At 45.5% G+C, this 72,089-nt stretch overlaps 3 protein-coding genes, 1 non-coding gene and 1 pseudogene across 7 annotated transcripts; 1 reads left to right on the forward strand and 4 right to left on the reverse strand.

The window, feature by feature from the left end:
- Positions 1-1,635: 1,635 nt before the first annotated feature.
- On the reverse strand, positions 1,636-3,797 carry LOC127765530 (uncharacterized). Its single transcript, XM_052290444.1, has 3 exons — positions 2,974-3,797; positions 2,722-2,884; positions 1,636-2,024 (listed from the first exon to the last, which is right to left on the reverse strand). Exons 2-3 carry the CDS (start codon positions 2,832-2,834, stop codon positions 1,802-1,804), a joined length of 336 nt encoding a protein of 111 aa, XP_052146404.1. The 5' UTR covers positions 2,835-2,884; positions 2,974-3,797; the 3' UTR covers positions 1,636-1,801.
- A 23,139-nt stretch (positions 3,798-26,936) lies between these two features.
- On the reverse strand, positions 26,937-41,290 carry LOC127766282 (uncharacterized; annotated as a pseudogene).
- Positions 41,291-53,443: 12,153 nt separating this feature from the next.
- Positions 53,444-53,515, forward strand: TRNAD-GUC (transfer RNA aspartic acid (anticodon GUC)). Its single transcript has one exon. It is a non-coding gene; the product is annotated as a tRNA-Asp (tRNA).
- A 1,677-nt stretch (positions 53,516-55,192) lies between these two features.
- Positions 55,193-58,304, reverse strand: LOC127765384 (PI-PLC X domain-containing protein At5g67130). Of its 4 annotated transcripts, XM_052290272.1 has the most exons (10): positions 58,169-58,302; positions 57,959-58,072; positions 57,714-57,836; positions 56,897-57,034; positions 56,694-56,792; positions 56,303-56,606; positions 55,992-56,215; positions 55,778-55,864; positions 55,435-55,517; positions 55,193-55,346 (listed from the first exon to the last, which is right to left on the reverse strand). In XM_052290272.1, exons 2-9 carry the CDS (start codon positions 58,034-58,036, stop codon positions 55,488-55,490), a joined length of 1,083 nt encoding a protein of 360 aa, XP_052146232.1. In that variant the 5' UTR covers positions 58,037-58,072; positions 58,169-58,302; the 3' UTR covers positions 55,193-55,346; positions 55,435-55,487. The 4 variants fall into 4 exon arrangements, with proteins under 4 accessions (XP_052146232.1, XP_052146230.1, XP_052146231.1 ...); XM_052290270.1 differs by having other exon boundaries at positions 55,992-56,606; positions 58,169-58,304; XM_052290271.1 differs by having other exon boundaries at positions 55,435-55,864.
- Positions 58,305-62,587: 4,283 nt separating this feature from the next.
- LOC127766067 (F-box/kelch-repeat protein At5g26960) lies at positions 62,588-65,410 on the reverse strand. Its single transcript, XM_052291092.1, has one exon. The coding sequence runs from the start codon at positions 65,190-65,192 to the stop codon at positions 64,236-64,238; it is 957 nt and encodes a 318-aa protein (XP_052147052.1). The 5' UTR covers positions 65,193-65,410; the 3' UTR covers positions 62,588-64,235.
- Positions 65,411-72,089: the final 6,679 nt, after the last annotated feature.

Consider the following 72,089-nt stretch of genomic DNA (forward strand, 5'->3'; position numbering starts at 1 on the left):
GCAGTCGCCGTCGCCGAGCCCCCCGCGGTCGCCTAGCCGAGCCCCCCCGTGGTTGCCATCGCCGAGCACCCGTGGCCGTGGTCGTCGTCGTCGAGCCCCCCGCGGTCGCCGTCGTCGAGCCTCCCGCGGCCGCCGTCGCCGAGCCCCTGTGGCCGTCGAGCCGAGCCCCCCATGGTTGCCGCCGTCGTCGAGCCCACCACGGCCGCCATCGCCGAGCCCGCCGCGGCCGCAGTCGCCATCAATGTCGCCGAGCTCGCCCACGGTCGCCGTCGACGTCGCCGAGCCCGCCGGTGTCTACTGCTGCTCCTGAGGGCGAGTATGGTGAGCGCGCAAGCCGGCCCCGAGCTCGAGCAGGGCGAGCGCACAAGCAAGGCGTCGTCACGCCGTTCGCTCGTCCCAACTGGGACGAGTTCGTCCGCCAGAATTTCCCGGATCGATTGGTCCCGGATCTGAGAGGAATATTCCTCTCCAGGGACCAACCCATCCCACTCACCCCTAAGGTGCGTTTGGTTACAAGGATGGGGTGGGATGGGATGGGACGGCGTTTGGTTGCAAGGATGGGGTGGGATAGGATGGGACGAACCCACTTTTGGGGTTGTTTGGTTGAGGGGTGAGTGGGATGGGTTGGTCCCTGGAGAGGAATATTCCTTTCAGATCCGGGACCAACCGATCCGGGAAATTCTGGCGGACGAACTCGTCCCAGTTGGGACGAGCGAACGGCGTGACGACGCTTTGCTTGTGCGCTCGCCCTGCTCGAGCTCGGGGCCGGCCTGCACGCTCACCATACTTGCCCTCATGAGCAGCGATAGACACTGGCGGGCTCGGCGACGTCGACGGCGACCGCGGGCGGGCTCGGCGACGTCGACGGCGACTGCGGCCGCGGCGGGCTCGGCGATGGCGGCCGTGGTGGGCTCGACGACGGCGGCAACCACGGGGGGCTCGGCTCGACGGCCGCGGGGGCTCGGCGACGGCGGCCGCGGGAGGCTTGGCGACGGCGACCACGGGGGGCTCGACGACGGCGACCACGACCGCGACCACGGGTGCTCGGCGACGGCAACCACGGAGGGCTTGGCTAGGCGACCGTGGGGGGCTCGGCGATGGCGACTGCGGGAGGCTCAACAACGGCGACCGCGGGGGGGCTAGATGACGGCGACCACGGGGGGCTCGATGACGGTGGCCATAAGGGCTCGGTGACGACGACCGCTGGGGGCTCGGCTCGGTGAGCGCGGGGGGTTGGACGACGGCGACCGCGGGTGGGGAGAGGGGGGCTCAGCGACGGCGACGGCGGATCCAGTGGTGGGGAGGGCGGTGGAGGTGGATCCGCATCCTCTGCCTGGTCGCCGCCGGCATGGTCCTTCGCCCACCCGACACAGTGATAGCAAACGGCTGATGGTGATAGCAAACGCCCATCCCATCTCTACCTCATCCCTTCAACCAAACAAAAAAATTGGGATTGTCCCATCCTACAAATCAAACAAGTTAATGGAATCATCCCAACCCCAAAATCAGGAATGGTTTCATCCCATCCCACCTAGTCCCAAAACCAAACACATGCTAAGGGTATATGCGTTCTGTACTTTCTTAACATGTTTACCACCATTGTGCACGAAGAATGTGATCACTAATACACAGATATAATATGGTTGAATTCTTTCAATCAAATTGTAGAAGGAAATGGAATAAGCATCCTTAGTTCAGTACATGCCCTAATTCGTTGATGAAGATGATATATATCTTCAACCACAGTTCTGATGAAACAACACCCTACATGTGTGGTGATAGAAAATTGTATCTCTGTACATCACCTGATCTTGGAGCACTCTGGACACAAGAGGCGGCCTTTAGAACGGCAATTTGTGCAAGGAACCAAGTTACTTGTCTTTGTTTCAGCTCCAAGTGATTCATAAATATCATCTAGCATGCCAAATGTGAATAGTCCTCCTTTCCTAACAGAACCTACTCCTTTGCATTGTGAGCAAGCCACAATACGAAGATCACCGCACTTCTTGCACATGCCCAATGACCTGTCAATACATATTTACATTTATTAAACAAAATGAGAATGCTTGGGTTAAGTTTTGAGAAGAACTTGGTATGAAGAAAAATATTCAGTGTAGAAGGCCTTTTTGTTATTCCACAAATGCAGGCCAACTCGCCCAAAGAATGTATTGACTAGTGAACTAATGATAAAGAGGAAAAAAGAAGTACACTTTTGATTACTTTAGGAATAGAAAAAAAACTCAATTGAGTAGTAATACATCGATGTTAAATTTTTTCACATGCAAAAACCATGTGTCTTGAAAGAGTGACCACCCAGGAGTTATTCAGTTGAAAAACACATGTCAAGCTCTGCCCCTAAAACCCATCGTGTTCGCAATTCTGAAGATGGCTAGCTACCAGCACAACTAAGGCCACAAAAATGAAATCTGGGCACGCTAGCCATCAAAATCACTGAGCAGCCTAACCACCGGTGAAAACTAACAACTACTAATGTGACCGCTATAAGATTTGCACTTTCCCATCTTTTTACTGTTGGTGACTACTCCATGTTGTACTAGCAGTCTAGCCTAGCAACAAATCAGATTACTGTTCCGTACAAAGGATAAAATTCAGATTCGTGTTGGAGACGCTGAGGAACTACCAGTAGTTAGCTTGGAGTCAGACAAAGAAAGGGAGAAAGAAAAAAAAAAAAGAAGATGAGGGAACCGGAATTTAGTGTACGTTCTCTGCGAGGAGGCGATGAAGCCGTCGACTCTCTGGGCGGCGATGGTGGCGCACACCAGCAGGGCTCCCACCCCGAAGCCGGCGATCTCGCTGGACGTCAGCCCCTCCATGCTCGGATGCCCCCCTCCAACCACCTTCTACTTCCAGAGAGGGAATTGTCCTGCAGAATTGAAGACAATCGTAAGCTCGAATTTGAAGGGAAGATGAGAGAAAATTGCGAAAGTATCGGAATTGTGCAGGCGCGGTTACCTTTTCGTTCACCACGGGAGAAAGAGCGGAGCAGCAGCGTGGTGGTTGGCTCTCAGCTCAGGTCCAAAATCCGAACGGATAATGAGTGGTGTCCGATTATATCTCCTGTAAAATTACATTTTTGCCCACCATCTCTGGAACTCGGAAAGCGGCGGCGGGGAAGGGAAGCGCAGGGGCAGCCAGCGTGGGCACGGAGCGAGGCCACACCAGCGCGCGACGCGGCGGCGACTCCGGCCGAGATGCAGGCGCTCGACCGCAACCCGCTGCAGCAGAGCTACATGGTCGGCTACGGCGCCTCTCCATCGTTTCCCGCCACAAGGAGGACAACCGCTCCATCGTATCGTCTGGCTCCCACGGCCGACGGCAGGCGGGCGCCGACGACCGAAAGCTGGCGGCTCGGCGAAAGGCTTCGCGCGACGACGCCGCACGCGGGGGCGGACGACAGGATCGGAGGGACGGCTCACCGATGGGCGCGGGGCTGTTCGTGGGGAGGGGGAGGCGGCGGCGTAGCGCTCCCTCTCGAGTCTCGACCTGACATGCGAGGCCAGGGGCAAAAGTGCTTCTCCATGAGGCTGACGCGCGGTTTCTGGAGGAAGCGGAGACGGGAGGGGGATGACGCAGGTCACGCAGCTCGATGCCGTCCAGCGCGACGGCGGCGACAGCTCTCGCCTCTCAACTATCCAACAACAGGACACGGCGGCGCACAGGGACTCAACGAATGGCGACGGCAGCGGCAGATCGATGTATGGCGGCGGCTCTCGTCTCGCCTCTCTCTCAGTCTCGAACAGGAGGAGGAGGCGGCGCACAGGGTTGGGACTGGGAGTGGACGGGGGTCACGCACGGGAGAAGTGGGGTCTAGGGTTTGACTGGGCTGGGGCGCTCATGCGCGTGGGCCAAAATTTTGGGAGCCTGTGGACCGGGATAGGAATAAGTTCACTCTAGGTTCCTCAATTTGTCGCCTAGTGTGATTTTCATCCTCAGTCCTGAAAACCGGATACAACACATCACTCAACTTACAAAACAGTGTACAAAAGGTCCCTCAGCAGTATTGTGGCCGGTTTTGGATGACGTGGTACTTTCGTGCCATTCGGATCCCCAAAAAATAATAAAAACCGTGGGACCCACATGTCAGCTACACACAAAAATTTAAAAAGTAGGGCCCATGTGGTCCCATATGTCATCCCTCTACCCCCCTCTCTCTCTCCCCTACACTGCAAAAGGGCAAGCGGCGGTGGGCGGAGCGACGGCGGGCGCCGGGCGAAGCAGAGGGGCGGCAGGTGGAAACAGAGTGTTGGCAGGGCGGTGGGCGGAGTGACGGCGGGCGCAGGACGCCGGGGGAGCAGAGGGGCGGCGGGTGGAAGCGAAGCGTCGGCGGGCTCTTTATACCGGCAAGGGGTCGTCGCCGTTGCCGCCGCCGCCTGGCGTGCGTCGATCGAGGTGGCGGCCATGGACGCGGGCAGTAGGTGGTAGAATCAAGCGCTGATGTCGGCAACGAGTTTTCCCCAAATCCACCTCTGTCATCCGCCATTGACGAGCTCGAGCAGCGCCACCGCATTTTCTTTTCCCTCCTTTCGGCGCACGGGCGAGGAGTTGTGGCAGTGGCCGGAATGAGAGGAGCGGCGCATGGTGGTGAAAGAGAGGAGCGGCGGCTGGCGGGCGAGAGGAGTGCCGCGCTGCCGGCCTCCCTGCCGCCTCCTCCCCACCTCACCGAGGTTGCCGCCCGCCGTCGGTTGAGGAGTGTGCCGCCGCTGCGCCACCGGGCGGCGCCGCCGCCTTCATGCACCATCTCTAGGTCCAGCCAGAGGCTGGTCGGGATGCGCGCGACGACGCCATCAACGCACCACCAAGATGACCGGGACCGGTGGTGGCAAGGGTGGGGGAGGAGGGGAGAGGAAGGCGGAGGCTCGGAGGTGGAGTGCGGCGGCACGGTGGCGCGCGAGGTTGCTGAGGGCGCCGCCTCGCCGAGGTCGGGGAGAGGAAAGAAGATAGGGAGAGAGAAGAAGAGACGAGTGAGGATGAGGAAGAAGAGAGAGGGAAGAAGGGAGGTGAGACTGACATGTGGGGCCCACGTGGGCCCCACCGTTTTAATTTTTTTTTGTAGCTGACATGTGGGCCCACAGTTTTTATTATTTTTCCTACATATAATTGCCACGTAAGCGACACGTCAATGCCATGTGGAGCGGAGACCTAGTCAAACCAGTCACGTATAGGCGCCACGTCAGCCAAAACCGCTATCTAAACCGCCTTAGGACCTTATGTGTCCGGTTTTTGTAAGTTGGGGGACATGTCGTAACCGGTTTTGCGGTTCAAGGACGAAAATTGGACTGCGCGACAAATAAAGGGACCTAAAGTAATCTTATTCCACCAGAAAAACGCCGCGGAAAATTCAAAAAGGGCCGAAATTTTTGGCCGATACTGTTTTTTTTTCAGTGCCCACCGACAAACCCGATTTTTGGAAATTTCGGACCCTGTTTCGGCGAAATTTTGAACCCTGCCCACCACCGCCATTTTAGTAACCTCGTTGCCGCCTTTGCCACCACTGGAGCTGCCTCCGCAGAAGCTCCATCTCCACGCGAGCTCAACCTCCATCACCACTGCAACCACGGTTGGCTCAAGGGAGAGGAGATAGGAGGAAGAAAGAGAAAAATCGCAGGGTTCCTATGGTCTATCGATTGTTTTCTAAAACTTTTTAATTGAATTGGCACTATTTTTTTTTTGAATTGCTACACTGGTGTCATGTGTAACATTTCGGACCGTAACTGTCCAAAATAGTGCTCAAGGGATTTTTTTTATCCGATATGGAAAGTTGGATAATGTCAAATATCTGATCTCGTAGTTAATATATTGGGATTGTCACAATAATTTATGTGTTTTTCCTATATAAAACATTTCTTTTACTGTCATGACATCTCTGTAGTACATGATTTTTACTGGCATTTGCGTGTGTCCAAATTACAGTTCAGTACCTGAGTTCAGTTTATGCTTCCACCGAAAAGATATTAATCATGTCGTTGTCTGACCTGATCATCTAACAAAGATCATGCACGAGCTAGCTGACCCGAAGCTTCGTCTCTTTCATCAACCCACACGATTTGCATGGCTTTGCGTCTTGCAGCTTGGCATGTAGGTACACTGCATGACATGATTTATTTTCTCTTTTTTTTTTCCCTTCGAAGAGAGATCGAACAGGACCAATTTAATCACAACAGTTCTGCTGAGACCGAAAGATCGAGCATCAAATGAGTAATTAATCAGCATGCACGCGTTCCTCTGTGTCATCTGCCGGCTGCATTTCGATCGCATCGAAGAAAACAAAGCTAGCACAATGAACTACTGCGTGTTCATCTCCCTGGCCATTGGATGGTCGCCTGAAGCTTGTGGTGCTAATTCGAGCTCAGTACGGTACTGTACAGTTGCTGCAGTACTTTGTGCTGCTGATTACTAGTTATGTCTATTGATGTCAACTTCGTTAGTCATCTCACATAGTTATGCAGAAAGACAGAGAAATGATGATCATGGAGTCACCTGTAAAGATACTCCCTCCATTTCATAAAAATCACCTAGCTAGGACTGGATCTGATATCGATACATCATAATACAATGAATCTAGATATGCCTCTGCCTAAATTTGTTTACTAAGAAGTGTTACATCCTGTCTTAGCTAGATTCATTTTTTTGGACGGATGGAGTAGTATATTATTCTATCCCATATCGTATATTGACATACTCTTTCCGTTTTAAAATATAACTATTGGTAACTTTTTGGCAAGAAGACAATTACGATTGGAACACCTAAATGTCTTGCAGTGATACATAGTCGCCAACCCCCTCGTTCTAGTAAAAGCTAGATCAAGATGGATTTTGATAGATTAAACCGGCTAGTGAAGCCGATTTAGATAAAACTAGGGATAAACACCCGTCTCGTGGGTGAACGGAAGGTTTACGTGACAAACTTACAAAGGGATTTCGTACTCTCACAGCGAAGGTGAACAATTTACGACGCAAATTGATAAAGATGGACGAACTAGGCGAAAAGTAGATGCAGTATTGAAAAGGCGATTCAATTGGCTAAATTGGGTTGAGAGTAGATTGTTTTCCAATTGAACCGGCCTTGACCTTTATATAGAGGTTGGTCTTGCCTCCCATAGGTCCTCCATGTTCAACTCGGGACAGAAACCAATGAAAACCCGAAACATACATTCCCGAGCATAGAAACCCGAGAGGTAGACCCGACGAAAATAGCTCGGGGTCGGTCTCTATCAGTCTCACCGGCCACATGCTGCCGGTCAGACCGATCCATAGGCGGCAGTCAGACCATCTCCGTGAAGGAAACTGGCGCTTTCCAAATTTTGGGAATGTTTTCCTATTTCGAACCTAGGTGTCAAATTTAGATGTAAACAATAACAATCTAGTATTTGATTAGACGATTCGTAATATTAGGATATCCAAGTTCGTAATCCTAGATTATACCATATTCAATTATTGATACATTTTGGAATAGATGGGGTACGTAACAATGTTGACTTTCCATTTTTACCTATGACAAGAATAATTTAATTAGTGTTGATTGGTATTTGTTTCTATCATAATGTACAATATGACAGTTACTCCATCCATATATTTTTGATAGGCATTCAGATTTAATGCATACTCTCCATTCTTCCACACAAGATTGGCTATATGGGCATCGAGAAATGTAAATATTAATGAATCACTTATTTACCGAGAAATAACTAGTAGCATATTTAAATGGATGATAAATAGAATTACTTATCCTTGGTCATTGTGCCAAGATGAAATATCACTATCAAAAGTAGATGGAAGTGGTTAGATTGAAATATGTCTATCAAAAATAAAATTTTTAGATTTGGAAATATGTCTATCAAAAATAGATAGAGGGAGTATTTAAGTATTATTTGTCCTTTTCAGGCCGGATTGTATGGAATTAATGGATATTCCGTCCATCCCAAAATAAATCAATTTCTAGAGTTTAAAATTATCCCAAAATAAACCAACTTTTACCTTATTACCTACCATCGATCCGCAACTCGAGAAATTTTATCTCTTCAATACCCCTTATCTACCCACTAATCAATACAATTTTGCTATTAATTAGGGGGTATTTTGATCCTTTCTGTCTCTTCTTAAATCCACCTTAAGAAGCTAAGGTTAGAATTTGTTTGGACAGAGCGAGTAGTCTTTAATCTACGTACAGTAATAATGTCGATGGCCTAAGGGTTCACACTTCATGGAGATTCTTTTGTCCATGCCGCTTCCTCTCTTGGCCTAGCTAATCAAAGGGCAGCGAGGCTTAATTTGCTGATAGGTTTGATCTTGTACCTTTGTCCCTCATTATGCCATGAACCAAAGGCACGGGGGCCTATGCGCCATTCCTTCAGGCTTCAGTACTCTTAAACAGGTGATGATAGTGACTTTTGAAATAAGTGAAATGAAACATTAATCTGTACTGACAGCATATTAGTTTCCATCAGTGGCTTCTGGCTCCTAACAATTAAGATTCAGGCCCCGTATTTTTATTAAGAAAGGGATTTTGCATCGGTTTTCATTAGCATACGTTTTAAACTACTAAACTGTGAATACTTTGTACATAGAAGTTGTTTTAAAATATCAAATAAATCTCAATTAATCATACGCTAATGATCTTTTCATTTTGCTTGCCCATAATCTTCATCTTCAGTGAACTCAAACGAGACTTTAGATGAGGTTTGAAAACATGTCTTCTAATGCAGAAGCTTGCTCGAATGTAAATATGTATAGCATACTTTCTTCGGTTATAAATATTTGACGTTTATAATAAGATTCGGTTAATTGACTATAAATTTTATATTATAATCAGAAGTAAGTTAATATTACTCCATTAAACTATTTAATTAAATCACTTAACTCCCAAAACTATTTGTGGATCATTTTACACCTTGAACTATGGAAAATAATTCACTCTACTTTCTAACAACATTCCTCTTCTTTTTTTTCTCTTTATATAAACTACATTTAAGTTGCAGTTTTGTAGAGCAACAGATGGCATTTTTATCATAGTTTGACAATATCTTCTAAAAAAAATCATGGCTATTTGCTTAAATTTTAAAATCTCGATGATTAAATTAGTCTAGGTGCTTCCAACCTAAACAATGATAAAAAATCTAAAAAAATGGAGATCTGAGTTGTATATATCTATATCATCACCAAACCAAATTTTAGTGCAAAATACAACTTATATAGGTAGGAAAAGAAAAGAGATACGGTTTAGGGAGTAAATTGAACCAAAAATAGTTCAGGGTGTAAAATAAACCAAAAAATAGTTTTGGGGGTTAACTGCTCAAGCAAAATAGTTTGAAAGGAGCAAAATGTACTTTTTTTCCTTACAATAAGTGTATGAAATCTAATAAGTTTGATATTACAATAGTTCTTTTCAATGTAAATATGTGCATACAATTTTCTTTAAGCCATGTATTTGTGAAATTACCAGTGATTAAAAATTTTAAAAGCTTAACCAAATCTTGTCATAAGCATTAAATATTTATGATAAAGAAGGACTATGTAAGTGTTCTAAAGCATCTCCAACATATGTACAAAATTAGAACCCCAAGAATCCTATATTGGGGACAGCAAAAAAAAATATTTGGCCTAAAATACACCCCTTCTCAAGAGATGTCTAAAATATTAGTTCCCAAAATTTTAAAATTTGCCACATCATCATTAGTGGGCCTTCTCAACTAATTTTCTACGTGCTCGTTAAAATCACGCGTGAGCACAGAGGGGGAGATCACGACGCGCGCGGAAGACTAGACCTGGTCGATCGCGATCCTAGTCGCCCGGGAGATCACGAGTGAGCAAGTATAAACCAGGCAATGGCAGCGAGTGAGATCACTCAAGCAGGCAACAACAACGATCAGCAAGGATTGGTGACAGGCACAAGCACTTGTACGTTTAAACCATTCTATCACAGGTAGCAAAATTTTGCTAACAATGCTTTGTTATATTTCCTTTTTCTATGTTTCTGATCTAACAATGTTTTTATGGAAAAAAACTTAATTTCATATGATGAATAAATATTTGGAAAAAAGAAAGGTATAGCTGATCCTCTGCATGATCGTGTCATCAACTTGCAGGTTAAAATTCTAGGCGACCCTCATGTTAGGATTTTCTTCTATCATTCATGTTCTTTTTTTTTATATTTTGATCTGACAATGTCGCTAGGTGAAAACTTATTTTGTTGTGATGATTAATGGTTGGCCAGTTGATTTGATCGTGATAAGTCGTCCTCGCTCCTCGTATCAACGGCTTGTGGATGAATCATCATTCGACGTTGATGAATTTTTTTTGGGCGAAGCACAAATCGTGCATAGCTATTGGCACTTTGACAATGCACCATGCATGGTGGGTTTGTGATGGGACATGAAGTGGTTGATTGCAATAGAGAAGCATGTCACTTGAGATTATAGCAAGACTATTTTTCCGATAATCCTACCTATGGCCCAGTTTGGTTTGTATTAAGCCAATTTTATTTGATCTATCTTTGTTATATGAAAAGATATGTATGCCTCATTATTTATGTCTGCGCATGAATAGAATGAGCAGGCCTCTGTTTCTCTGCATAATGAATGCAGTAGAGGATCACGATGATTATTTTGTGAAGATAGAGAAATGCAGCTGGTATACCTGGATTAAGTTGTCATCAAAAGGTCACTGCAACGATGCGTCAGTTGGCTTATGGTATAGCAGTAGATGCTTTGGATGAATATCTTGGTATTGCATAAAGTACCGCTATAGAGAGCCTGAGAAGGTTTGTGAAAGCAGTTGTTGAAGTTTTTGAACATGAGTACTTAAGATCACCGAATGAGAATGATACAACTCGAGTACTTGAACTTGGGGAGAACAGAGGTTTCCCCGGCATGTTAGGATCGATCCATAGACCGTAAGCATTGGAAGTGGAAGAACTGTCCTACAGAATGGCATGGTATGTACCAAGGGCACGTGCATGAGCTTACAATAATTTTAGAATCCGTTGCTTCAAAGGATCTATGGATTTGGCATGCTTTTTTTTTATGCCTGGGTCTCATAATGATATTAGGCAAAACCAGAACTAATCTGAACCAAATATTGGGCAACTAGGAGCACTCACAAACGAAGCAGGCGTATGAAAAAAAGTGTGACAAATCCAGAGATCCTTTGAAGCAACGGCTTCTAAAATTATTACAGGTTCATGCACGTGCCCTTGGTTGTACCATGCCATTCTGCAGGGCAGTTCTTGCACTTCCAATGCATGCGGTCTATGGATCGATCCTAACATGCCGGGGAAACCTCTGTTCTCCCCAAGTTCAACAAATCAAGTTGTATCGTTCTCATTCAGTGATCTTAAGTACTCATGTTCAAAAACTTCAACAACTGCTTTCACAAATCTTCTCAGGCTCTCTATAGCGGTACTTTCTGTAATACCAAGATATTCATCCAAAGCATCTACTGCTATACCAAAAGCCAGTTGACGAATTGCCGCAGTGACCTTTTGATGACAACTTAACCCAGGTATACCAACTGCATTTCTCTTCTTCACGAAATAATCATGGTGATCCTCTACTGCATTCATTATGCGGAGAAACAGAGGTCTGCTCATTCTATTCCTTCGCAGACATAAATAATGAGGCAAACATATCCTATCTTACTATAAAGTTGATACCCACTAGTTCCTAAATCTCAACATGCAACCATACCACATCATCACCCACTTGTAATAATTATATATTTAACCTCATGCAAGCATACAACATCATCTATAATTTATTTATTTAATTCTACAAATCAACATGCAAGTATATCTAATCATCACCCCCTCACATCATTTCTACAATATTTTAACAAATATTACTATCATTTTTATAATATTTAACATATACTTATCAATATGTTACACATTAAATCACGGGTATTATTTGTCTGTTTTATGATAAATACTGATAAACCCTCACGTTGCATTATTTTCTTTTCCTTTTACTCCTAGCTCGGTTGTCAAAAAAAATATATTGAAAATTGCTTAGTATTTCCCCTAGCAAAGCACGGGGATCACCTAGTCTATTCCTATAACAAAGATAGATCAAATAAAATTGGCTTAATAACCTGTGCCTGAACAAAACTGGGCCATAGGTAGGATTATCAGAAAAATAGTCTTGGTATAATCTCAAGTTATGTGCTTCTCTGTTGCGATCAACCACTTCATGTCCCATCACAGACCCACCATACATGGTGCATTTTCAAAGTGCCAATAGCTATGCGTGATTTGTGCTTCGCCCCAAAAAAAAATCATCATCGTCGGACGATGATTCATCCACAAGCCTTTGATATGAGGAGCGAGGACGACTCATCACGGATAAAATCAACTGGCCAACCATTAATCATCACAACAAAATAAGTTTTCACCTAACGACATTGTCATATCAAAATATAAAAAAAGAACGTGATTCATAGAAGAAAATTCTAACATGAGGATCACCTAGAATTTTAACCTGCACATTGATGACACGGTCATTCAGAGGATAAGCTAGACCTTTCGTTTTTCCAAATATTTATTCATCATATCAAATTAAGTTTTTTTTCCATAAAAACATTATTAGATCAGAAACATAAAAAAAAGGAAATATAGCAAATCATTGTTACCAAAATTTTGCTACCTGTGCTAGAATGGTTTAAACGCACAAGCTGCTTGTGCCTGTCACCAATCCTTCTTGCTCGCTGCCAGTGCCTGCTTGAGTGATCTCACTCGCTGCCGTTCCCTGGTTTATACTTGCTCACTCGTGATCTCTCCCGCGCGACTGGGATCACGATTGACCAGGCCTAGTCCTACGCGCGCGTAGCGATCTCCCCCTCCGTACTCGCACGCGAGTTTAACGAGCGCGTAGAAAATTAGTTGAGAAGGCCCACTAACGTTGATGTGGCAAATTATTAAATTTTGGGAACCAATATTTTAGACATCTCTTGGATAAGGGGGTGTATTTTGAGCCAAATACTTTTAGGGCAGGCGCAATGGTAGTTGCCCAATTAACCTTAAGGTGGGGCCCAGATAAAATTGGCAGTAGTTGGTGCCATAACACAATGTGTGAGTCTTAGTGCGGGTCCCATGCTTCAATAAACAAATCAGTAATTCTCCTAACCGGCAACCCACAATGTTCAACAAACAACATTTTTTTATTGCTTACGTTCAGCCTTAAGCTTACGATGCATCTTAGCTTACGGTGCAATCTCATAATGTTTGATGCTCTCCAACCGTGCAGCATTTATTGCTTAATGCTAACTTTTGGCAACATTGTGGTTGCCCTTATGACTGTCCCTAATATAGGATTTTTGGGTTCTAATTTTGTATGTCTGTTGGAGATGCTCTAAAGTACTTAATTTAGATCTAAAACTTGGAATCTGGTTAGCCTTGTTGTGTAAGTACTCCCTCCGTATTTTAATGTATGACGCCGTTGACTTTTTGACAAACGTTTGACTTTTCGTCTAATTTAAAAAATTTATGTAATTATAATTTATTTTATGGTGACTTGATTTATCATTAAATGTTCTTTAAACATGACACAAGTATTTTTATATTTATATAAAAATTTTAAATAAGACGAGTGGTCAAACGTTGGTTAAAAAGTCAACAGCGTCATACATTAAAATATGGAGGGAGTATTATTTTATGAAGAAAATGTTACCCACACACACCCAATACACGCGCGCGTTTTTTTTTGAAAGCAAATACCAACATATATATATTATTATAAAGAGAAGTGCTTAAGAGCACAGAGTACACTGGGTAGTACATCCAGTTTTGCAGAACAACCCCTTAAAGCTGGGCAAATTACAGTTTGGATCAACATTTGTAGAAAAGGACCTAAAAAGAAAGAGAAAAGCAATCGGGTCCTTCTCTTGCAACTGCCTTCAGCACTGATGAAGAAAAGATGAACTTTGACTTCGATGGAGATTGAACCAAGGTGAGCTGCAGTAGATGGAGTCTCAGCACGATCCCAAGAGGGGCCTCGCTCAGGAGGTTTAGGCTTTGACCAATAGTATATGAAATCTGCCACACCACATAAGATTTTTACCAGAGTTGAAGAAGGTAATCAACGTAAAGGCAGTGTTTCCAAATATGACAAGCTGATCTGTACTGCCAGCGACAAGAGCAAAGAAAACTCAGCGATCTGCAGAAGAAACCGAGGGGCATACCCAAAGGGGCCTCCACACAGGAGGTTAAAGCCTTCTCAGCAAAACTTGAATACTTCAGTTGCCTTGAAGGTGGGTCAACAAGTACCTTCTCTCGCGAATCCTCTCTGCTACAGTAAATCTTCCTTCCGGCCCCTCTTCTTCCTTCTCTCTGGCGGGTTGCCGCCGGTGAAGGGAGGAAGAGGGGTCCGGTCCCCCCTATCTAGTAGTATGTATAGCTGGTTCTTCCTGTTTCGTCGGGTTTCTCCCTTTGTTTTAGTGCTTTTGGTGTTCGAGGTGGCTGTTGGCGTTCGTCCTCCTCGTCCTGGCTCCATGGTGAACATCACCGGATTCAACTCCGAAGGTGGCTCACTTCGTTGCTGGGTTCCTGCTTCTCGTCTGCAATTGGGACTCGTTCAGCTTTGTGAGGTAAAAGGTAGCGTCGGCCTTCTTCTTTTTCTCCGGTGAACTATTTTCAAGGAAGATGATGCTTTTCTAGTTGTCCGACGACAAACATCTTCAAGGCGACTGAAGTATTCAAGTTTTGCTGAGAAGGCTTTAACCTCCTGTGTGGAGGCCCCTTTGGGTATGCCCCTCGGTTTCTTTTGCAGATCGCTGAGTTTTCTTTGCTCTTGTCGCTGGCAGTACAGATCGGCTTGTCATCTTTGGAAACACTGTTTTTACGTTGATTACCTTCTTCAACTCTGGTGGAAATCTTATGTGGTGTGGCTGATTTCATATACTATTGGTCAAAGCCTAAACCTCCTGAGCGAGGCCCCTCTTGGGATCGTGCTGAGACTCCATCTACTGTAGCTCACCTTGGTTCAATCTCCATCGAAGTCAAAGTTCATGTTTTCTTCATCAGTGCTGAAGGCAGTTGCAAGAGAAGGACCCGATTGGCGTTCAGTTTATGTTTTTTCCAAAGATATTGATAAGTTCGGGTCAAATGTAATGTTACTTCTCTTTGTGATGGACCTTTTTTTATCTAAAACAAACACAGCAAAAATAATTAGGCGCTCAATCCCTGGATCTGGATCTGCTATTATGACATGGCAAGATTGAGCGTGTTGACTTCAATATTAGCCTTGCCATTAGGGGCTTATAGTACGTCTATTAGCTAATCTATAACAAAATATTACGTACCGACGGTTTTACCTATTACTACTAGTGATCACCCAAACTTTATGTATCACTGTTATGATCATGTCACATCATCTTTCTACTAGTGTTAGACAGGCTAGCGTAGACATGGCCAATTAATTGGCACTCCAATCATTAGCCGGCAGTGCAGGACATCAACGATTAGCTATATTTCTACTCCACTTTCGTACATCGAATCCCATCCCTTTCTCGCTGCATGACATTCCAGCCTCAACATCCCTTCATTAATTACTCTCCACAACTTTAATATAAGAACCCATCCTCAAAGAGATCGACAGACTCCCTCCATTCCATAATTCTTTTTCTAACGTTTTAGATAATAACACGATCTATAAAATATACATTTAATTTTATTTTTCTATTATAATGTACATAATAAATAAATACATGTTTACTTTTATTTACTGTGAAAGATAAATTTATATATGGTATTCTATTTTATTTAAACTAAATATTTTTAAAATTATTGACAGTTAAAGTTATAAAAATTTAACTTTAATCTTATTCAAAACGTTAATAACTATGGAACTGGAGGGAGTATTATCTTGTTTCAATACGACAAGCTTTGACTCAACATTGGTAACTTTATCAATATAGGAGTATTATTTATGTGCTATAACCTTTTGAATTCGAATTTAATAGCATCAATTTTTATGTCAAAATCGTATCCTGACGATACAAATTAAACATGTTTTATTTTCAATTGGATGGATGGAGTTACCCCTCTTATCACTTGAGAGTAAAAACCTTAAAATGATTAAACAGATCGAAGAAAAGTGAACGGCCAACACATTACAACTTTAAAAAATGAATGATTAAACATGTGACTAAAATTCAACAGCGTCATTTATTAAAAAACGAAGATATAGTACCTGATAGAGTTATATCTCCAGAATAGTACCAACAATAATATCTCTGAAAGCTAGGGAAAGAAAACTGGATCAGCAAATAGAAAAGGTGAATTTCCATTCCTGCCTCTACTTGTGGTATTATATATTCAAAGATCAGAGAAAACCTCTCAATATAAACACTACTCCACTACACTAGTCGCCCGGCCAACTGCATTGGTCCATTCCATATCCAACATTACTTCGATACATATATCGTATCATAATGCACCGGCGCCGGCAACACGGTAGCTCCGGCGAGCTGGACGTGTTCGGAGCGACGCGCTACTTCGCCGGCGTTGCCTCGGCCGCCCGTCCCATCGGCGTCGTCGTCAGGGAGACCCATCAAGACATGATCATCCAGGTGAAGACGACGACGAGCAGCGACAAGAAGAAGATGACGGAGGAGGAAGGCCATCATCACGCCGGCCAGCTTGCGGTGGCCTGCGTCGCCAAGACGACCCACCGGAGCAAGCTCGCCGCCTTCCTCGGCTCCTTGCTGGTGTCGCCGGAATCGACGAGCTTCCGCAAGAAGCCGCCGCCAGTGGCGAGCAGCGAGACCACGACCACGACCACGACCTACGACGACGACGACAACCTGCCCAAGCTGCAGGTACCCTCCTCGTCGTCGTCCACGTCCACCTCGAGCGGCCGTGCTAGCATCGACGTCGCCGCGGCTGCAGCTACCGTGCACGGCGATGATCTGGGCATGGATGCGATGTGGGGGGATCGGAGGCTGCAGGGTGTCAGGGTTGTGAGGTGCGGGCGCTGCGACGAGGAGCGGTGGGTGGTGAGGTGCGGCGCTTGTTGTGCTTGGGAGGAGGAGGAGGAGGAGGAGCACCACCATGGCCATGAAAAGAAGGCCATTCTTGCTGCTGCGGCGACATCAACAAGGTACGGATCTCATCAGGTGCTAGCAGGTGATCGAGAGGTTGTCGGCGATGGTGCATGTTCTGATTGGGAGAGCGACTCTAGCTCTGATCTGTTCGAGCTGGATCTTGAAAGCACCTGACATGATATGATCTTTTACTCTCTCTTTTTTTCCAGCCGATTGGTTTTACTCTGAAGGATATGAATATATATAATTGCGATTAATGTATTGTATTAGTTAGATGAGGCTAGCTATAATGAATGATCGATGCATTATGTAACTTCTTTTTATGTATATGCATGTGCGTGCATCAGGAGCTCAAGAAAAATTCAGACGACTTGATAGTTTTTGATAATTAAGTAAAAATGAACAGGATTGATGCGCTTGTCGTATCATTGCTGCGTGTACTTGGGCTGGGATTCTTGTTTCTATTTTCTGGAGTTGATGTGGAGACTTGGAGTGCGTGGCCATGCACAAGCATTGCTAGCTTGCATGTGAACAGGGCATGGCATGTAATTAAAGAAGACTATCTACTTAGCTAATTAACTGTATTTTTATCGCTTTGCAAGTGTAGTTTACTTGATTTGGTTTAGCAATAGAGAGATGTATATATATATATACTCTACGGTGAAATAAAGGTACATGAGGACAGTCTTAAAACACCGGCGTACCGTGTCCTTCACGTTAGCTAGAAGTTGCATTACACAATGCAGACATTAATATTACAAGGGGCATATAAGCTAGTGGTTACAAGAGTCTCAGTAGCACCTTAGACGACATAACAGTCCTGGGTTTGATCGACTCCCCATAGGAACGAATTTTCTTGGATTTAACTCCCCATAAAAACGAATTTTTCAAGATTTAACGGTTAACGGCCTTGCTTCTCCTCATGGGAGCGAATTTTTTAGGATTTAACGATTAACGGCTTTGCTTTGCGTGGGGTAGGGTTTGCGTGCGTTTGTTCATAGAAACTGGGTCATATACATTACGTATGTCCTAGTTTCTTTGATTTTTATTTTCATATTTTACCTTATTAAATCATGTGTTATATTAGCTTTTTTTGATCTGCATGTCAATACAATAAACTTTGTGAACACCAACCTACGTACGGCTTTGCTTTTCTCCATGGGAGCGAATTTTCTAAGATTTAACGGTTAACGGCTTTGTTTTCTGTGAGATAGGGTTTGTGTGCATGGGTTCATAGAAACTAGGTCATATAAATATGTCCTAGTTTCTTTGATTTTATTTTGAGTAAATTTCATAAAACCCCAGGTATTGGGGTATCCGTTACATAAAACCCTGGTTATTGTGTTTTGTTTCACGAAACCCCTATGTTTTGAACCCAAATGTTTCATGAAACCTCATATTCATGTAAAATACTCATATTTTATTATTACATAAGATTATTTTTTAATCAATTCACATTAGTTGGCTAAAAGGACATATTCTTCTTGTCTACTTCATTTTTTTCTCAATTTTGCGCTGGAAAAGCTTAACATAATATCTGCTGATTATAATATAATAATAGGTTAAATATACACATGTGATCAAAACATGATTATCCACGCTTGTTAAAAAGCAACTAACATTACATATGTACTAAAAAGTATATCATATATTCTTTTTACAATTATTATAGATAAATATATTAGTCAAATAAGTTTGTACCTGGGGTTTTATGGAACATTTTACTCTAAAACCTGGGGTTTCATGAAACAAATAGCAAAACCCGGGGTTTTTTTTGTAACTGAAGCCCCAAAACATGGGGTTTTGTGAAATTTACTCTTTTATTTTCATATTTTACCTTATTAATTAAATCATGTGTCATATTAGTTTTTTGTGGATCTACAATAAACTCTACCTTATTAATTAAATCATGTGTCATATTAGTTTTTTGTGGATCTACAATAAACTCTACCTTATTAATTAAATCATGTGTCATATTAGTTTTTTTGGATCTACAATAAACTCTGTGAACACCAACCTCCATGGAAAGTGCCCCACAATAGAACACTTCCGCGCGCCGCATTCGTTTAGGATAGAAAGATAGAAAGAAAGATATTTTCCGCGCATTAAAAGGAGATATTTGCCTAGTTTCTCGAATTATCAACGGTGTGTTTTTAAATAACTTTCTATAGAAATATTGCTTTTATAAAATCATGTTAATCTAACATTTAAATTAAAAAAGTTAATACTTAATTAATTATATGCTAATGGTTTAAATGAATCTTGTTGATTTAATTTCTTCTTCCCCTCCTATCAAACACTTTTAGTATGCCACATACGTGAAGCTAATTAATCTGGTACTGTACGTAGTTCACGTTTTCTGCTGTGGGTTCCACGCTAATGAGTGCATAGCATATATATATATGGTGCATGCATGGGACACATGCACACATATGAATATGAGATCTTGCTGAATCTTATCCTTTTTGCTGTCTATCTGCATCGATGAACATGCAGGGGTGCTGTGCACTCGTTAAGTTATTGTCTCGCGTTCACGGAACACGCTTATATCCCTCTCCCTATCTGATTCTCAACTGTATTGATGCATTGTTGACTATGTGAGACGAATGGACTGTAGCCGGAATGCTGGTTTGCCTCTCGACCTGTCCCTTTTCAGGATTAATTTCGGCAGGGCAGAACACCAGCATCGGGCCAAGCCCCAGGCTGTATCAATTTTGTAGTACTTTTTGTTAATTAGGCCATATACAAATGCAATTAATATAAATCTTAATTTTCTATTTGTCAATATAGTGTGGTTATTTCTTATTTGTCAGTCAACCTACACTTACATTATGCATAAGCAAATGCTGAACAATACAAATGTTGTAAATTCAGTGTAAACGAGATGCAACTAGTTTACTTTATGTTGTTGTTTTTTAATTTTTATTTCTTAGAGTTGCTTAGATGCATTTCCATTTCCATGTATATCTAGGGCTTATTTACTTTATGGACATTTTCAATGCTAATGCCAAAATTCAATAAGTTAACAAACTAAACATATTATTATCAATACAATCTAATATATATCTATTATATGCTAAAAATCTATTAAATATCCTATAAATACTCTCAAACCATCACATATGACTCCTATAAACGTTCTTAAGATACCACGTGTCACTTTAAGATGGACCCACTAATTAAATTCATTATTAGATCTATTATGTTTTAAGGTATAAACCGGCTGTGGGAAAAAAAAGTAGCGTGTTGTTTCTAAAAAAAAAGTAGCGTACTGCCCTTCCCCATTCCCCATAATACGCACACGTACGTTTATATACTCCCTCCCTCTCCGACTTTCCTATCCCATCTCATCTCCTATTTGCTAGCTAACAACTAAATATATAGGAAACATTAATTAAATAGCTAATATCTCCTATTTTCTATCTAACAACTAAATATATAAAAATATTTATTATTATTATTATTATTATTAATTAAGCCTATAATTTTAAGACTTATATTATAAGAAATATATGGCACATGTATTTCTTTACCTTTGCATACTACAAACAATCGTGAAATATTATAGAACAATTTAATGCGTTGATTATGCTACCATACATTTACTCCATCCTAAAATATAAACATATTTAGAATAGTGTTAAGTCAAACATTTTACTTTTACTATTTATAGTGAAAATAAATAAAATATCAATCATGTAAAAATAATATTAAATACAATGTAACTATTTTATATAGAACAATTTATTTTTATAAATATACATATTATTAGTCAAAGTAGCATCCTAAACACCATTCCAAAATCCAAAGATACGTATGTTTTGAGAAGAGTGAGGATTGATCTATAAACATGCATATATAACAAATAGATTTAAAAATAAGCAATGACGCTAAAGAATTATTTTGAAGAAATTGTAATATCGATTTTTAATGGATGACGCCGTTGAATTTTTTACGCACATTCAACCATTTAGTTCTATTAAAAAGGTAATAATAATTATTTATTTTGTTGTGACTTGGTTTTTCATTAAAGGTAATTTAAACATATCTTACGTTTTCACATATTTATATAAAAATATTAAATAAGATAAATGATCAAACGTGTGTAAAAAAACCACCCTAAAATACAAGCCCGCGCATTAGCGTGGGCTATCTTCCTAGTTCTACCTAATTTCAGAACATACAATCCTATATTTTCCAATTGCGATGCGGCCCTTGGCCAGTGCTTTGACATACGTGGAAGAGAAATTTGCTGATGTGCCACGGTTAAAAACCGGCTTCGCTACAATGCCATCGTTGAAATGGTATTCGCTCAAACGCCACCCTCAAGCTGTGTGTGTGCGTTCGCTACAACGCCATTTTCACCATTTGTTGCAATTCCAAACCATTTTCCATCAAAATAATCTTTTCTTAGACCGTTTTGCCCCTGGCCATGGTTGAACCGAACCACATAGAATGCACACATGAGGGACGTCGCTGCCGCTGCCCAGACGCGCCGCCGTTCTCAGCGTGACGCCACTTCCTCCCCTACCATCCGCGTTGCCGCCTGTTGGTATTTGATACGGTTACAGATAAAATCTGCAAGCACATGGATATACCGATGTAGCACTTCCCCTACGGAGTATTCCAAGGGTATCGAATCTAAGGGAACGTGTGTGATCAGAGCTTCCTCCGGTTCATCCAAGGACACCAAGCAAACGATAGGCCAGGATAGATAGGATTTACTAGTGAGAAACAGTGTCTAGGAAAAGCTTAATTTTAATCCTAACACAATACTTCAGGCACTGGCAACCCGCTGTTCCCTGATGTCGCTCTACTACGTACCCGGACAGGGATGACTTCAGTGATCTCGAGGGCTGTCACCACCTCTACACCCACCTCAACGCAGCAATTACTGGATAATAATTACCTAAACACCACGTCTAAGCAATTACTATCTACTTTAGTGTTTATAACTCACCAAAGCAATCACTATATTTTAGTTGATTATAATAAACAATAATCCTGTATGCTGATTAGGAACTAACCAAGAGATAATTCTCACAAGATAAATCTAAATTACTCAAGAAGAATATTATATTGAATTCAGAGTAATAAACAGAATAAAAGAAATAGGAAAAGATTACCGACAACTCCGGAATTCTTCCGACTCCTTCTACTCTACTCTCTTCCTATTCTAGTATACAATATAGTACAATAGAGCCTCTTATAATTCAGCTCAAGCTTGGAAGTGTGTGTTGAAGTGAGTGAGATGATGTCCTTATATAGGGGTAGGTATGACGGTTGGCGAAGGGTAAATGTCCGAACTGCCTCGCAACCGTCATTGGGAGAGCATCTGAAGCGTCCACGCCAAACCCTAGGATCAACGGTGATCAGGGGGGTTCGGCCGAACCTGGGTTGGGCCTTCCTGGCTTGGCCTTCAGTCGGTGGACTCCATGGGCTCTCCTCTGTCCATTTCTCGGAGTTTTGGGTTCATTCACTACTGTTTTGATGAAGTTCACAACCCCTCCTTGTATGAATACATAATTCTCCTCACTTTTAGTCTGATTTTCCTCCCAACTTCAGGGTTTATTATCTGCATACAAATATACACCAACACTTGTGGAATATGTGAGATTAAGCACCTATCACTATGTTGGATGTTTTATTATCTGATCTTCATGCAGATGTTGGTGGTATAGAATCGACATTTAACACCCGCCAACAAACCCCCCCCCCCCCCCACACACTTAGCCCTTTGCTCGTCCCTGAGTAAAGGTTAGTGTAGAATGAATTTCTTCAAGAGATGAATCAAGCATATAAATCATTCACAAGCATACCTGAACCTGTTAACTTTGTCAGCGGCTATCTTACCATCTTGAGTAATTGTCAAATGGAACGATCTTGATTCCAGTCCCTCTTGCTTCTCTGTCAGACTCGTGGGATTTTTTATGAATTTTCGCAAAATAGTACAATTGACTTTTCTCTCTTGTCTCTCAAAGATGTATATTTTCTTTTTAGATCCTCTCCAAGGCAAAGTATGCCATAATTCATCCCTATTCTAAGGCTGATATGTGGAGCTTGGTAGGGATAAACTTTGACATACCTGCATCATATATATTGCAAAGCCAAAAATATGGACTCAAGAAGATCATCAATCATACTCTTAGATCAGGGGTCTTTATTTATGGTGGAAAATGGAAAGATAAGATATTTTGTGGAATGATAGAATAAAGAAATGATTCTCCTTTTTCCTATACTTTCTCTCCAAGTTGGTTCTATTGGCATGATTGTGGAAGGGGCATGGCTATATTTTCTTTGCTCAATGTTTTGAGAGCAAACTTTATTTCCATGAGTCTCTTTCTTCTTTTTTTTCATAGCCATGCCTTTCCCTCCTTTTCTCATTTTCTTTTTGCCAAGAACTTTTCCAAGAGAAGAAAGCATAGTTCAATGTAGGAGTTTATTCGAATGGATATTTTTGTGAAAAGCCAACTTCCAGTGTAGAAGTTTAGCTCAATTTTATATGTGGAAATGGAAAGTGGAAATGATAATGACTCCTTGATCATGAGAGTATGAAGGATATCTAACACAAGTCACACAAATTTGACAAAGCTCAATATAATGTCAAGCAGTCATATGCATGATAAAGTTGATCATTAATGCACTTGCATATGGCCTTGGTAGGTATAAGGTAAAGTCAATTGGAGGATAGAGCTTTTAAAACAGTTTTATTTTTTTAAAACAAATTCCCAAGAGTCACAACAAAGTTACAAGGATTCCTTTCATCTTAATCATCTCACATAAAGCAATTACCTAGATGTATAAGGTTCCCTAAACATGGATGGTTGTTCACAAGCACAAGTTCGACTGAGAATAATGAATATACAAGATCAATCACATGAAGAATTTCATTAGTTGGAGATTTTATTTTTCACTTATGCTTGAACCAATTGTTCCTGAATTTTCAGCTCTAGTACTATACCATGGTGGAGATATACAGATAAAGGACGTGCTCACCTGCTTACATGTAAAAACTGAGAGGGACTAGGGCCAGCACTGGTTCGACCGAACCTGGTGGTTCGGCCGAACCACTCTGGTGCCCAATTCCTCTGCAATTTTCTGCAGAGTTGAGTGCTTCTAGGTGTTCAGATATTTCAACAATTTTCAGAGCATATGCACGTCAGAACCTGGGATATCTCCCCCACACTTATTCAAAACCTGAATTTTATTAAACATAAAACAAAAAACAAACTTTGGCAAACATTGGGGTAAACACCAATGTGCCACATTATTCATAGCAAGTGCTTACATGATTGGAAAAATAAAACCAAGCACCTACTACTATTTTATTCATGGGAAAGGAAACATCTAATTAGCATAATACATATTTTTCTTTCCCATCTCTATGAATGCACGCTTGATCTTAGCGCACAAACCACGACTAAGGGCATCAAAATTATTTCTAATTTCAGCAAGTTCTACCCCTAGCTCCGCATTGCGATCCCTAAGCTCTATGTTCTCCTTGCAGAGTTTCTTCACTTGAGCGGCGAGCTTGTGGATCGAGGGCTCCGGCGATTTCACCTCATCCTCTTGGAATTGGCCGGGAGCCCTCACAATTGGAGGGGGCGTCAAACGACGCTTCACTTTCATAGGTGGAGGGCTACGGGATTCCGCTACCCCCTCCTTCTCCGATGTCATCAAAGGCCGGAGTAAACCTTTGCCATACCCACCGCCGGGAGTTCGCACTCCCTGAATGCGGAAACGCTCCCCTTTTGGGGTGGATGGAGTAGCAGTGGGTGTGGTATACTTGTGGAGCACCTCATTCCCTGCCTTGGTGAAGAGAGTGCCCACATAGCGCTCGGCGGGAGGCGGTGCGGCCTTCCTGTCATCTTGGAAAAGGCATCGTGCCTTTAACAAGCCGAGCTCTCCCGTAGTTTGCCGTCGTGCAGGCGAATTCCCCCGGATTTTTGTTCTTGTAATATGGCGAGGGGAAAGGGATCGCGCTACCGAACGGGGGGCCGATTGGAGCCAAGAAGGGTTCGGCCGAACCAGGGAGCTCGCCGACGGGCTCCAGATTCGCAGGGGAGCCCGGCACTGCTGCTAGGGGCTGCACCCACAGTGCATTTACCCCTTCCATGGTGTATTCTTCCACCGGGATCAATTGATTCGCCGGTGTCGGCTCTCCGGTGAGGTTGGAAGTGGAATTGGAGGAAGAGCCGATGAATGGGATTAGGGATTTGCCAACCATTGGTGGATATGAGTGGAATTGGAGAGGAGAGTGTGCAAAGGTGGAGGAAAGGAGGAAGAAGGAGTGTTCTGGTGTGATCCGAATGTTCTACCTCCAAACGCGCATCTAAACAGACTAGGGACGAGCGGGGGAGACTGAGGTTCAAAATTGGGGCCGATCGGGCGCTGACCTGGTTCGGCCGAACCCTGGTGGGTCCGACAGGCCACCAAATTTTTCCTAGGCCCACTGAAACCTATTTTAAGCACAAAAATGACAACTATACAGGGTTTTAAGCATGCAATAGATGAGATCATCATGGTTCATAATCAATTAATTCAATAACATCCACTTCTTCACCTAAAGTTTCATTTGGCTCAAGGAAAATTTTTAGGTGTTGACCGTTTACCTTAAATATGTTACCTGATTCGTCGCAGAGTGTGATTGCCCCGTGCGAAGAGGTGTCGATGATGTCGAACGGTCCTTCCCATTTGCTGCACAGTTTTCCGTGGCCGAAAAGCCTAACCCTGGAGTTGAAGACTAGTACCTTGTCTCCTGGCTTGAATTTCTTGATCTTTATCCTTTTGTCATGCCAGCGCTTCGTCCTTTCTTTGTATACTTTTGCATTGTGGTAAGCCTTTTCTCTCCATTCCTCAAGTTCAGCGATATGCATTTTTCTCCATTCTCCTGCTCCCTCAAAATCCATGTTCCAATTCCCGATGGCCCAGTATGCTCTGTGCTCAAGTTCTACGGATAGTTGGCATGGCTTCCCGTAAACTATCTGATATGGGGACATTCCAATGGGTGTCTTGTATGCTGTCCGGTATGCCCACAGTGCGTCTGGCAATCTATCCTTCCATCCTGTTCCCATTTTATTGACCGTCTTTTGCATAATATTCTTGATTTGTTTGTTTGATGTTTCTGCTTGTCCACTGGTCTGTGGATGGTAAGGAGTGGCCACATTGTGTTTGGCTCCCATTTCTCGTAGGAGGTCTCGGAAGGTTTTGTCAATGAAGTGAGAACCTTCGTCACTTATGACCATTCTGGGGGTACCAAATCTAGAGAAGATGATTTCTGTGAACATCTTCTTGGCATGCCTCACATCTGCAGCGCTGCACGGCATAGCCTAAACCCACTTGGAGACATAGTCGACTGCCACCATAATGTACTCGCAGTTGCGAGACTTAGGGAAAGGTCCCATGAAGTCTATACCCCAAACATCGAATATCTCGACTTGCAAATTGTATGTGAGGGGCATTGCATCGCGAGCAGTGATTCCTCCTTGTCTCTGGCAGCTGGTGCATCTTCTGACGAATTCTTTTGAGTCTTCGTACATTGTTGGCCAGAAGAAACCACTTTGCCAAATCTTGGCCTGGGTGCGGAATGCACCATAATGACCACCATAAGGTGAGGCATGGCATCGTTCTATGATCTTCAGTCCTTCTTCAGTTGGCACACATCTTCGTAGTAGGCCATCGGGGCAGACCCGATATAGGTATGGTTCATCCCATATGTGACGGCGACTTTCATACTTCAGTTTTCGTTGATTTTCCCCTGGTGGTATGTACTTGGATACCATGTACTTCACTATGTTGGCATACCACGGGTTGGAGTCGTGAACCGTCATCAGCATATCATGTCTTAAGAAATCATTGATCGGCTGCTCCTGCATGTTAGTGATCTACAGCCTGGACAAATGATCTGCTACGGAATTTTCTACTCCCTTTTTATCTTTAATTTCTAAGTAAAATTCTTGGAGCAGCAAAATCCATCTTAAGAGACGGGGTTTAGCATCTTTCTTAGTGAGCAGGTATTTCAAAGCGGTATGATCAATATAAATTATCACCTTGGCTCCTACTAAGAAAGATCTAAACTTATCGATAGCAAAAACAACCGCGAGCAGTTCTTTTTCAGTAGTTGCATAATTCAACTAGGCTCCGGTTAGAGTTTTGCTAGCGTAACAGATTGCATGATGCATTTTATCTTTGGTTTGGCCCAAGACCACACCAACAGCGAAGTCACTTGGATCACACATAATCTCGAAGGGCAGAGTCCAATCAGGAGGTTGAATGATTGGAGCGGAGACGAGTGCCTTTTTGAGAACTTCAAAAGATTTTAGGCACACGTCATCGAACTCAAAGGGCGTATCCTTGGCTAGCAGATTGGTCAAGGGTCTGGCGATTGTAGAGAAGTCCTTGATGAACCTTCTATAAGAACCGGCATGACCCAAGAAGCTGCGGATTCCTTTGATGTTCACAGGAGGATGAAGTTGATCTATAACATCGTTTTAGCACGATCAACTTTGATTCCTCGTTCGGACACTCGATGCCTAAGAACTATCCCTTCACGGACCATAAAATGACACTTTTCCCAATTAAGCACCAGGTCCTTTTCTTGACATCGTTTTAAGACTTTGTCTAGATTCTGCAGACAATGACCGAAAGTTTTTCCATAAATTGAGAAGTCATCCATGAAGACTTCCATGATATCTTCGATCATGTTCGAGAAAATAGACATCATACACCTTTGGAAAGATGCAAGAGCGTTGCATAGTCCAAAGGACATCCTACGATACACATAGGTGCCATATGGACATGTGAACGTAGTCTTACTCTGATCCTTCGGATGGATGGGAATTTTGTGGTATCCGGAATACCCATCAAGGAAATAGAAGAAGGAATGATTTGCCAGCCGTTCCAACATTTTATCAATGAAGGGTAGCGGGAAATGATCATTTTTTGTAGCCTTGTTGAGTTTCCTGCAATCGATACACATCCTCCATCCGGTTATGGTTCATTGCGGAATTAGTTCATTTTGAGCATTTGCAACGACCGTCATTCCTCCCTTCTTTGGCACAACCTGGACTGGGCTAACGCATTCACTGTAGGGTACGAGATAGATAATCCCAGCATGCAGGAGTTTCAAGACCTCTTTCTTTACAACCTCTCGCATTGCATTATTGAGCCGTCGTTGAGGTTCCCTAGAGGGAGTACTCTCGGGTCAATAGGAATATGATGGGTGCAAAGCACGGTATTAATCCCCCTAAGGTCCTGAAGCGAGTAGCCAAGAACAGAACGATGCTTCTCTAACACGGTGAGAAGACGTTAAGTCTCGTCTTCAGAGAGCTTGTCACTGATTATGACAGGGGCTTCTTTGTCATTGTGTAGGAAGGCGTATCGTAGGCCTAGAGGTAGAGGTTTAACCTCAAGTGGAGGTCGAGGTGGCAGTTCCATGATTGGCAGGTTGAGAGTCTCACCAGGATCTGCTTCTTCCTTGATGAAGTCGGGGACCTCATCTTCCAGAAGGGCCTCGGGAGACTCATGAGGAGGAACTGCAGTAACCTCTTTCGCTGACTCAATTTCTGGGAGAGGGTCGGTCAAGGTGATCCTTGCCCGCGAAAATGGAATTGAGAATTCATTCTCTCCCAGTGTTATTTTGAGGCTACCTAATCGGGGTGTGTTGATGAGAAGTTGCTCAATGGGTAGTCCGATTAGGATATCAAAGTCTTGGATTTCAAAGACGTGGAAATCCAAGATCGCCTCCCTGTCTTCAAAGCAAACAGGCACATCTTGTACAATCCCAAATCCTTCGATGATATTTCCATTCGGATGCTTGAAGAATTTGTTCGTCGGGGTCACCGAAGCGAGTAGCCAAGAACAGAACGATGCTTCTCTAACACGGTGAGAAGACGTTGAGTCTCGTCTTCAGAGAGCTTGTCACTGATTATGACAGGGGCTTCTCTGTCATTGTGTAGGAAGGCGTATCGTAGACCTAGAGGTAGAGGTTTAAGCTCAAGCGGAGGTCGAGGTGGCAGTTCCATGATTGACAGGTTGAGTGTCTCACCAGGATCTGCTTCTTCCTTGATGAAGTCGTGGACCTCATCTTCCAGAAGGGCCTTGGGAGACTCATGAGGATGAACTGCAGTAACCTCTTCCGCTGACTCAATTTCTGGGAGAGGGTCGGTCAAGGTGATCCTTGCCCGCGAAAATGGAATTGAGAATTCATTCTCTCCCAGTGTTATTTTGAGGCTACCTAATCGGGGTGTGTTGATGAGAAGTTGCTCAATGGGCAGTCCGATTAGGATATCAAAGTCTTGTATTTCAAAGATTTGGAAATCCAAGATCGCCGCCCTGTCTTCAAAGCAAACAGGCACATCTTGTATAATCCCAAATCCTTCGATGATATTTCCATTCGGATGCTTGAAGAATTTGTTTGTCGGGGTCACTGCCTTATCACTTAAATAAGCGAATGCAAAAGACTCAGAGACGAGGTTGGCCCCGACAGTTGGACTGTAGAGAATACCGACATCGTTCCCTTCCAGATGGCAAGGAATGATTCGGGGAGCGGTATTTATCAGAATTACTTCGGATGAAAGCTCTGCCTCCCTTAGCCATTCATTGCTCATTATGGATGTCAATTCCTGGACAGTTTCTCGTAGGAACCCGAGTTCCATAGGATGGGGAGGTGACAAAGGAACGGGTGGTTTCCTCTTGCTAAAATAGTTCAGGGTATTGCCGTAGTCTTCATCAAAACCGTCCTTGAACATAATTGCGGCACAATCCTGAGTCTGAATTTCTTCATTCTCGACGGACGGCTGCTCAGGAACCTTCTCATCAATCGAGCTAGCAGAAGTAGAAGGTTCAGCAAGTGGCTCGATCGTTAGAGGTTCCTCTATCTTGGACACGGATTCCTCCAGCTAGGGTTCATTGGACAGCGTCATGAAGGAAGTGTTTTCTAGGATGCGATCCAAAATCGTTTTTCCTTCTAACAGTGTTTTGTGCATGAACGATCCTCCAGCGGTTATGTCCAGATAGAATGCAGACTCCTTATCCAAACCCGTATGGAAATGTTGGAGAAGCACATACTCGAGTAAGGACAGGGTTGGTCCGGACTGCACTAAATTAGTGAATCTGGACCAAGCTGCACCAATTAATTCGTTTTCGATCTGCTTGAAACTGAGAATTTCTACTCGAAGGGTAGTAGTACGGGTAACTGGGAAGAAGGCAAGACAGAATCTGTCTCGCAGCTTTTCCCAGCTACCGTTTACACATCCAACGCTAGAGGTGTACCATTGTTTTGCTCTCTCTTGGAGAGAACGGGAACAATTTCCACCGCACAGTTTCTTGTCTCATGCCACGAATCTTAAGGCATGAGCAGCCTTGTTCAAAGTCTAGCAGATGATGGTAAGGATTTTCTAGATCAAAGCCAGAAAAAGGATTTTCCCTAACCATACTAATTAGCTCAGGATGAATTTCATAGCCAGTTGTATAAATAGGCTCCGATGAAGGAGGTGGCTCATAGAATTCGCCCCGAGGAGCAGACTGCTCAAACAGAGGTTGCTCCATAGTCAAGAAGAGTTGACAAGAATACTTCTCTAGGATAGCAGGGGTGAAGGTAGAATAAAAAAAATGAAAAAGGATACGAGGATGAACTGGGTTCGGAAATGATAAGCTACCGTTCCCCGGCAACGACGCCAGAAATGCTTGTTGGTATTTGATACGGTTACAGATAAAATCTGCAAGCGCACGGATATACCGATGTAGCACTTCCCCTACGGAGTATTCCAAGGGTATCGAATCCAAGGGAACGTGTGTGATCAGAGCTTCCTCCGGTTCATCCAAGGACACCAAGCAAACGATAGGCCAGGATAGAGAGGATTTACTAGTGAGAAACAGTGTCTAGGGAAAGCTTAATTTTAATCCTAACGCAATACTTCAGGCACTGGCAATCCGCTATTCCTAAATGTCGCTCTACTACATACCCGAACAGGGAGGACTTCAGTGATCTCGAGGGCTGTCACCACCTCTACACCCACCTCAACGCAGCAATTACTGGATAATAATTACCTAAACACCACGTCTAAGCAATTACTATCTACTTTACTGTTTATAACTCACCAAAGCAATCACTATATTTTAGTTGATTATAGTGAACAATAATCCCGTATGCTGATTAGGAACTAACCAAGAGATAATTCTCACAAGATAAATCTAAATTACTCAAGAAAAATATTATATTGAATTCATAGTAATAAACAGAATAAAAGAAATAGGAAAAGATTACTGACAACTCCGGAATTCTTCCGACTCCTACTCTACTCTCTTCCTATTCTAGTATAATATATAATACAATAGAGCCTCTTATAATTCAGCTCAAGCTTGGAAGTGTGTGTTGAAGTGAGTGAGATGATGTCCTTATATAGGGGTAGGTATGACGGTTGGCGGAGGGGAAATGTCCGTACTGCCTCGCAACCGTCATTGGGAGAGCATCTGAAGCATCCACGCCAAACCCCAGGATCAACGGTGATCAGGGGGGTTCGACCGAACCAGGGGGTTCGGCCGAACCTGGGCTGGGCCCTCCTGGCCTGGCCTTCAGTCAGTGGACTCCCTGGGCTCTCCTCTATCCATTTCTCAGAGTTTTGGGTTGATTCACTGCTGTTTTGATGAAGTTCACAACCCCTCCTTGGATGAATACATAATTCTCCTCACTTTTAGTCTGATTTTCCTCCCAACTTCAGGGTTTATTATCTGCATACAAATATACACCAACACTTGTGGAATATGTGAGATTAAGCACCTATCACTATGTTGGATGTTTTATTATCTGATCTTCATACAGATGTTGGCGATACAGAATCGACATTTAACACCCACCAACAAAGCCTTCCCCCACCTTCCCGCTGTATATCTTCTCCGCAGTAGCAGTCGTAGCCGCCCAAAACCTAGGGCGCACCGGGCGCATCGTGTTCCCCCACCTCGCCGCTGCACCTCTTCCCTGCAGTAGCAGTCGCCGCCACCCAAACCCTAGGGTGCACCGGGCGTCGCTTCCCCCTGCCACGCACGTCCTCATCATTCTGACCGCCGTCGAAGTCGCAAGGAGGGGGTTGGAAGTAGCACAGACGGTGGGGGGAGGTGGCGTGCTGTAACGCTCCGCTTTTCACGAAACGTTAAAAACTAATTCGGCAAAATCCTAGTAGCGAAAATTTTGTTCCTTGTGTGAGAGTTTAAGTTGTGCCAAGGATCTCAATTCAAACCCGTCCTTGTCTCCCTCTCATCGACATAAATTGCCTCATCGAAATTCCTTTTCCAAATCAAGTCACCGAGATCGAACTTCGAAATTCAAATTCCAAATCTCAAAACCTTGCCAAATATTCGCCCGACTCCGAAAATATCCAAATTCCCATTTTGGATTCAAATTCCAATACCAAACTCCCTTTTCCTCCGAATCAGTCCCTTTGGCAGAAGTCTAAATATCCTCCCTTCTTCCTTTTGTGGGCCGATTTCTCTCCCTCGGCCCATCCCCCTCTCTCTGCGCTCTCTCTCTCTCTCTTCCCGACGCCAGTTCCCGCCGCCGCTGTTCGATTTTCAGCCGCGCCAGCTGCTCCGTGCGCGCGTTGTGGTGGCCGACCGCCCGGTCGCCGCCGCTGTCAGCGCCTGCGCCGCCCGTGCCCTATTGCCGCCCGACCCCGCTGCTCCTGTGCGTTCGCATCCAAAATGCGGAGTCAGAGCTCGTGCTCCCATCCTTCTCTCCCTCCCCAAAATGGCATGGTCGAACCCTCCTTTCCACCTTCCCTTTTCCTTTTTCCTCCAGGGCTGGACCTCCTCTGCCGCCCGTGAGCGCCAGCCGCGCTCTTGACCGCGCCAGCTCCTCCCCTTGACCACCGAGTGGTTCCTTCTCCTCTAAGCCTCCCCAAACCGACCTCGGCTCCGCTATAAAACCTGAGCCCCCTCACCATCTCAACCTCCCTCTCGTTCCCTCTCATTTCCACCCACAACGCCATTTCCGCCGAACCACCATCACCGCCGTGCTGCCGCCGTCCTCGCCTCCCTCCGCCGTCGCGCGTGCTTGTGAAACCGGCGTGCACGCGAGGAGCTGACGCGGACTCCAGCCACCCTCTTCTTCCCCTTCACAGGCCCGTGACCAGAGAGCTCGCCCCGCGCCATCGGCCGTGCATCACTGCGCTCACCCCGGCTCGGTAGTACCTCCCTCTATTCTCCCTTCTCGCTCGCCCTCTCTCTCCTTTAGCTCGCGCAGTAGCTCGGTGGCCCTCCCGAACGCATGTGGACACCGCCCCAAGCCCCGCCGCCACCCGGCATGGCCTCGCCGCCATTGTTGTCCGCTCCCGGAGGTCGCCGCTCGTCGCCAGCCCTCCTCGGTGCTCCTCCACCCTATCCGGCGCCGGAAACGGATTCCCCGAGCCCCAGAGATGCTCCCGTCGCCCTCAATCGATCCCTCGTCGACCGCTGCCTTTTCCCCTCTTTGCTCGCCGCCGGCGTGCGCTGCCGCGATTTGTCGCCGCCGGCCTCTCTCCGGTGAATCCGGGCCGGTGGTTCGCTCCCTCTTGTCCCTCCCATCACTCCGGTGTCCTCCCCCTCCCTTGAGTCCCCGTGTGCTGCCCCGGCGAATGTCGCCGCCGTCCGCCGTCCATCTCGGCCTCCCCCTTCTTCCTCCTCCCGTCGGCCCGCGTGGCATGCCACGAAGGTGCCACGTCGCGCCACCTCGGCACGACCGAGTCAACCGACCCGGTCGGCCCCTCCCTCCGTCCTCCCTCCCGTGCGTGCGGTCCACGGCAAGCCGAGCAACTGCAAGTAGGCCCGCCACACTCCCATCCACACCGGCGCACCGCCCGTGCGCCATCCACCCCCCACTCCGGAACCCTAGTGCCACCCTTGCGTGCGCCCATCCCTCCGTGAGCCGCACCATCGACAAGCGGGCCCCACCCGGGACCCCGCGAGGTGCACTCGGTCCACCGAACCGCTCCCTCCCTCCCGCGCGCCCCTAATGGGCCGCCTCCTCGCGTTTGCGCCGGCCCATTTGGTTCGGCCGAGCCGCAATAGCCTTCGAGCCGCGCCCTAGCCGCCTGAAGGAAGTCTAAATGATATCCCTCTTTCCTTTTCCTTTCCAAGGGATTTAATAAATCATTTTTCCCCTATTCCATAAATCAATTCGTTATTCCAAAATTCCATGAATCATTTCCCTTGGTTCCGCACGTTAGTGACTGTCAATAATATTCTTGAGAATATTATTTCTATAAATTCCATAAACCATTTCTCCTATTCCAGAAATTCCAATTAAGCTTCCGAAATTCATATCTTCTCAACTGTTCGTCCGATCGCCCCCGTTCAACCTCCAGTGATTCCGTAAAATTGAGATCTATTTAATGGCACTATTAATTAGTCTAATTAGGATCTTTCTTTTGGTCTTTTGTTTAGGTTTTAATTGTTTGTGTATAGTTGCGGTTACCGGATATTCGTCGATCGTGGTTTTCTCGAAGATTCGTGAAGCTTCGTGAAGACCTTGAGCAAGGCAAGTCACCCTTTGATGAATTGCTCCTATAATTGAAAAATCATTATTATTTTATTTGCAACTTGCATTATTAGAATCACACACTTAATTTGCTTGGCCTCGGTTTGCGTGCCAAACCGACGGACATACCCAGTAGCCGCACTAATTCCTGTAGGTTGTACTACCCTGATTCCTTGTCGCTGTTGTACTACCCTGATTCCTTGTCGCTCCACCCTTGTGGTACCTCGGTATCCGTGCTCTCTGAGCACATATACCAAATATCCCACATGCACCGTTGATTGTCGAAAACTTGGGAAATGGGTTTGAGAAGCCCTGAAAACCTGACATGTGGTGTCAGTGTGTTTGAAAATAAAATGAATTGTGAAAATTCGCGATACGGGTGCCGTGCTTGCGTAGCACTGTCCCGTATTCGCATATAAGGACCGATTCTTGTAGGAAACTCATAGAGCATAATCAAAGTGCAACCACAAGGTGGAATTGGACACCCTGGCTAAATAACTAGTCGGTTCAGGGAGACCTCGCATGTCAATAGTTGGGAACGCCGGGGCGGGGTCGGTTGGAGCCAAACCGGGTTCCTGGTAATGCAAGAACGAGAAGCTTGCTGAATTACCGATCGAGGTGGTTGGAGTTTGATTTGTGAAAACTAAAATGGCCTATATTTATGTGAGGATTTGATCCTTTTATGTGGCATGAGGTATCCCTGGGTTGGCTTCGGAAAAGCCTTGTAGCGAATCTCCCTTTTTTCGTCGTGCGTCATGAACACGGGTCAGGCAATGGAAGCAAGTTCGTGTCTTGTGAGTAAAGTGTACCCCTCTGCAGAGGTTAACAAACTGTTCGAACAACCGTGCCCACGGTCATGGGCGGATGTGAGGTGGTTCCCGTTGTGTAGATTTGATTGCCTGTGCTTTGTGAAAAGTTGTTGTGGAATGGGAATCGTAACCAAAATCAGCCTATGTGGCAGATGGATGACCTGAGTGGTCAGAAAGGAATCTGTGTGACTTGGGATGTCTGCGGGCATCATAGACTAGGCTTCCCGAGTGGAAGCGGATTGCTTTGCTGCTGGGCAGCTGGACTCTGGGAGTCCGAGAAAATGGAAAGGCTCTGGGAGCCGCCTAATTAAGTGAAATAGCTCTGGGAGCTGAGAAATAATGATCTGACCCCGGGAGGTCGGTACATTACCAATTGAGTTGTTGAAAAGCATCTCTTAAGTCGAATCGAGACGCAAGTCTCTTTTTGGCCCAAACCTAAAAAGAAATAAATCAATTAGTGATTTCAAAATGATTTCAAACAAAGGATTTGCAAAACAACCTTGCCTCTCTTCCAAGCTTGCATTAAACACCTAAATTCTCATGACTTGCTAAGTACGAAAGTACTCACCTTTGCTCTATATAAATATATATATATAGTTCCTCCGCCTTGAAGAGAAGATGAAGTGAAGTGAAGATTAGGGTTTCGTCCTGGTTCCCAGTCGTCACCTGTGTTAGTCCGTTGGTTCCGCTGCTGTTGCTGTTGTTGGTGTTTCCACGTCCACGTCGTCGGTTGTATTCTCGGGCTGTTCTGAGCTGCAACCTAAGTTAAGGTAAATAAGTCCTCTATTTATTTTAAGGATTGCAATGATTCATATTTGTCACCGTAGGTACCAGCGCTATGTCCTGGGACTGGTACTGAGATCGCGGTTTCGTAGGAAGCGGTTCGTGTCATTTTTCCTACGACATGCTCCTGTCAGGTGCCGTTGTACGGCGGTACCAGATCGAGGTGTGACACGTGCTAGGTTGGAGACGGGCCAGGTTGGAGACGGAGCCGACGAGGTTGGGGAACGAGGAGGCGGCGCAGTTGGAGGAGCTGTGTCACGCCCGGAATTTCTATCCAAAATTCCAAACGCTTACATGTGTGTGAACTCTCGTCCAGGAATCAGCCGAGGCACACAATAACAAATTGATAATAGAGTACAATTATTACTCTAATTAATAAGCGAATAAAATGTCATTACAGAGGTAGATAGTTCCTCTCAATCAATAAAGATCTAAGCAGCGGAAAAAAAAAAAGAAACGGCGCAGACGACTCCACTCCACAGGCAGCTTGACCAGGGCTACACCTAATCCTCCACACCATCAGCATCACTGTAGAACTCCTCCTCTGATGAATGATTGCAAGGTGAGTATATGACATACTCAGCAAGCCACGCAGCAATTATGCAAGTGCACAGGATAACAAAGGATGGCATAGTAGGGTTTCATTTGCATAAACAGCATTTAATAAACATTTCAGAATTTAATAAAACAGTTAAGTAATAATTAAACAGTATTAATCCAACGCTATACAACATACCCTGTTGCATAGGCCCAACCATTCTGAACAACCAATCCCGGCTGCACAGTTCTATCTCCAAACCAGGAATATACCATTCCAAACTAGGAGCTAACCAAATTATTACCAATCATAGTATCTTTTGTTATGATGAGGGGTGTGAGACTAATCACGAAAGACATTGTTTGACCCGCCCATAACCGCGGGCACGGCTATTCGAATAGTTTTACTCTGACCAGAGGGGTACCACTGTACCCACAAGACACAACCCCACGACATGTCACTATGCGCCTTGATACCACCACGGTACCTCAGAAAGGAGCTGTGACAGTACCCCTCGTACAACACAATCCACCACAGCGCACCGTTCCTGGATCATAATCACCCCCTTATAAACAAGGCATGGACTCCCTAGCGACCCCCGTGGGCTTATCTCCGCCACTTCTCAGTCTGGTGCCCCGCAATGAACTATGCTATACAAAAGGTAAAGCCGTTGCCCACGCTGGCTTGTGGTTGGCACGGTTAATGTTTCACAACCGAAACTCGTGAACCGGTCCTTAATTGTCATGAGCACGACCATCAAAACCATGTGCTCACAACCCATCATTATCAGGTTTTAGTTGGCAAATTAATTAATTAACCAATCATGATTAACCATCATGAGTCATCATTAAGCCATCATTAAATAATAGTGAGTCATAAGTTATCCCAATAGTGTGCTAAAGTTTCTAAGCATGGCTAAGCAATCACATCTAATATCTAGCTGAACCAATATATAAAGCTCAACTAGTCAATTTATAATAACCCAAGGTAATCAAGAAATAGGGTAATCAATGCAAATTGGCCATAACAAAGAAACAGGTTCACACCACCCGGTGACATTCAAAATTAAATGCATAGTTGAAATAAATAGAGAATTTAAATATAGGATCAACATGCTCAAAGGAATTGTGTTTGGGATCTGTGTGACTTGCCTTGCTGGCCTTGGAACTCTTCAAATTCTTCTCCTGCGAAAACGGACTCTCCGGAAACGTCGGAATCTAAACAGAAAAGAGCAAAACACCAAAACAGCACATAAACAAGCATGAACAGTACATGTGGATATTTTTAACATGTAGATCTCAATTTTAGAAAAAATTAGAGACTTGAACCAACTAAATCCGAGCTAAGATGAATTAGTTATGAATTTTTAAAGATTAAATCGGATTAAAACACTTATATGGATTTTAATTGAATTATGACGCAATAATGAATTATTTTTGAAAAGGAAAAGAGGATTTATTGCGTCAGCGGCTAGGGTTAGCGGTGGACCGGGTGCACGGCGACGGTTCACAAGATTGGACGGCCGAGATCGATCCATCCAAAACGAATGGTCGAGATCGACCGGTCCACGGCCGGACCACGGCGGACGGTATCGATGACGTCGGCGATGACGTCATCCCCGGCGGCGACCGAACCGCGCGAGCTCGCCGGCGAACGACGGCGTGGCGGCGCGAACGGAGAGCACCTACGGGTAGCGGACGGCACGGCGAACTCACCGGCGACCAAACCGACGGCGGACGATGACCGGACGACGTCGGCGACGAGGAAGAAACGGCGGCAACCTTCGGCTTGACGACGGCGACGGAGTTCCGGCGGTCGACAGCGACGACGGAGGGGCGGACGAGGACGGCGACGCGACGGCGACCACGACGGCGGCCTCCCCGAGCGACGGCGACGACTGGAGCGACGGCGGCGCACGGCTGGAGCGGCGGCGACGACGGCGGCGCGAGGACTCACGGCGCTAGGGCTCTACGGACGACGAGAGGCGAAGGCGAGGGTGGCGACGGGTAGCGGAGACACCGAGGGTCCTTTTATAGGGGCAAGAACACGGCGGCGAAGGCCCACGGCGGCCGGCGACGAGAAGGAAAGTCTAGGGTTCGGAGGAGAGAGACCGATCCGATTCGAGATCGAATCCACAGATTTCCAAAGCGATTTAGACGATGATTCCAAAAGAGAAAAGATAGAGGAGATCAAGAAGATCATTTCCCCTCTATCGATTTTATCGGAAACGGAAAGGATCGGCCGGATTTGGAAGGAGACGGCGGCGGCGCGACGCTAGGGTTTCGGGCGGCGGCGGCGCGAGGAAGACGACGACCCTGAAAGGCGGGCCCCACCTGTCAGCGGGCGGACGCGCGCGCGAGCGGCGGCTGCGGACTGGGCCGACTTGGGCCGAGGAGGAGAGAGAGGGTTTTGGGCCGACTTTCGGCCCAAAGCCAAAAGAGACTTTTTAAAACTTTTTCCAATTTAAATTATTCATGAAATGCAATTCCATTTATTAAAAATACTTCCTTAGCTCAAATAAATCCCATTAAAATCTAGGAATTATAGAATTAAGCAAAGTATTTAATAAAATTTTATCTGGCCCCATTTTATATTGGAATTTATTATTTAAAATTAGATCTTCTCTTCTAGGCTTTTAAAATCAATTCTAATAATTCCAATTAAACAACAATTTATATATTTGAAATTTTTAGGGTGTGACAAACCTACCCCCCTTAAACAGAATCTCGTCCTCGAGATTCGGAAGAACTGGCGAACAGATGCGGATGAGCTGACTTCAATTCATCTTCTCGTTCCCAAGTTGATTCTTCTTCCGAGTGATTACTCCATTGAACTTTACAAAAACGGATCACTCGATTCCTGGTTCTTCTCTCATCTGTTTCCAAGATACGGATTGGTTTCTCAATATAGGTCAGATCCTCTTGGACTTCTATCTGTTCAAGATTAGCTTCTTCGGTAGGTACCCTTAAACACTTTTTCAATTGCGACACATGGAACACATTATGGACTCCTGTTAAAGATTGAGGTAACTCCAACTGATAAGCGACCTCTCCTCTTCTACTGACAATCTTGTAAGGTCCCACGAAACGCGGTGCCAATTTTCCTTTAGTGTGGAAACGATGAACTCCTCAAAGAGGCGTGACACGAAGGTACACATAATCTCCTTCGTCAAAACTTAGATCTCTACGCCACACGCAATCTTTCTTGAATGATTTTTACCTTTTCTTCTGCTTCCCTTAGGATATCAGTCCCAAAAACCTGACGTTCTCCCGTTTGATCCCACAAAAGCGGAGTGCGGCACTTCCGACCATACAGTGCTTCGTAAGGAGCCATTTGGATACTAGCTTGATAACTGTTATTGTACGAGAATTCCGCATAAGGTAAATTCTTATCCCAACTTCCACCGAAGTCTAAAGCACAAGCTCTCAACATGTCCTCCAAAATCTGATTTACCCTTTCGGTTTGTCCGTCTGTCTGAGGATGATAAGCAGTACTGAAGTTCAGCTTAGAACCCATCTCTTCTTGAAGTTTCTTCCAAAATTTTGAAGTGAACTGACTTCCCCGATCAGACACTATTTTCTTAGGGACGCCATGCAAACACACAATCCTTGCCATATACAATTCCGCCAACCGACTTCCGGAATATGTTGTCTTTACTGGAATGAAATGAGCCACTTTGGTAAGTCTGTCGACTATCACCCAAATAGAGTCATGTCCTGATGATGTTCTGGGTAGACCGGTGATGAAATCCATACCGATTTCCTCCCACTTCCATTCAGGAATCTTCAAAGGCTGCAGCAAACCTGTGGGCTTCTGATGTTCTGCCTTGACTCGCTGACAAACATCACATACTGCTACGTATTTTGCGATTTCACGCTTCATACTTGCCCACCAAAATCTTTCCTTGAGATCCTGGTACATCTTGGTACTACCAGGGTGAATGGAGTACAAAGTATCATGAGCTTCCTTCAGGATTGCATCTTTTAAATCTTTGTTGTCTGGGACGCAGATTCTCTCGCCCAACCATACAGTTCCTTGCTCATCTTCCAAGAAACCGATAGTTTTTCCTCTTCTCATATTCTTCTTAATTTCTTGAATATCGGGGTCATTAATTTGGGCTTCTCTAACCTGATCGATTAGCGTGGGCTTTGCTTCTAAGGCTGCAACAAAACCTCTACTAACAATTCCCAAATTTAATCTTTCAAAATCCTTACATAACTCCAATGGCAACTGTCGTCCTTCCGTAGCATTGCAATAGCCTTTCCTGCTAAGAGCATCTGCTACAACATTAGCCTTTCCTGGGTGATAATGAATTCCCATATCATAATCCTTAATTAATTCCAACCATCTCCGTTGTCTCATGTTCAGATCTGGCTGAGTAAAGATATACTTTAAGCTCTTGTGATCGGTGTACACCTCTGTACGAGTACCGAAAAGATAATGACGCCAAATTTTCAACGCATGAACCACTGCAGCCAACTCAAGATCATGAGTAGGGTAGTTCCTCTCATGCGGGCGTAACTGACGAGATGCATAGGCAACCACCTTCCCATCTTGCATCAGAACACAACCTAAGCCAAGCTTAGATGCATCGCAATACACTTGGAAACCCTTCTTTGGATCAGGTAAAATTAAAATAGGAGCTGATGTTAAGCGATTCTTCAACTCTTGAAAACTCTGCTCACATTCTTCTGACCACTTGTACTTTACATCCTTTTGAAGCAGTCGTGTCATGGGCTTAGCAATCTTGGAGAAATTCTCTATGAACCTCTGGTAATAACCTGCAAGACCCAGGAAACTGCGAATCTCTGAAACTGTCTTCGGTTGTTTCCAGTTGGTTACGGATTCCACATTACTAGGATCAACGGCAACTCCTCCGGCTGAGATGACGTGACCAAGGAACTTCACTTCAGACAACCAAAATTCACATTTGCTAAACTTGGCATACAACTGATGTTCTCGCAGCTTCTCTAGTGCAAGACGAAGATGTTCTTCATGCTCTTCTTTTGTTTGGGAGTAGATAAGAATGTCATCAATAAAGACCACCACGAACTTGTCTAGGTATTCCATAAACACCTTATTCATTAAGTTCATGAAGAAAGCGGGGGCATTGGTAAGTCCAAAAGACATAACAGTACATTCGAACAATCCATACCTAGTGGTAAAAGCCGTCTTAGGTATATCCTCTTCTTTAATCCTCAACTGGTGATACCCTGATCGAAGATCTATCTTGGAGAAAACGGTGGCACCTTTAAGCTGATCAAACAAATCATCAATTCTAGGCAGCGTATACTTATTCTTGATAGTCACATCATTTAGTGCACGATAGTCCACACACATCCTCTGGGTATGATCTTTCTTCTCCACAAAAATAACTGGAGCTCCCCATGGAGATGAACTCGGTCTGATGTATCCCTTTTGAAGCAAATCGTCGACTTGCCTTTTGACTTCTGCCAACTCATTGGTTGCCATTCTGTAAGGTCTCTTATGGATCGGAGTTGTTCCGGGTATCAGATCTATTCTGAATTCAATATCTCTCTTAGGCGGCATACTAGGTAAATCGTCCGGGAACACGTCCGGGTATTCCTGTACTACGGGAATCTCTTCCAAAGCTATTTGGTTCAGACTTGACCTTAAAGACTCAGAAGACAGTGCATGAACCGTTACAACTCGACCATCATTGCTGGTGAGAGTTACTTTTCTGTTGGCACAGTCTATCACACCTTTATACCTGACTAACCAGTCCATCCCTAGGATGACATCAAGATCTTTGGATTCTAACAAGATAAGATTGGCCAGAAATGGCACTTCTTGAATTTCTATTCTGACAGAGGGGCTATGTTGCAAAGAGAGTGCTTGATTACTCGGGATACTAACCATCAAAGGACGTTTAAGATCTTCTACTTCCATCCCATGATTTCCCGCAAAACTCATAGATAAAAATGAATGTGTAGCACCAGAATCAAAAAGCACTGTTGCAGGAACTGAGTTAACAAGGAACGTACCCAAAATCACATCTGGAGCACCTTGAGCTTCTGCAGCAGCAACATGATTGACACGAGCCTTTGGCGTAGGTGCGGTAAAGTTACTCTGGGTAGGGACAATCTTCGCGCGTCGGGGCTTCGGACACTTGTCAGAGTAATGTCCTGGTTCACCACAGTTGAAGCATACTCCGGGCTTGCTGCCTTGCTCCTTCTTGGCAGGCTGTTGTTGTGTTGGAGCTGCCACAGGACGTGGAGCTTGATTTCGGATGTTGTTGCCAGCATTGTTGTTGAAGAACTGACGCTGCGGACGAACAACAGACGAAGAACCTCCTTGTGGCATGGACTGGGGTCCTAAAGTAAGACGCGGCCTCTGACTATTCCCCTGTTGTGCCTTGAAGTGAGCAATCCGGCGTTTCTTCTGCTCCATGCGGTTGTACTTGTCCTCCTGACGAATAGCCTTATCCACTAACTTCTGGAAATCATGGTAATCCCCAGTCATGAGTGGGTAAGAAAGCTCATCATTAAGTCCTTCCAAGAACCTCTCCTGGCGCTCTTCATCAGTGCGCACATCTTCTGGAGCATAACGAGCCAGACGATTGAACTCGTGCAGATACTCGGTGACCGTGCGAGATCCTTGGGTGAGCGACCTAAATTCTTTCTTCTTGAGAGACACCACTCCCGATGGTATATGCGTCTTCCGAAAAGCAGCGGTGAATTCAAGCCAAGTGATAGGTTCAGCAGTAGTCCTGTTAAGGCGGAAGTGATCCCACCACTCAGAGGCAGGGCCATGCAGTTGGTGTGATGCAAATGAGACCTTCTCCTGATCGGTGCACTGAAGCAAATCCAACTTCTTCTCTATGGCGTGCAGCCAATCACCAGCTTCAACAGGATTAGTGGTGCTAGAGAAAGTGGGCGGCCTCACACGAAGAAATTCTGCTAACTTGTTCTGGGGAGGTGCGTGGTTATTTCCCTGATTCTGCTGGTTCTGGAGTTGCTGCATCATCATGTTCATAAGCTGTGCCTGTTGAGCCAGGACTTGAGCAAGTGTGGGATTCTCTCCATTGTTGTTGTTGTTGTTGTTGGGGCCATTCCCGTTGCTGCGAGTGAGCACCATCTGGCACGGGCAAGAGCACAAGAAGAGAAACCGGGAAAAACTACTTAGGACAGAGAATTAATTTTTCCACTAACTTAACTTTTATTGATCTTAACTGAGTTTCATTATTACAAAACTGAAGACTCTCTCACACCACTAAACTCACCAACTACCTAACACTCGAAAGCAAACAAACGCATGCACTTACATCCCACCACTGATGTAAACCACATGCAGGACCCACACACACAACCAAACTTAAAACAAGCAAACTAACACAACGATCTAGGACAACGGCTTGACAAGGAACTCTAGGTCTTCCGGGCATCGGAGTTGATTGAAGGCTCGTTCGGCTCGTCTTCATCATCTTGAGTGGCTCCCCACTCGACCTTTGAATGGGTGCGCTTCGATTCTTCTCCTTCATCATCACTTATATTGACGACCGGAGGTTCTGCTAGGGCTGGGGTAACTTCTTTCTCCACCACATGGACCTTTGGCGCCAATTGGTAGCGAGGGACGAATAGAGCTCTCTTCCTTGCGGTAAGACGAACCCTGGCCTTCTGCGGCGGTGCTTCCCCCTTCAATGCGGCTAGTTCCTTCTCCAAACGATCCACCTTGTCTTCTAGCTTGCAAATCTTTCCACGATTCCGGTCTTCACGATCTTGAGCTGCTAGTACAACCTCCGCGCGGGTCTCATCCATAGCCCACAGCATCTCAACCAGATGCCTTGTGGTAGCATCATTCTCAATCCCCTCAGTCTTAAGGTAGCTGCCACGGTCACTTCCCTGGGGTTGGCGAGGATGGTAGCGATACTCAGTGTCGGCCAACTGATCACTGTAGCGATCGCGGAGCTCTCCTATGGCGATCCTTGCCACCTCCTGACATGCATGAATATAATTTCCTCCTCCAGCTTCTAACATCACCGATGGGATATCTTCATTATTACTGTTCAAGGTGACTTTGACTCGACACTTCTCTTCATCCCGATCATGAGGAATCTGGGCATACATAGGGGCAGTCCCAAATCCTATGGCAAAGGACATCGTACGCAACTCCTGGACAAATCCCTCAACACCAAACAAGTACTCAGGCTTGTAGTGCGGCATCTAAAGACAAGTGAAAGGAGGGAGTTAAGACGTTTGTCCAATTAAAAGCACAAGTTTTTGGATTAATTTGAATAAATTTAGAAAATCAAAGTAAAAGATAAGTAAATAAAGTAAACCAAGCTTGCAAGATAAGTTGAAACAGTTGGAAACAGGATCACAAATTTTGCACTTTTGAACAACAGGTTTCAAAATAAAAGAAAAGTTATAAAATCAACCTGCTAAATTTATTTCATTGTAACAAGATAAAACAATGTTGTAAAACTTTTGCTGGTAAATGAGTCATTAGTACAGTAATAGATGTACGGTACTAATAACACAGGAATAATAATAAATAAATTTTTAAATGAGAACAATTAAAGGAATTATAAACTGCATGTGCCATTTGTTTGATTTAATTAAAAGAGAAAGAGAGGAGAACAGTTCTATTTTTCCAATATTTTTAGAGGGCTTCTATGGGTAACCATTTGGCATAACCTAGGGTCAAGGAGGCTCTGATACCAAACTTGTCACGCCCGGAATTTCTATCCAAAATTCCAAACGCTTACATGTGTGTGAACTCTCGTCCAGGAATCAGCCGAGGCACACAATAACAAATTGATAATAGAGTACAATTATTACTCTAATTAATAAGCGAATAAAATGTCATTACAGAGGTAGATAGTTCCTCTCAATCAATAAAGATCTAAGCAGCGGAAAAAAAAAAGAAACGGCGCAGACGACTCCACTCCACAGGCAGCTTGACCAGGGCTACACCTAATCCTCCACACCATCAGCATCACTGTAGAACTCCTCCTCTGATGAATGATTGCAAGGTGAGTATATGACATACTCAGCAAGCCACGCAGCAATTATGCAAGTGCACAGGATAACAAAGGATGGCATAGTAGGGTTTCATTTGCATAAACAGCATTTAATAAACATTTCAGAATTTAATAAAACAGTTAAGTAATAATTAAACAGTATTAATCCAACGCTATACAACATACCCTGTTGCATAGGCCCAACCATTCTGAACAACCAATCCCGGCTGCACAGTTCTATCTCCAAACCAGGAATATACCATTCCAAACTAGGAGCTAACCAAATTATTACCAGTCATAGTATCTTTTGTTATGATGAGAGGTGTGAGACTAATCACGAAAGACATTGTTTGACCCGCCCATAACCGCGGGCACGGCTATTCGAATAGTTTTACTCTGACCAGAGGGGTACCACTGTACCCACAAGACACAGCCCCACGACATGTCACCATGCGCCTTGATACCACCACGGTACCTCAGAAAGGAGCTGTGACAGTACCCCTCACACAACACAATCCACCACAGCGCACCGTTCCTGGATCATAATCACCCCCTTATAAACAAGGCATGGACTCCCTAGCGACCCCCGTGGGCTTATCTCCGCCACTTCTCAGTCTGGTGCCCCGCAATGAACTATGCTATACAAAAGGTAAAGCCGTTGCCCACGCTGGCTTGTGGTTGGCACGGTTAATGTTTCACAACCGAAACTCGTGAACCGGTCCTTAATTGTCATGAGCACGACCATCAAAACCATGTGCTCACAACCCATCATTATCAGGTTTTAGTTGGCAAATTAATTAATTAACCAATCATGATTAACCATCATGAGTCATCATTAAGCCATCATTAAATAATAGTGAGTCATAAGTTATCCCAATAGTGTGCTAAAGTTTCTAAGCATGGCTAAGCAATCACATCTAATATCTAGCTGAACCAATATATAAAGCTCAACTAGTCAATTTATAATAACCCAAGGTAATCAAGAAATAGGGTAATCAATGCAAATTGGCCATAACAAAGAAACAGGTTCACACCACCCGGTGACATTCAAAATTAAATGCACAGTTGAAATAAATAGAGAATTTAAATATAGGATCAACATGCTCAAAGGAATTGTGTTTGGGATCTGTGTGACTTGCCTTGCTGGCCTTGGAACTCTTCAAATTCTTCTCCTGCGAAAACGGACTCTCCGGAAACGTCGGAATCTAAACAGAAAAGAGCAAAACACCAAAACAGCACATAAACAAGCATGAACAGTACATGTGGATATTTTTAACATGTAGATCTCAATTTTAGAAAAAATTAGAGACTTGAACCAACTAAATCCGAGCTAAGATGAATTAGTTATGAATTTTTAAAGATTAAATCGGATTAAAACACTTATATGGATTTTAATTGAATTATGACGCAATAATGAATTATTTTTGAAAAGGAAAAGAGGATTTATTGCGTCAGCGGCTAGGGTTAGCGGTGGACCGGGTGCACGGCGACGGTTCACAAGATTGGACGGCCGAGATCGATCCATCCAAAACGAACGGTCGAGATCGACCGGTCCACGGCCGGACCACGGCGGACGGTATCGATGACGTCGGCGATGACGTCATCCCCGGCGGCGACCGAACCGCGCGAGCTCGCCGGCGAACGATGGCGTGGCGGCGCGAACGGAGAGCACCTACGGGTAGCGGACGGCACGGCGAACTCACCGGCGACCAAAGCGACGGCGGACGATGACCGGACGACGTCGGCGACGAGGAAGAAGCGGCGGCAACCTTCGGCTTGACGACGGCGACGGAGTTCCGGCGGTCGACAGCGACGACGGAGGGGCGGATGAGGACGGCGACGCGACGGCGACCACGACGGCGGCCTCCCCGAGCGACGGCGACGACTAGAGCGACGGCGGCGCACGGCTGGAGCGGCGGCGACGACGGCGGCGCGAGGACTCACGGCGCTAGGGCTCTACGGACGACGAGAGGCGAAGGCGAGGGTGGCGACGGGTAGCGGAGACACCGAGGGTCCTTTTATAGGGGCAAGAACACGGCGGCGAAGGCCCACGGCGGCCGGCGACGAGAAGGAAAGTCTAGGGTTCGGAGGAGAGAGACCGATCCGATTCGAGATCGAATCCACGGATTTCCAAAGCGATTTAGACGATGATTCCAAAAGAGAAAAGATAGAGGAGATCAAGAAGATCATTTCCCCTCTTTCGATTTTATCGGAAACGGAAAGGATCGGCCGGATTTGGAAGGAGACGGCGGCGGCGCGACGCTAGGGTTTCGGGCGGCGGCGGCGCGAGGAAGACGACGACCCTGACAGGCGGGCCCCACCTGTCAGCGGGTGGACGCGCGCGCGAGCGGCGGCTACGGACTGGGCCGACTTGGGCCGAGGAGGAGAGAGAGGGTTTTGGGCCGAGTTTCGGCCCAAAGCCAAAAGAGACTTTTTAAAACTTTTTCCAATTTAAATTATTCATGAAATGCAATTCCATTTATTAAAAATACTTCCTTAGCTCAAATAAATCCCAGAAAAATCTAGGAATTATAGAATTAAGCAAAGTATTTAATAAAATTTTATCTGGCCCCATTTTATATTGGAATTTATTATTTAAAATTAGATCTTCTCTTCTAGGCTTTTAAAATCAATTCTAATAATTCCAATTAAACAACAATTTATATATTTGAAATTTTTAGGGTGTGACAAGCTGTGCCGCAATGTGGGGAAGCCCCCACTGCGCGTATGGGGGAGGAGGAGCGGCTCGGCTGAGGAAGAGAGGAGTTGCACCACGACCTAACTTGTGGAGGCGGCGACGTGTTTTCCGGTGGACGGCGCCGGTGTCATCGCCATCTCTCCTCTCGCGGTCTCGCCAGCGTCTGGGTGGATAGAAAATGCGTGGTCGAGAAAGATCGATACCTGGTCACGGTATGTGATTTGTTCCATGGGAAAAACGGTCCGAGAATATATTATTTTGATGGAAAATGGTTTGGAATTGCAACAAATGGTGAAAATGGCATTGTAGCAAACGCCCACATCTTGAGGGTGGCGTTTGAGCGAATCCCATTTCAACGATAGCATTGTAGCGAAGCCTATTTTTAACCGTGGCACATATGCAAATTTCTCTACGTGGAAACCACCGTTGTCGAGGCAGGCGTGCAGTCGGGCTCCAGCTAGGGGTGAAAACGGCAATGGGAATCACCGGCCGACTGGCGTTCGATTCTAACTTTCTACCGGCCAAGCATTATGAAAATGGTAATCGATCGAAACGAAAATAGAAATGGTAAATAATATGGAAATGGAAATGGTTTTGTTGTTATATCGATCGTTTTCGTATTTACCGTATTTTTGTGGAAATTACCATTTGATAGAGAAGTTGGTACAACATATGAAATTTGATTTTTTTTTCATCACGTTCAATTTTAGCATTTTTAATACAAAGAGCATTTTTCACTGGTTCTGTCAAAATTTTGTTCACTCAAAAAGAATTTAAATAAAGTAGTTATGAATTTTTGAAGTTTACACATTTTTCTAAGTTGAGAGGACATATTGGTCATTTACGAAAAAAAACATTTGACTAACAGTCAACAAACATTATAGTGTTGGGAGTGACATAAAAGGGTGAAAAAACTTGAACCAGTGGTATAAAAGGGAGAAACCAATTTTGAGTGGCATATAAGAAAACTTGCCAAATTCGAGTGGTGTATAAGGGATTCTCTCTTTCTTATAATATGGTAATTACTGTATTTCTAAATATGTCGATATTTATATGGTATGTCTCTACTTGACTCATAGTTTAGAGACTCTTCAATCAAATACCTAACTTGAATGTATGGTTAAAATGGAGTTAATTTATAATCTATACAATATAACCTTAAATTTATTTATACATATTATATAGTTGTGCAAATTTAAATGTATGTTTTTATAGTTTAATATTTTCATATTTGCTACCGGTTTTCAATTTTGGAAAAGCTAGATACCGGTATCCGTTCTCCCAGCACCCGTGATGGTATCGTCCTATTTCTCATCCCAGAGCACTAAGCGCGGCGCTCATGCTGGCGATGCTGCCGAAGCTCATGCTGCTGATGCTGGCGAGGACGTCGTCGGGACTAATCCTCAACACATTCGACGCGCTTGAGCATGACGAGCTCGTGGCGCTGCGGCAAGACCTCGACGTTGGCCCATTCCACAAGCTCTCGCCGACGGTGCCATCATCGAGCAGCCTGCTACGCAAGGACCACGGTAGCCTCGAGTGGCTAGACTCCCAGGCGCCGAAGTCCGTGCTCTACGTCAGTTTCGGCAGCATCTCCAGCATGAGTGCCGACGAGATCGTCAAGGCAGAGGAGGATGCGGCCACCGGAGACAAGCTCCGACGTGGAGTGGACAGTGGAGGATGCGGCCGTCGGCAATGAGGTCCGACATGGCGTGGACGGTGGAGGATGTAGCCGTCGGCGACGAGCTTCGGCGTGGGCCGTGGATGACGTAGGACGCGACCACCGGCGATGAGCTCTGATGTGGCGCGGACGGTGGAGGATGTGGCTGCCAGCGATGAGCTCCGGCATGGGACGTGGACGGTGGGACCACTGGCGACAACGCTTTGGTGCCTGACTCCTGATATTTGGTAGGTATCATTTGATACCTCGCAAGTATCACCTTCTACGTGGTAAGAGTCACATGATACCTGATAGGTATCATCTGATACCTCACAAGTATCACCTGATACGTGGTAGAATCGCATGATACCTGATAGGTATCACCCGATACCGGTTAGGTATCAGGACCTGATATCTCGCAAGTATCATCCTCTACGTGGTAAGAATCGCATGATACCTGATAGGTATCATATGATATCTCACAAGTATCACTTGATATGTGGTAGAATCGCATGATACCTGTTAGTTATCACCCGATACCGGTTAAGTATCAGGACCTGATACCTCGCAAGTATCATCCTCTACGTGATTAGAATCGCATGATACCTGGTAGATATCATCTGATACCTCGCAAGTATCACCTAATACGTGGTAGAAACGCATGATTCCGGTTAAGTATCAGGACCTGATACCTAATCGGTATCATCCCATTCGAAAACGGGATTCTGTTATATAGCAGCCCTCTTTCGCTTTATACAGTTATCTTTCCGTCTGTATTGTTTCGTTTCCGGTTTTCCGATATTTTCAATATCATTTTTCCTGACTTTATCGTTTTCATTTTAGTTTCAAGAAAAATATGATTATGGCAATGGTTTAGACTGTTTTCCGATTGTTTTCGACCATTTTCATCCCTAGCTCCAGCGAAGGAACGAGCCGTATGGGAATGGGAAGTGATGTGCCCCAACCCCTGTCACATGATGATGAGCACATCCCAGCTACACTTGACGTAAACAAGGGTGATGGTTTACGTCATACGTCACATGGAGAAAATGAAGATGAGATAAACCAAGTTGATGGATTACGTCTCAGCAAGAATGATCAAGCATATTATGGTTCAATTACACGCAGCCGTGCTAGGAAAATACAACAAGAGGTGAACTCGCTCTTTGCTCAACTTAATCCAAATTTTAGTGAGAAATTTATACTACCTAAATGCTCTACATTTGTATTGCTCAGGTTTACGCCCGAGGACATCATCACTACACCAATAAGGGTGGGTTACGTTGAGGACGATAAGGGTAACGTCGAGGAGGAACCAGCCCATGCCCAACCAGTAGCTGTCTACGCCAACAAGAAGATGGTTTACGCTGCAAAAGGCTCAACTTCCAAGGCTTGTGCGACCCACCCAGTCAACTTTCTCCATGCTTAATATATATGGTTGGAAAGATAATCAAGTCTAGTTTCACCTCCAACAAACGGCTCATCATTTCGACTTCCCAATAAGGAGTTATGGACAAATCATTGAAGACTGCTTAGAAGCTAAATAGACGCGAGAGTCTTCTTGGGAATTCACTTATTATGACATTTGAGCTAGCCTATGTCCAGTAAACTCCCAAGACTTTTCTTTCCCATCTAGGAGAGTTGTTTCTAGTATAAATATCCCTTATGTTTTATCATTAAAAAGACTTTTGAGAATGAGAATATGAACCCCTTTTTGTTTAGCTGTGTGCTAGTAAATTCAGAGAGAGATCTCTACCCCTTTGCTCTTGTGATTTCCTTGTGAGATTACAGAAGCGGCGTTCGACGCCCCCCAATTGGTGCTCCTGGTCCCTTCGAGGAATTTCCTTGATTGATTCCAGATTGTGTTGGTTGGTAAACTTAGAGTGTGGTTGGGCGAACCCTCGATTCAGGTTGCCGTAACAGAGACGGTGGTTGGCTTCGAATACGATCGTCAGGTTGCACTGTTATCTTGGCTGCTTGCAGCTAGTTATTTGGGTATCTTTAAGGCTAGTTATCGGTTCGTGATCCTACACTGTGAAGATCGGGACATCAGCCCTACCAGGGTCGTATCAGGAAGAGGGGGGCTTTTCCTCAGGAATGACTCGACCAACGCCTGTTTGTTCGTCCTCTCACTCTCTCGCTTGTAAATGGGCCGTCTCGACTCTCGAGCAGAGCCTGCTAGTGGAGGAATGCCTCCTAGGAATAAGAGACATAGGGCTAAAGAGAGAGCCAAAAAAGGATCTTTCATGTATAATCATGCATAATCTCGAATGTTATCAGTTCTGGAACCTATCTGGAAAATCAGCCCCCGGGGATAATGGAAAACTCTGACTTCAAACGGGCCCTTTGAACGCTGTGCGAGCGAGCGATCGCTTCCGTTCCGTCCGATGCCAAACGGATGGACCCAACTACTCCCTCCGTCCCAAAATATAAGCATTTTTAGCTATGAATCTGGACAACTGTATGTCCAGATTTATAGCCAAAAGTTGTTACATTTTGGGACGGAGGTAGTAGTAATTACGAACGCGTTCTACCTATACATTCTACAACGCCCATATCCTGGATAAGTTAGGTTTGCAGATACGTGTCACGAGCCGATTAGTCGACGGAGCCCAAATCGCCCTGGTTGCGGCAAAGCTATAATCTCGAATGTTATCAGTTCCGGAACCTAACTGGAATATCAGCCCCGGGGATAATGGAAAACTCTGACTTCAAACGGGCCCTTTGGACGCTGCGCGAGCGAGCGCTCGCTTATGTTCCATCCAATGCCAAATGGATGGACCCAACTACTCCCTCCGTCCTAAAATATAAGCATTTTTAGCTATGAATCTGAACAACTGTATGTCTAGATTTATAGCCAAAAGTTGTTATATTTTTGGACGGAGGTAGTAGTAATTACGAACGCATTCTACCTATACATTCTATAACGCCCATATCCTGGATAGTTAGGTTTGCATATACGTGTCACGAGCCGATTAGTCGACGGAGCCCAAATCGCCCTGGTTGCGGCAAAGCTAAGATATCTAGTATTCCAAGCTAGTAGTAGTACATACGTGTTCATGTCCCAAATAAATGCAGCCATAGATATCCGTGTTCATCGTTTTGACCATCCGTCTTATTTAAAAAATTTATGAAAAATATTTAAAAAATTAGTTACAGGTAAAGTATTATTCATGTTTTATCATCTAATAACAATAAAAGTAGTAGTCATAAAAAAATTTCAAATAAGACGAACGGTCAAACGTTGGATATGAACAGATTTATTTTAGGACGGAGGGAGTATAACAGTGCTAAAACTGTATTTATTTTAGGACAGAGGGAGTATGACAGATGATCACCAAGGGAAGTGTTTTGTCGTACATAGATGGCTGCCAAGTTGTGTAGAATCTGAAGCAGTTGTTAAGTAAAAAGGTCGTTGTAGTATAGTGGTGAGTATTCCCGCCTGTCACGCGGGTGACCCGGGTTCGATCCCCGGCAACGGCGTTTATTTTTATTTTTTTTTTCAGCTTCCACGATTTTCACTTCCCATCCAGCAACCTCATCTGCGGCCAGCTAAAGGTCTGGCCAAATGTAAACTTTTTCTTTGGACAGTGACCCTATAGAATTTGTGGCTATCTTCTAGAGCCCTTCTTCCGAAGCCTCTTCACAAGGGCTTCGACTCTTTGGTGCTGCTGGTATCCTGGCAGCTTTAAAAGGAGCGGAACTCAAGAGTCTTAAATTCTTCTCTCTCGTTTATCCCTGTAATCTTCGAATCGACCAAACTTAAAGGTCGGTTGTGGTCAAGCGCTGGAGCCGCTCACCTAGGAGTCTTGTTAGGAGGATAGTAGTACTCTTTTTGGCCCTTGCTTTGTGCCTTTGTTAGTTTTGGAGCCTCTTATCTCTTTAGAGCCTTTTCTATTCCGTTAGCATTTCTTTTTCCCTCTTGGCAGTGGCCTCCGGTCGTTGCATTCTGTAACTGAAATTCTACTTTTTTTTTCTAATATATCAACGTGCAATCTTTTTATGCATTCGTGAAAAAAAAAAGGTAGCGGTTAATTCCTCACGTAAGGGAATAACCAAATCAGAGGAATATGAAGCGATGTGACTAAGGAATTGGAAACATTATACTTGTATCTCATCATTAATTGTATATCCGGTTTTGAGGGATTTACTGGATGATGATGGATAAAGATACCAGTTGCCCATAAGTTCATGGGAGACAGGAAAAAAAGGTGATATTTGCTGATGTTCATACTGATATTGTTTAAAAATGAAAAAGTCCATTACAACTAAGAACTATCTTTTAAAAAGTTACAACAATATCATTACAATATAAAATATGCTAAACATCGAAACCTGTTAATATTAAACTTGAACCACCAGTTCATTTTTCAACATTGGTTGGAACTTAAAGTGCTTTTACATGACAAATTATTGTTGTGTATACCTGGCCAAATGGGCCTGTGCCAAGCAGGGCCGGCCCGAGCACGGTAGTACTGTAGCCGGCCTAGGCCCGGCACGGCACGCCAGCCTGTGGGCCGTGCCGGCATGGCCCGTTATCCCGTGCCGTGTCTGGGCCGATGCCTCAGCCCGTGGGCCAGCACGGCACGGCACGGCCCACTGGCCCATTTATTTTTCCTACGATTTTCTAATTTTTCCCATATATTTCTCATTTTTTCCACATTTTACCCTATTTGTACCATATATTTTATGATATATTTCCTAAATTTTCCTCGCATTTATCCTATATTTATCATTTTTTTCCTTTGTATTATGTTTTTTCTGCCTTTTTTCTTTTTTCCCCTCAAATTTCACATGTACTGGTGGGCCGGCTACTAGCCCACATGCCGCTACAGTAGCCGTGCCGGCCCGGCACGGCCCAACACCTCCTTGGGCCGTGCTTGGGCCGAGGCCTTGGCACGTGGACCGGCACGGCACGGCCCGCTACTGGAGCCGTGCCTAACAGGCCATGCCGCCGGCGTGCCGTGCCGTGCTAGGCCGGGCCGCCCATTTGGGCTGCTATATTGTCGTGGCGATGTGGCCCAATAATCGAATTATTTCTGAATACTTGTTTTTTCTTTCAGATAACACCACCACTCCCACTATAAAGTATTTGCAACCTACAAGTATATTTTGTCTGTAAAAATAGTGTATGACTTATAAAAAATATGCACAAGTATATTCTTTTTTCAATATATTCTCTTGAAATAAATATTTATTGTACAAACGAATTCACTATTCACAAGAGGTCAATCCATCACTTTCAAGTTTATGGTAATCTGCATCCTACAATGTTGTCTTGAGGCTAAATCTCTGAATCATCACATCATAAACACTGCAGAAATTTGTTAAAGACCAAGTCAGTCGATCAAAAACAATAAAATGAATCTCAACAACCATAAAATGACTTTTCATGATCAGACCTTCTTTTTCTAAGTGGATGTGCCACTCCAATCAAATCCTACTTCTCCAGGGTTCATGAAGAACATATTACACCAGATCCTCGCTGCAAAAAGATATAAACTCATGTCATGACTATTCACATAACCAGTGGCGGATCCACCATGGGGTCTACGGGGTCTCGACCCCCACTACCAGCGTTGCAACCATGAGAGCCCCCACTAAATATTTTTGTCATACAGCCATTAGAAGAGGGGGCTATAGTTGTATATAGTTTGTTCAGCTCCTCCTCTTATCCCTTCCTGGATCCAGAACCACAGATGCACATGGAGGAAGGAAGCAAGTGTGTCTTGTCTCTTGTCTCACCGAGCAAGCCTTGACATCCTGGCATCCACACAGGAGTCTGCCATTGAGCAAATCTGTCGCTTGGAATGCGCCCCCTCCATCACTTCTCTGTATTATTTCAGTTTGAAGCACACAGAAATCACTTAGTCTATGGCAACAGCATGACCTTGTACTGTAGCAAAACCAATAATAATTGAACTCTGCTTCTTAGTACACTATCACCAAGCTGAATTACCTTGTAGTAATCAACTGCGAGGAAATTAGCCCATCGATTCCCAGCTGCACCGTAGCATGTGTTCACCATGTCAGTAAGGCTCTTGGAGTGCTGCAGGCATGCGGTTACCTTCACCGGGACCGATGGGAAGTAGTTCACCAGGACTAGCGACTTGGTTTTGTCGTTCAGAGGTGCAGATTCTGCACGGTTTGAGCATTTCCCAGCATCCATGCCATCATCTCCATCTGTGATCAAGGGAATTTGTGAATTCCTTGCATGCAACAGGAATGTTGAATGGAAAAAAAAACTATTTGGAGGATGTGATGGCTCACAGTTGTTCTCGACCATGAAGTTCCATTGGTATGCGATTCCTTCAGTGGCCTGCTTTGACCTGATGGAGGTGAACACAAGGAGGCGCTGGTTGCTCGCAACCATGTCACTGACAAGAGGCCAATCCTTACCGTTCTGTGGCATTTTCGACACGGGAAACCAGTACTTCATCAGACCAGAGGCCTTGAACACGTTTGTCAGGCCATTCGGTGCATGCACGTAGTCTTCCAGGATCAACGTGACGATTTCAGATGGATTGGCTCCAAGGAAGGCTTCGATTTCCTTGAATGTGTCCAATGCAGGTTCCTGCAATTACCAACAGAATGATAAAACATTTGGCTCTGAAACTCTGTCCGTCAAGACAAGTGAGATGGCTACATCCAGTTCACTCACGAATGCAGTGAAATCATTGCATTTCCCTCCATTTGAATGGCACAACCATACATCTCCTTTGAAGTCATATGTATCAAGCATCAGCGCACGGACACCGTTCTGTAAAACAATATGGTATTTCTGTGAGTACCATTGGTGGCTAATGCATAGTCAGACATGCAGAAACATTGGAGGGAACAGACAATGAGGCTGGCAGATATTACATTTAATTGATCAGTGACTGTATCCTCCTGGTTGTCAAAGGTGATGCGTGGAACTCCAGTGTGCGATGGTTCCCCAACGATCGCAAATGAATTGTGCGTCGTGAGATAGGCATACTTGTTGAATGGCAACGAGTTGTTCTGAAGAACAAATCAGAAGCAAACTCCAGTCAGGATGCAGCAAACAGAAGCTGTTTCGAAGTTCAGGCATGATGTCCATGACTACAGAACACAAATCGGCCTTACACGGAAGCTGCATTTCAATAAACCACTAACCCAACCTATTACACGGAAGTTGCATTTTAATAAAATACTAATCCAATCTAATGGACAATTGAATTAAGTCATTAACTAGGCTGAGGATTGGGGAAATAAATTAATCCATACTAGTTCCACACTGCCTTTTTTATCTGTTGAACATTTCTTGCTAGATTAGAACAATTCATCCTGTGATGAAAAGCATCTGACGAATATGCTCGCAAAAGCATCTCACGAACGGAATAATGTTGATACCTAACCGTATCAATCATCGTTTTTCTCAGGACGACGAACACCCTGACACTGACAGAAGGCCAACCGAATTTTTGCCGGTCAGTGAAACAACCTCCCAATCTGTTCGTCTTTAGAGTAGTAGTAGATCGATCTAGCAGGCGATGAAACCACAAGCAGGAGACACCCAAAACCGAAAAAAAAAATTCCCAAACCAGATGCATATGCCTGATGCCTCGCTAGCTACAACACCTCATCCGTTTCTTGACGTAACAAGGAAAAAAGAAAAAGAGAAGAAAAGAAACAAGCAAGCTGAAGCGTGGTCTCTCACAGTGAGTTGGAAGGGATTGGTGGCGGCGGAGCGGACGCAGCTGGAGCCGGCGAACTCTGGCTGGCAGTCGAAGCACCACTGCCCGCCGCCGCAGTCCACCGCCGTCGAGCATGAATCCCCCACCTGAAAAAAAAAAAAACAAGAAGAAGAGAAGAAACCACCACCACCATGAGACTCCATGAGAACTCGCAGTCGCGAGCAAGATTACGACTGATTCGATCGGTTCTTGGTGGCCGGCGGCTTACATTCGCGGTGGCCACCACCGAGAGGGCGACGAGCAAGACCAGAGCGAGTGCGGGCGCCGCTGTAAAGGCGCCCCCCATCTTCTTGCCTCTGCCAACCTACCTACCTACTACTACCTTTGTAGAGATATAGAGATATAGATAGAGTGAGAAAAAAATGGATAATCTGGTGCAGGATTCCTAGATTCCTACTACTAATCAATCAATCATTACCTGCAGGGAGAGACCAACGGGGGTTGGAGGTGGTTTGCTCTTGCAGTTGCAGAGTTCCGTAGGTTTGTCACACACAAACACCAGCTTTATAACTCATACGAAACGCCTACCAACTTTACTTGTATATATAAATATAAAGCGCCTCCTCATGACAAGATATAGTGTAGATTTGGCAACTATATAATCAGATATGATTATGCATTTACTCATTGACGGTCCCCTCAGATGTCCATCGTCGCGTAAGCTCATGCAATTTCCAAGCACGAGGGAGCAAAATCAGAAGAAAAAAAAAAGGAAGAAGAAGAAGAAGATTAACACGTAGCTGCACGTTAAGTTGTTGTTGCCCTGAATTACACGGCTGATTGGTGTGTGAAAGGAACAAATAGTAGTGTCGTTTTTTTTTCCAAGAACACGAAAAGGTCTTTGCGCGCCATCGAGGAAGACGATGATGATTTGTAGAATTGTTCTTAATTTTGGGAGCGATTTTGGACGGGATTGAAAGCGAGCGGTTGGGCGTTGCTTACAAGAGTTTGTTTGGTCGGCAAAGACTTCGGTTTCGTCAGGTCGTTTGTTCGACTCTTGGTTGGCCTGGAATGTGACCCCATGCGTAGATTTATTTTTATATTTTTCTACCACCTACGTATACTCAAGTTTACAAACAGAAAAAACAGCACAAGACTCACCTGTCAGCCTCCCCAAAGTCTCCCTTTCATTCATCTTCTTCTCCGACGTGTTCGTCCGGCCACGGCGAGCTTGAGCTACGACCTCTAGAGCCCCTTCCTAACCGCTACAACCCCAAGCACCACTCCCTCCCCGTGCCGGGGCTTTTAACTATTTGCCACTCTTACGAGTGGTGCTTAACGATTTACCACTAGGCCCACATGCCATAGATATATGAGGGCCCACATGTCATAAACAGTGAGTAAAAAATCGTTAATTGACATATCCCAAAAGTGCAAATAGTTTAATTTCCCCCGCGCCACCCCCTCTTCCTTCTCGTCATCTCCTCCCCATCAACTATCGCCGCCATGATCAACTTCCGAACATTGGCACTAGCGCAGATACGACCAACCTTGCCTTCCGTACATCACACCTCTGGACCGCCTAATGCAACTCCATGCCTCATGTCGCGGCCACGAAGAGGCAAAGGCCCTCCTTGCTACTGACCTCACTGATGCCACTAAGGGTAAGGGAGTCTGTCGCTCGCCATTGGGAACGCGTGTTCCTTCCCTTCGCACCATCGACGATGCCATGCCCGTGGACGGGGAAGGCCCTGTTGCTTGCCATGGAGGTGAGAAGGAAGAGGAAGTTTGATCTGGCCAGGGTAAGCCCCGATGATGGCAGGAGCAGGGGGACGATCTCAGGGAGGGTGATGAGAGAATGATGAAATCAAGTTGGTGAATCGAGCGCTTAACCACGGCGCCATACTCGGGTTCTGACTACGGCCATGTCGACGACCGTGGTGGGGCTGACGAGCGTGAGCGAGGATGGGGATGCTAGTGAGGAGCTCGGAGAGAGAGGCGTAGAAGGTCCAGTATGGGAGGTGGCGGTGGCGCTGTAGCGACAGAGCCGGAGGATGAGAGGGAATGGGGCGGCGGTGGCGGTGGCGGTAGCGTGGGCCGTGGCGGCCAGAGATGGGGCAAGAGAGGGATGATGACAGTGATGCCGGTGAGGGAAGGCCAGCCAGCGACATCCAATCGGGCTGAGGGAGAGATGAAGGGGAGGGGAGAGACTGACTAATGGGTTCCATACCAATTTTCACATTGGGTTGCCACGTTTACAGGTAGGCAAAAGTGATAATAGTTAAGTAAAATTGATTCATGGCATCAAAAATTTACAATTTGGGTTTATAACATCGAAAGTTACTAGTTCAATTTAATAGCACCTAAAGTTTTCCTCCGTTAACAATTTTAGCATTCCCGTCACTTTTCTCTCCTTTGCCCTCAACTTTGACTGCAACCAGCTCTAGCTCGAGCAGCCTGATGTCCCCGATCTCTCTGGCCGCCGGTAGCGACCTTGCCTTGTGTTGTGCTGATGCCTGCCCCCAACGCCCGGTTCGGCGCCCGGGCGTGTTCGCCATCGCCTAGCTCGAGATTTTGCAACCCTACAGCTGCCACAGCTGGCATTTTGTAAAAACAAATTGGGCAGGGCAGCAGGGCAAAAAGCATTGATTTGGGTAAACATGTCCTTTTCCATTTAAATCGTGAGTTCATTCTAGAACAGATCAAATCAAATCCAAACCAACAGCATACATTCAGTCTAATTTCCGTCACAAAAACCCACACCTAGAAGAACATATAGATGTTGATTTTGATAACATAATCGAACCCACCATCATGGCAAGGCATTGAGGTGGTTCCAAACCCCGGTGCCATTGAAGAAAGGGTTAATTGAAACTATGCCATTATAAATTTATCGGTTTTAAAAAACACCATTATAATTTTTGTATTTATAAACATACCACCACTGCTCTTTTGTGAGAATAAAATCTATGCCATTATCTACCATTTTTAGACCAAAATGCCATTCTCTTCTTTCTCTTGCCATTCCTTCCTTCATCGAGCTCCTGCCATGGTGGCAAGCAGCGATTTGTCGATGGCGAACAGCTTTTGGAAGAGCCTCAACATAATATTTAACCCATTGGGGAGGATGGGATGCCTATAGCATGGACAGCCCACACCCATATAGACCTCCAGGAGACACGTCTCCTCGTCCAGCAGCGGCGGCCCGCCGACGTCCTCACTGCGCGCTGCTGCGGCCCGACCTTCCGCCATCCTCTTTGAGTGCGCTCCCATCCCCTTTGGCCGCACTGCTTCCCCACTGCCAGATTTGTTTCCATGGCTGGACAGGATTGGATGCCACCGTCGGAGTTTATGCGTTCCACGAGTAGCTCCGTCTCTTTAGGCAATGGTCATAGCGATGGCGTCTATCTTGGCCACGCTGCAAGAGCAAGGCATAGGCAGATACTTCGTCCCCTTCTCGAGAGATCGTCCCTATCAATGGCGAAGGCCACTGTCGTTCCCGACGCCGCCCCCTCCACCACTCGCGCTCCCATAGACATTGACGGTAACGGTGATGGGTGTGGCCGCAACGGAGAAGGCGATAGCGCTGCACGCGTCCTAGCCGACGGAGATTGTGCTGATGGAAGTGCTAAAAATATTAACTTAGATAACTTTAAATACTATTAAAGTGAACCTTTAATTTTTATGCTACAAAACAAAAAAAATACTTTCAATACTACATAACCAATCTATCTATCTATCTATTATATTATTAAAGGAATAGAAAAAGGAACATTCACGTTTGCTCTCATGGCCTAAAAATTCTCACATTAATCGGAGAAAAAGAAAAGGCAGAGTCCATATAGGAATACAATTTAGAAATTGCTGAAATTCGGAATTAAAAAATAAGGAATGATAGAAGAGGAGACTAGAGTCCATATAGAAATACAATTAGGAAATAGCTGAAATTCGGAATTAAAAAATAAGGAATATTAGAAGAGAAGACTAGAGTCCATATAAAAATACAATTAGGAAATAACTGAAATTCGGAATTAAAAATAAGGAATATTAAAAGTAGAGTATATAGTCCATATAGAAATACAATTTAGAAATAGTTGAAATTCGGAATTAAAAAATAAGGAATATTAGAAGAGGAGACTAGAATCCATATAGAAATACAATTAGGAAATAAATTAAATTCGGAATTAAAATAAGGAATATTAAAAGTAGAGTATATAGTCCATATAGAAATACAATTAGGAAATAACTGAAATTCAGAATTAAAAATAAGGAATATTAGAAGTAGAGTATAGAATCCATATAGAAATACAATTAAGAAAAAAAATAGAAATTCAAAATTAAAAAAAGGAATATTAGAATAGAATATAGAGTCCATATAGGAATTTAAAACTAACTAAAATTCGGAATAAAAAGGATCCTCCATATTCGTTCTCATAGCCTAAAAATTCTCACATTAATCGGTGAAAAAGAAAAGACAGAGTCCATATAGAAATACAATTTAGAAATAGCTGAAATTTGGAATTAAAAAATAAGGAATATTAGAAGAGGAGACTAGAGTCCATATAGAAATACAATTTAGTTAAAATTCGGAATTAAAAAATAAGAAATAATAGAAGACGAGACTAGAGTCCATATAGAAATGCAATTTAGAAATAGTTAAAATTCGGAATTAAAAAGGAAAAAGTCCACTTTGACTCCCTTAATTGTAGGCCGAATCTAATTCGTACCCCTCAACCGGAAAACCGGATAGAACGACTCCCCGAACTATTGAAACCAGTGCAATTTGACTCCCTCAACGGTTTTGGAGGAAGGTTTTGCTGACGTGGTCCTGACGTGGCAATGTTGACTCGGTCTTCACCCCATGTGACGCTTACGTGGCATTAGAATTCAAAAAATATCCGTGAAACCCATATGTCATTCACACACGAAAATATATTATGGGACTGACACATGTCATCATTTCTCCTTCCTTCCTCCTCATCCCTCTCTCTCCCTTCTCTCTCCTCTCCCCCTTTTCTCTTCCCCTTCGGACGCACGACGGCGTCGGCGGCGGTCGGGCTCGGCAGGCCGATGTGGAGCGCGACCGTGACGTCCGCGTCGTCGTCGGCGTCGGCGGCGCGGCAGCAGCCGGAGCCGGAGCCCTCCACGTCCATCGGGTCTCCCGCCGCCGCCTTGGTGTTGAGGTCGGCGAAGAGCCGCCCCGCGCGGCGACGGCGGAGCTGGTGGTGTCTATCGCCGCCGCCGCCGCCGGGCGTCGAGCCCGGCACGTCCTCCTCGTCCGCCCCCTCCTCCTCCGCGCCGTCGTCGTCGTCGGTGCAGTCCTCCCCACGCTGCCGCGCACGCTCTTGCGCCGCCGTCGTGCCGCCGCGCGAGGCGGGCGTGAGGGACAGTAGCGGCAAGGCCTCCCGGAGCGGAGGCGACGGCGGGGCAGTCGTCGTCGGCGGCGTCGCGGCCGTCGTCGACGTCACCCCCACCGTCGGAAAGAACGGGAAGGAGGAGGAGGCGGAGGAGGAGTAAGCGCCAGCCGGCGACGGCGACGGCGGGGTGGAGAAGCAGTAGCGGCGGTGGTGATTCTTGAGGAAGCTCGCGTAGTAGGGGTTCTCCATGGCTGGGCAAGGTAGCTTGCGCCTCTTTCTATGGAGAGATCGACACAGCTCGTGTGCGTGTGTGGTGGCGTGGGCGTGGTAGTTGGCGAGGGGTTATTATAGGGCGTGTGAGTGTGAGAGGGAAGGCCGGAAGGGGATTGGGAATGAGTATATTTACTATTTACTGTGCAGGTTAATTAGCTAATGTGTGCATGGGAGCTCCCTATAATAACCAAATAAACAACATAATTTTATTATTAACTAATTAAAATTAGTTTTCGGTGATGTTTTAATCAATTTTATTTTATAAATCATGAGCTGCAGTAAAGAGTCCAACCGTTTAACTTAGCATGCGAATTTTTTTAAATTAGATTTCTTATATGACTCCATCAGTATTTTCAAAAAAGAATGAAATTAAAAATCTACTCAAATACATATATCTATTTCTAAAAGCGAACAAACTTAGAATCCGACTCATACACGGATAACGTACCAAAGTATCAGCAAAATCATCTTCAATTTTTATAATAGTAGAGATTATATCTTAATGTAAGAGAAAAAAGCCACTATATTCGCTCCCACTTTCTACAAATTTCCATATTGATTAGAGAAAAAGAAAAATAGAGTTCAAATGAAAATATATTTCAATATATCTGAAATTCAGAATAAAGAATTATCTTCAACTACCTAGAGAAAAAGAAAACTATTTAGAAATAGAAATAAAATTTAATATATCTAAAATTAGGAATATAAAATGAAGAAAATTTAAAGAAGAGTCTAGGTAGAAATATAATTTAGAAATATCAAAAACTCGGATTAAAAATAACAATAGAGTAAATATATAAATATAATTTTAAATAGCTGAAATTCGAAATTAAAAGTAAGGAATATTGATAGCTAGCCGCACGCGGGCCACCATGCTAGTTTTAATAATAAAGCAAGTCACAAACTAAATATTTTCTATTGGCCGGACCACCTCCAGAAGGAGAGCTCCACCGCGTGGCTTGCCACCACGTACAGGTGGTCACCGACGCCGCACGCCCCCACGACGCAGCCGCCGCCGGGGAGCGCACGGGGGCGCGCCCAGGTGCCGGACGCGACGTGCAGCGCGTCCACCGACCCGGCGCACACGTGCGCCTCGAGCGCCCGCGCGCCCTCGCCGGACACCGCGACGCCCCCGGCGACGTAGAACACGCCTCCCGCACTCGCGCCGGCGCACCCGTACCTCCGCCGCGGCGCCTCGCCGACCACACGCCACGCGTCGACTTCCGGGTCGTACTCCTCGACCGCCGAGGTGCGCGCGGACCCGCCGGCGACGTAGATCCGGTCTCCCACGGCGGCAGCGGCGAACTTCTTCCGCGGGAAGAGCGTCGGCGCGCACGCGCGAGCCGCGCCGGTGAGCGCGTCGACGCGAAGCGTCGCCCCGCGGCCGATGAGGAAGACATCGCGGCCCAGCACGACCGCGCGGGCGTGCACGAACACGGAGCCGCCGCAATGCAGCAGGGTCGGGGGCAACGGCAGCGCGGCGACCTCGAGCACGGGCACGGAGGCGTCGAACCGGAGCAGCGCCTGCGCGTTGCAGCCATTGTCGGAGACGGAGATGGCGAGGAGGGAGGGGCGGAGGTGGGCGTGGGCGCGGCGGAGGTGGAGGAAGGCGTCGGAGGCGAGGAGCGTGGCGAAGCGGCGGGAGACGGCGGGGAGCGGAGGGAGGGAGGCGCGGGGGACGCGGGCGAGGCACTCGAGGAGGAGGTCGTCGGGGAGGGCGGAGATTGGGGGTGCCGGCGGCGACGAGGGAGGCGGTGGTTGCGGGGTGGGGCAAAGAACGGGGACGGCGATGTGGCGGGCGGGGTCGGCGGGGATGCAGGACTTGACGAGCCACGAGAGGCTGCGGGAGTGGCAGCTCTCGGCGGCGGGCATGGCGGATTGCCGGATTGGGAGCTCAGCTCAGGCGAGCAGCAGCTGTTGCGGTGGGTTGTGATTGGGCATGGGGAATCGTGGGAGGTGGAGTGGAGTGGAGGGAAGTCGTTGGGCGGCTGGGCTCGCGCCCCCACCTTGTGCGGGTAGCAGCAACGGCGACGGTGGTGGAGCCGTTGCTTTGCTTTGAAATTCGAAGGTTTGGGTTTAAAATTTGAGCGTTTTGAATTGGTTAGGTCAGCTTTGGCCTGGAGGAATAAGAGTGTACTTTACTTTACAGTCATCTGATTTCATCTAAAAATAGTTTTAAGACTTAAAATAGCATCTTTCTATTTTCTCTCATATAATACCATATATATTTTATCATTATATTATTAAAATATATTACAATGACAACATAATTTTATTGTAATAAAATTATATAAAAAAAGTAGTTTATAATCATAACCTCCACATATATTAGAAGTAGTTTATAAACTCTATAATCTACTTCTAATATTCATTATTTTTTAATTTCAAATTTCTATTTTTTTTCTTAATTGTATTTCTATATGGACTCTACTTCTAATATTCCTTATTTTTAATTCCGAATTTCAACTATTTATAAATTGTATTTCTATATGGAGTCTAGTCTCCTCTTCTAATGCTCCTTATATTTTAATTCCGAATTTTAGCTATTTCTAAATTGTATTTCTATATGGACTCTGCTTCTTTCTTTTTCTTCAATTAATGTGAGAATTTCTAGATCATGAGAGCGAACGTGGAGGCTCTTTTTTATTCTGAATTTTAGTTAGTTTTAAATTCCTATATGGACTCTATACTCTACTTCTAATATTTCTTATTTTTTAATTTTCAAATTTCTATTTTTTTCTTAATTGTATTTCTATATGGACATAGTATGAGGGGAGGGCAAGCCAACATGTAATCAGAAGTTCAGAAGATGCTACTATACCCAAATCGCCTGATCCCATTTATAAACAAACAGCACACGATCGAACCGGCGATCGAGCCGATGCGAAGAACCAACCACACGATGCATGTCGGCCAGAGCTAAAAAACGACCCTCCTCGGCCGGTGTGGAGATTATGGATACCCCATATCAACACGACAGTTATAATTTAGTCGGATATACGGTATCAAATATAGATAGAATATCTTTATGAGGACTCGAGTTAATTTCTAACTTGTATGTCAAGGAAATATCCGAGATCTTAGTCGGTTATGATTGTATTTATCTGTAATCACATATTCCGTTAGGGATATGGACTGTATTTTGTAATACGGATCCCCTATATAAGGAGAGGTCCGGGTTCCTCTCGAGACGATTCTTTTTCTCCCAATCATACAATCAATAATACACTCGGCGGAATCATCCCCAGACAGGAGTAGGGTATAACTTCTTGAATAGAAGGCCTGAACCTGTATAAAATTCCTTGTCTCCAAGCCCATCCACTTTCCTAGCTTGATAGCCACCCCTTTTATTATTGCCGAAATCTTGTTTCGACAGTTGGCGCGCCAGGTAGGGGCCGCGTCAAGTTCTTCGCCGATTAGTGCGATGGGTTCCCTCTATGGCATCGATGACCTCGTCTTCCCCCCCGGGCAGGCGTTTCAGTTCGGCAGCCTCGACTTAATCACCAACGACTTTGGCAAGATCTCTCTCCTCGACTCGGATCCAAACCAGTCGGGAGAGAACCAGGTTTTAGCCCCGTTCGGTATTCCGATCTCGGCCAAGATCTGCTCCAAGCTTATTTCGATCGAGTCGGCTTCAAACCACTCGGACGAGATCCAATCTACTTCAACTTCACCAGATCAAGATGATGGGGCTTACCCGCCAATCCTGATGAAACTCCCCGACGATTTGGCTGCCGTCTTCACTACAAGGGCGTCTTCTCCCCGTAGGCCTAGGCGGAAGTCGGCCTCAACACCGATCTCGCCTAGCTTCAGGGAAGTCGGCGTCATACTCCAGCCACTCGGCATGATTTCGACGGACCAACTCGAAGGCTACCTCAGCTCCCCCGGCGTCGACTCACGACCAACAGAGATCGTGGAATACGACGAATTCGGCTACCGCTACGACGACCGCGACCTCGATGACTTCGACGAGAGCTTTGAAGACAACTACACCCCTCTCTACGTCGGCGTCTTCATGGCCGACAACGAGACGGAAGAACAACGCCAAGCCCGAGAAGCAGAAGCACAACGTGTACAGCAGGAAGCCGAGTGACGCCGACTGGAAGAGGAACACCAAGTGCAAGAACAAGAACGGCTACGGCGAGAGCAACAAGAGCGCGAACGGGCTGCAAAGGAGACCGAAGACCGACGACAACGAGCCTTGGACGCAGGGCGACGAGCGCGGGATCTTATCGGGCAACAAGACGTCGAGGGGACACGGTCTTTCGCACCCCCCAACAGAACGCTATCGCCACGATCACCCTTCTCGACACCCTCCTCAAAGAAGATGCACTCAATCAAGCCGATCACGTCGTCAACATCTTGAACCAGACCAAGACCATGATCGTCGCTTCGGTTATAACTCCGGCAGCATTCGCACGCCGACTGGTAGCCGGGTTCCCCATCTCCGATCTCATGATTATCATCCGCCAAGCCTCAGCATCGTCGGCGTAGGATCCAGTCGCAGGAGCAGGGGCCACGACGAACGATCTGTTCACTCGCCTCCCGAACGTCACAGGGAGCGCCGAGTCGAACGACCTCGCTCTCCACCTCGCCAGCGTCCCGTCGATCTTCGCGACACGATCAACCAGCGCCGTGAAGCACGAGGTCACCGCCATTCACCAGATCGCTATGACGACGATGTGGATGGAGTAGCTGCCTTCACTAATGACCTGCGTCGAGTGGATTGGCCAGTCGGCTTGAAGCCGACTGGAATCGAGAAGTATGACGGCACCACTAATCCGGAGTCTTGGCTCACCGTCTACGGACTCGCAATCCGTGCAGCAGGAGGAGACAGCAAGGCCATGGCAAACTATCTACCTATGGCCCTAGCGGATTCCGCCCGATCTTGGCTCCATGGACTACCCCGTGGCACGATCGGATCATGGGCAGAACTTCGTGATCACTTCATCACCAACTTCCAGGGCACCTTTGAACGCCCCGGCACACAGTTTGATCTTTACAACGTCGTTCAGAAGTCTGGAGAATCCCTTCGAGATTACATCCGACGCTTCTCCGAGCAACGCAACAAGATCTCCGACATCACCGACGACGTCATCATCGCTGCCTTTACTAAAGGCATTCGCCACGAGGACCTAGTCGGCAAGTTCGGACGCAAACCTCCCAAGACGGTTAAGCAGATGTTTGAAAAAGCCAACGAATATGCCAAAGCCGAAGATGCTATTATCGCCTCCAAGCAGTCGGGCACCACTTGGAAACCGAAGAAAGACACGCCGGCCGCAGGAGAGAGGGGAAGTAACAATCACAAGGATCGCAAGCGTAAGCCCGAAGAACTTGTGGCGACAACTACTCCATCTTCCCGACAGCGTTCCCGTGTCAACACCTTCGACAAGATAATGAACTCCCAATGCCCGCATCATCCCAACTCCAACCATGTTGCCAAAGATTGCTTCGTCTACAAGCAATTTGTGGAACAATATGCCAAGAACGCACGTAAGCCTTCAGACGGAGATCAAGGCACATCAAAGAAGAAAGATGACGAAGACGATGCCCCGACTTGTTTTCAGGACTCCCGTAAGGAGCTTAATCACATCTTCGGCGGACCCCTGGCTTACGAATCTAAGAAAAAACAGAAGCTAACCGAACGAGAGATCAATGCAGTTCAGGCCAACACACCCCAATACCTTCGGTGGTCAGAGATAGCAATTAAGTTCGACCGCTCGGATCATCCCGACTGAGTGGTCCACCCGGGGCGATACCCCCTGGTACTAGACCCAGTGGTTCGTAACGTCAAGCTCCGAAGAACCCTCATCGATGGTGGCAGTGCACTCAACATCCTTTTCGCCAAAACCCTGGACGATATGCAGATTCCTCGCACAGAATTACAGCCGAGTAATGCACCCTTCCACGGAGTCATCCCAGGGCTATCAGCAACGCCACTCGGCCAGATCACTCTTCCAGTAACTTTTGGAACTCGGGAGAACTTCCGCACAGAGAACATCTACTTTGAAGTTGCCGATTTTGAGATAGCATATCACGCCATACTCGGACGCCCGGCGTTAGCCAAGTTCATGGCCGTTCCACACTACACCTACATGATGATGAAGATGCCTGGTCCTCGAGAAGTCATATCCCTACGGAGCGACATCAAGCAAGTCGTCACATGCGATAAAGAAAGTTGCGAGATGGCCCAGACCCGCGAGATCACACTCGCCCGAGAAGAGATCCGACTGGCTGCGACCATGGCAAGCGAAGGAGAAGTGCCCGCAACCAAGATGCCCAAAAGCGGAGAAAGCGATGCCAAGACCAAAAAGATTCCTTTAGATCCCTCCGATCCTAGTAAGACTGCTGTAATAGGCGCCGAGTTAGATTGTAAATAGAAAAGCGCGCTCATCACCTTTCTTCAAAATAATAAAGATATCTTTGCGTGGAAACCATCCGATATGCCTGGTATTCCTAGAGAGGTGATTGAGCACTCTTTACATGTTAAGGAAGATGCCAAACCCATCAAGCAACGACTCCGCCGTTTTGCACAGGACAGGAAGGATGCGATCAAGAAGGAATTAACCAAGCTGTTAGCGGCAGCCTTCATTAAAGAAGTCCTTCATCCCGACTGGCTGACTAACCCAGTCCTGGTTCGAAAAAAGACGGGGCAATGGCGCATGTGTGTTGATTATACCGACCTCAACAAGTCTTGTCCCAAAGATCCTTTTGGGTTACCTCGCATTGACCAGGTAGTTGACTCAACGGCCGGCTGCGAGCTACTCAGTTTTTTGGATTGCTACTCGGGATATCATCAAATCCGACTAAAAGAATCCGACAGCTTGAAGACCTCATTTATCACGCCTTTTGGGGCCTACTGCTACATCACCATGCCCTTTGGATTGAAGAACGCGGGAGCAACCTACCAACGCATGATTCAGAGGTGCTTTTCAACTCAGATCGGCCGCAATGTTGAAGCTTATGTTGATTATGTAGTCGTCAAGACCAAGCAGAAGGATGATTTGATTACGGGATCTCGAAGAAACTTTCGCGAGCATCCGTGCTTTCAGGATGAAATTAAACCCTGAAAAATGCGTCTTCGGAGTACCGTCAGGGAAGCTGCTTGGATTTATGGTGTCTCACAGAGGCATACAAGCCAACCCGAAGAAAGTTAATGCCATCCTCAACATGAAACCGCCGAGCTCTCAGAAAGATGTCCAGAAGCTGACTGGTTGCATGGCAGCGCTCAGCCGGTTTGTCTCACGACTCGGCGAGCGGGGGATGCCCTTCTTTAAACTGTTAAAGAAAACAGACAATTTTCAGTGGGGACCCGAAGCACAGAAAGCCTTCAAACATTTCAAGAAACTTCTCACTACTCCGCCAGTTTTGGCCTCGCCACACCCACAGGAACCGTTGTTACTATACGTTTCGGCCACCCCTCAGGTCGTGAGTGCGGTCCTGGTTGTCGAGCGAGAAGAAGAAGACCATGTTCAGAAAGTCCAGCGACCGATTTACTTCGTTAGTGAAGTTTTGGCTGACTCCAAGACAACATATCCTCAAGTTCAGAAGCTGTTGTACGGTGTCTTGATCACCGTCAGGAAATTGTCCCATTACTTCCAAGGTCACTCGGTCACGGTGGTTACATCGTTTCCACTCGGGGATATACTTCACAACTGCGAGGCAAACGGATGAATCGCAAAGTGGGCCTTAGAACTGATGTCCTTTGACATATCCTTCAAGCCACGAACCGCGATCAAGTCCCAAGCTTTAGCCGACTTTGTCGTCGAGTGGACCGAGTGCCAAGAAGACACGCCCGAGGAAAAAATGGAGTATTGGACTATGCACTTTGACGGGTTGAAGAGACTTTCAGGCACTGGAGCTGGAGTTGTTTTAATTTCCCCAACTGGAGAAAGATTAAGTTATGTGCTGTGGATATATTTTTCCGCATCGCACAATGTGGCAGAATATGAGGCGCTCCTTCACGGACTACGAATCGCAATTTCTTTGGGCATCCAGCGACTGATTGTTCGTGGAGATTCTCAGTTGGTTGTTAACCAAGTCATGAAAGAGTGGTCCTGCCTTGATGATAACATGACCGCTTATCGACAGGAAGTACGCAAGTTGGAGAACAAATTCGATGGACTTGAACTCGCCCATGTTCTCTGACACAACAATGAGGCAGCCGACAGATTGGCTAATTTCGGTTCAAAGCGAGAAACGGCTCCTTCTGACGTATTCGTTGAACATATTTATGAGCCGACTGTACCAAGGAAAGAAATAATCAAGGCTACGGACACCCAAGATGTAAGCATGATTGAAGCCGACTGGAGAGAACCTCTCATAAGATTTTTAACCAAACAAGAACTCCCTCCAGATAAAGATGAAGCCGAGCGGATTTCCAGGCGCAGTCGCCTTTACATTATTCATGAAGCTGAACTGTACAAGAAAAGTCCATCAGGAATACTGCAGCGCTGTGTGTCTTTGGAGGAAGGGGGACAATTGTTGAAGGATATACATTCTGGTATTTGTGGTAATCATGCTGCCACACGGACCATTGTCGGCAAAGCCTACCGGCAAGGTTTTTTCTGGCCTACAGCTGTGTCTGATGCTGACAAGATTGTGCGGACGTGCGAAGGTTGTCAATTTTTTGCCAGACAAATTCATCTGCCAGCCCAAGAGTTGCAAACCATCCCGTTGTCCTGGCCGTTTGCGGTCTGGGGGCTTGACATGGTCGGCCCGTTTAAAAGGGCAGTCGGCGGCTACACGCATCTCTTTGTGGCTATCGAC

This window comes from Oryza glaberrima, chromosome 3, assembly GCF_000147395.1.
Source record: "Oryza glaberrima chromosome 3, OglaRS2, whole genome shotgun sequence".
Classification (NCBI taxonomy): domain Eukaryota; kingdom Viridiplantae; phylum Streptophyta; class Magnoliopsida; order Poales; family Poaceae; genus Oryza; species Oryza glaberrima.

Bases quoted from the DNA above. Each gene is read 5' to 3' on its own strand.
- LOC127765530 (XM_052290444.1), bottom strand. From the start codon at position 2,834: ATGGAGGGGCTGACGTCCAGCGAGATCGCCGGCTTCGGGGTGGGAGCC. The intron at 2,025-2,721 runs GTACACTAAATT...ATGTATTGACAG, and splicing joins ATCGCCTCCTCGCAGAGAAC to GTCATTGGGCATGTGCAAGA.
- LOC127765384 (XM_052290269.1), bottom strand. From the start codon at position 58,036: ATGGGGGGCGCCTTTACAGCGGCGCCCGCACTCGCTCTGGTCTTGCTC. The intron at 57,837-57,958 runs GTAAGCCGCCGG...TTTTTTTTTCAG, and splicing joins CGGTGGTGGCCACCGCGAAT to GTGGGGGATTCATGCTCGAC. The intron at 57,035-57,713 runs GTGAGAGACCAC...TTTGTTCTTCAG, and splicing joins CCAATCCCTTCCAACTCACT to AACAACTCGTTGCCATTCAA.
- LOC127766067 (XM_052291092.1), bottom strand. From the start codon at position 65,192: ATGCCCGCCGCCGAGAGCTGCCACTCCCGCAGCCTCTCGTGGCTCGTC.